Source organism: Neovison vison, chromosome 1 (genome assembly GCF_020171115.1).
Source record: "Neovison vison isolate M4711 chromosome 1, ASM_NN_V1, whole genome shotgun sequence".
Taxonomy (NCBI): Eukaryota; Metazoa; Chordata; class Mammalia; order Carnivora; family Mustelidae; genus Neogale; species Neogale vison.
In genome coordinates, this window is record NC_058091.1 from 155,815,668 (window position 1) to 155,886,792 (window position 71,125).

The following is a 71,125-nucleotide window of genomic DNA, read 5'->3' on the forward strand; positions in this document are numbered from 1 at the left end:
GTGTTTATTGAGTGCCTTAAGGACCGCAAATGCACTAAGTGAGGTGGACAGCTTCATCTCCATCTGCTGGATGAAGACAAACTTGTCACAGAAAGGTGGAGGACGCCCAAAATCACCCGGTTAGGACGCAAGGGAGCAGGATTTCACCTAGGGGTTGGCTTTAACCCCTGTGCTGAGTGAAATGCAGAAAACATGCAAAGGGCGGGCCTATTCCTAGCTGTGGGGGCGCACAGTTTACGGGGATGGGGAGGGAATGGGGCTAAGTAGCATTGATCTGATGCTGTATGCTAGCCATTTCTGGGCTCCACGTTTCATCTGGCGTGAGCTGCACTGGGCAGAGCCATGAGCACAAGATTCCCAGCCCTCAGCAGCTCGTTCCACAGCCAGTCACAGAGCTTGAACTCCTAAGGAGAATGTGGACTCCCCCTGAGGGTGTGGATATCCAGAGCAGTGCCAGAGACCCAAGCCCAGCCTACCTTTGGGGTGATCCTTGGTCCTTCCCTGGGGGCATCTCCCCTCCAAACCATGGTGCCTAGCTGGTGCTCCTGAGATTCCTGGTGTGCATGAACACTGCTCATGGGGTGTCTGGTCAAGTCCGAAGGCAGCGGCCCTGCCTGTGTCTGTCATTTGGGGGAGCACTCACTGTTCACAAAAAGCTCCACTCCTTCACTTTGGTGCATCTCCTACTAAAGTCAGAATCCAGACGTTTGGCAAATGGTGGTTGCCAGTAACCCCACTAGTCAGGAGCAATTATTTGCATTTTATGGGAAATGGGAGGAGGCCAGGCCCACCAACTGAGAATACACAGAAAAGGGTCCAGATTCTCATCCCTTCGCCTTCCCCTGCTCTGTTCTTCCAGACCACAGGGTCTTTGGGTGAACTGGTTTTATTTCTGCTTGGCTTCAAACAGTGATCTGCAGTCAGGCGCCCCTCTGGGACGTGGAAACTTTCCTTTGCCTTCTCTTCCGTGGGAGAGGCCAGCATCAGAGGGGAGCAGGGTATGTGGAAGGGTTGGTGCCAGTCAGGCCTGCACAGGGACCCAACATGCTTTCACCCAAGCTCGGGAACCTGGAAGATGCGGGATGGACCCAGGAAGACCCTGCTGAGTCACTGGGCTATGTTCAGCATAGGGTAGAGGCCAAGTAGCCCTGTCTGGGGTACAGTGGCCCCGATTCCCGCTTGCCCCTCACTGCCACCGGACTTCAAAGGCCCATAACCTCTTTCTCTGCCACAATAGGAACGTCTAGCTGCTTCCTCCACTGAAACCAGCAGCCCACCCACTGGGGTCGAGACTGACCCCGGCCCCTTTGCGCATTCCACAGCGTTGTCCTGATGCTCAGAAGGGCCATACAACGGGCGTTCTTTCTTAAACTGTTAACTCTGAAAACCCAAGAAAGCGCGGGTTTCATCCAGAGAAAGCCTGGCGTCCCAGAATGAACTAGGCGGGAAGGAGGGGTCTGTGGAGCTGCCGCGAGCCGGGCGGAGGGGAGGGGTTCTGGCGGCGAGGGGGTTGCGTCCGCCAAGGCGTGGGGTCGGAAAGGTCACAGGCGGGCGGGGAGATGGAGTGGCCCATGGCGCGCGGGAGCCGGGCGCACCTCCTTCCGCTCCCCCCTCCCACTTCCAGCATCTGGGCGCGGCTCGGGGGTCGCGCTCCGCCGTTCCCGGCGCCCGCAGTCCCGGGGAGGCCGGGCTCCGGAGACCTGCGGCGGAAAGAACCCCAACACGGCCCTTTCGGCACAAGCGCGCCCGGCCGCCGCCGCCCGCGTCCCCGCTCGCCGGCTCACCCGCTCACCCGCCCCCGGCGCGCGTCCCCCAACGGGCCCCGGGTCGTCCAGGCCGCAGCGGCGCGCTGGGCCCGCAAAGCCCCCGGCCGGACACCCAGGCCGGGACTCGCGGAGCCGGGGCGGGGCGGGGCGGGGCGGGGCGGGGCGCGCCGGCCGGGCCGGCCGGGCCGGGGGTGTCGGATGTCACCCCCGGCGCACACCTCGGCCGGGGGGCGGGGGAGCGAACCACTGAGATGCGGAGACCTCCCCGGTCCTAGAGCGGAGCAGGAAGTGTCCCAGGGGAGGGAGCCGGAGGGCTCCGGCCTTTCCTTTCCTGCGCGTCCGGCGGGCTCCGCGGCGGCCAGGCTCGCGCGGCCCGCCACCGGGGACGCGCCGCGGGGGTGAGTGCGGCCTGGGCGGCCCGGCTACTCGCGCACCCCGGCCCCGCGCGCACGGCTCCCCGCGCGCCCCGGCTGTCCGCGCTCCCCGGCCGCCCTCCCCGGAGCCGTGCGGCGGGGACGGTGCGGGCGGGGCCGTAAGGCGACACAAATGCTGTTTTGCAGGCGCCTCCATTTGCTCCCACCTCTCCACTACCGAGCGCAGCCGCGGTTTTCTGAATGAGCCGGGGACGGCGTCGGCCCCTGCGAGGAACCGGCCGGCCTCAGGAGGGACGCCCGGGGGAGCGGGCTGGAAGGATGCGGAGCTGCTGCCGTAGGCTTCCGCCGCAGCAGGAGGGACTCGAGTTGGGCGCCTGGCAGGGGTTCCGGGCGGTGAGGTGAGCAGCCGGGAGCTGGCGGGATTGCGGTCTGGCGGGGAGGCGGCGAAGAAAGCCGGCCCCTGCGCCTGGCCTGGCCTGCGGTCCTCCTTCGTTGCCGCTGCGCCCGCGGAGTCCTCCCGGAGCTGCTTTCCGCACGCCCCGCCCCTCCGGCAGTGCCCCGGGGACGAACGTGAGTTCATTCATCAGGCATCTTTTCCGAGCCGCCTGCGTGCCGGGTGCCCTGTTGACCAAAAGGGCCCCGGCTGTGCGCTTGAAGGTGCCCCGCAGCGTCCTGAGCGGTGAAGGTGGGGCACGAGTCTGGGGCAGCCCTGAGCGCTCTAGAGGCCCTGCAGCTGTGGGATGGCCGAGCTCCTGGGAGGTGGGGGCAATTCGGGCTAGGCTGGTGCTCCAGCGGCTGGCGTACACACCCTCAGAGCCCTTCGGTGTCCTACTCTGTTTGTTCTTACGTGAAGCCAAGAGGTCCAGAGCCTGGAGTCTGGTGGCAGGTCAGGGGCCTTTGCTGTTACCTGTGGCCTCGCATGCTGTTGTGCGAAGCATGGGTGAGGGGTAGCCTTATGCAGTCTGCTGTCCAAGCGTGGCAGAAGCCTGAGGATGAGTGAAGGGGCTATGGGCCTCATGCACCCTTCACTTTCCTGGAGTCCCCCAGTCTAGAGTAGCCATGGCTGCTCTCGGATGTCGCTGGAGAGGTGTGGGGGCTCCCCGGAATCCCTGTGCCTGAACACTGTCCTGCCTGAGGAAGCTGGGAGCTGTGTGCTGTCGCCTTTACCATTTGGGGTTTGGGGATGACGTGGGGGTGAGGAGCACAGGCTGATAGGCAGCACTGCTGTTTCTAAATACACGGTTATTTTCTCTGGTTACACGCAGGATGTGGCTGCATCTCTCCTCTGCTGTGTTGGGGGCTGTCTGCTTCATCCTCTCCATGCTGCTGGCTGGGGCTCACTCTGGAAGGTCCAGCACCGGTCCTTGGCCCTGGCCAGACACGGGGTTGACTTTTGGTCCTGGGTCTGCTCTGAAGGCTCTTCCCAGGAATGTCTTTCTTTGTCTTTCCAGCTCTTTTTGCAAAGGTCTCAAGGGCAAGGACGGCGACTTTGGCTCCAAAGCCTCAAGATAGCGTCTTGCTTGGCGTGTGCGTCTCAGGTCCTGTCCAGGAGAACCTGGCTCCTGAAGGTACCACAGCACCTTCACTCCATCTGTCTCCTGCCTGTGGTCCATCCATGTCTCTGGTTGCTTGAAACACTGGTGTCCTGTCCTGCTAGCGCTTTTCTTCCAGACTCCCCACCCCCCGCCCCCGCCTTGCGTGTCTGGTCACCGGCTAGAGGAATCACATGATGGTGCTGTTGAGGGGCAGAGGGTGGTACTTCTCTCTCCCCGCTTGTGTAAGGAACAGCCATGCTGACCCCTCTCCCATGTCCCAGAACTCCTCCCGAGGGCTGGTCTCTGGGGGCTTTGCCACACTCCCCATCACCACCCCCCAAAAACCTACCACAGGAGACCAGAACATTGAAGCCAGTGATTTCTGTTTGGAAATAGGGTCGTCTTCTGCTGCTGACCCCCATCAAATCCCATCATGCCCACAGCCCTGTGCCCCCGAGTCTTGGCTCCAAAGGAAAGTGAGGAACCCAGGAAAATGAGGAGCCCACCGGGAGAGAACCCTAGCCCCCAGGGGGAGCTTCCCAGCCCTGAGTCCTCCCGCCGCCTCTTCCGCCGCTTCCGCTACCAGGAGGCTGCGGGCCCCCGGGAGGCCCTGCACCGCCTCTGGGACCTGTGCCGGGGCTGGCTGCGGCCGGAGAGGCACACCAAGGAGCAGATCCTGGAGCTGCTGGTGCTGGAGCAGTTCCTGGCCATCCTGCCCCGGGAGATCCAGGGCTGGGTGCGGGCCCAGGAGCCCGAGAGTGGTGACCAGGCTGTGGCAGCTGTGGAGGCACTGGAGCGGGAGCCAGGGAGACCCTGGCAGTGGGTGAGCAGGGGGTGCTACGCCGGGCTAGTGGGTGTTGGGGGGTTGCTGGGCGGGAGAGGCAAGGAGCGGGTCTGGACGACATTTGTGGAGAGGGGCAGCCGTGTCCTTGGATGTTCGGCAGTATCACATGTTCTCTGGCCAGGGGTGAGAAGCTGTGGATCTCCAGGCTTCAGTGAGGCTCAGGTTGGAGTTCGGTTTCCTCAGAAAATGGGTTCTGTGACTTGTGACCTCACAGCCCTGTAGAAGGCCCTGTCTGAGCCTCTAGCGCTTCACCAGGAGGGTGTTCAGCAGGTCCAGGGATGGGTGGTATCGGTCCAGTCTCTGGCCGCTAGCTCTCTCCTGGCCAGGGACCTCTCCACCTGGCCCTGAAAAACCCTCTCTGGAACTGAAGCTCAAGCACTGTGAAGACCCCGTGGTGATCGAGGATGGGGACAGCCCTCCAGACCAGGAGCAGGAGCGGCTGCCAGCAGAAGCCCAGAGCGAGCTTGCCAAGAGCCAGGACACGCAGTCTGTGGCCCTGGCGCCAGGCCCCGGGCTCCCGAGCAGACCACCAGGCCAGCTCAGTGGGGATCCAGGTACTGGATGGGGGAGGGGCATGCATACCCCACCGTGTCTGTATTTCCTTCTCCTCTGCTGAAGAGCCATGAACTATGTTGGAGATCTGGGTCCTTTCCTAAAGCGATTCAGTTAGAATCTGATGAGCACGTCTGTCCTCTTCACTGTGCTAGGCCCTCCCAGAGGGACCACTGCCCATCTCTTGGAGGGTGCATTTCTGGATCTTGTCGGCTTGGGGGCCAGCCAGGCACCATCACCCAGCAGGGCCTGTGTGGGCAGCTGTGCGCGGCGATGCCTTGTCTCCCTGAACTGCTCTTTCCTCAGCTACAGAACAGCTGCCCTCGGGATGTGTCATAGGAAATATAAAATTGCCTCACAGGGAACGGGCTGGTGTTTTCAGGGTGCAGGGCCTGGGTGTCACCTAGGTGCATTTGGCTTTCTGTGGGAAGAGCGCCCATGGCTGGAGGCAGGTGGTTTTGACAGCTTTGAATCCTCGAGCTCTGACCTAGGGCATAATCCAAGTCCTGGTTTCCAGTGAAATCTAGAGACATTTTTTAAGAGACATCTCTACAATTAGGAACTATATGGCTTTTACCGGAGGCGCATCCCCAGTAACAAATCAAGCACCCTTCCTGGGTTTGTTGAGGATTGAAGGATGAGACTCACAGAAGGATGAGACTGAGAGCAGGGACCCGAGCTGCCCATGATCATCAAGGGAGTTGCAGTGCCTTCAGGGTGAGGGAGGCGATATCCACGACAGGAGGGTCGGTTTGGGAGGACTTGCCACATTGTCCTGTAATTACAGCTGGAGAAAGCCAGGAGGGCATGCTTGTGATTCACTCAAGTGGTCCTTTGTAATGTAGTAAGGTTTTTAGTTTCCAAAAAAAAATGTTAAATTTCTTTCAGTGTGTAATTAATCTGCCTTCTGTGTAAGGCTTCATTTTTCTTTTTTAACATCAGGGCTGCCGGCCATTGGGGCTTGCTGGGGCTTCTGTGACCAAGCACCATCCACTGGGCACCACACAACAGGAACGCATATTCTCACAGTTCTGGGGGGCCAGTGCCCTCCATCAGGGCGTGGGCGTGTGGCTGTCTCAAGAGGCTCCTCCCTGCGTCTTCACAGACTTGTCTCTGAATGTCCATCTGTGTCCTAATCCCTTTTGATCAGGACACGAGTCGCTGGATCAGGACCCACCCATGGGACTTCACTGTAGCTCAGTTACCCCTCGGAAGACCTCATCTCCAAGTGCAGTCATACTCTGAAGTTACACGTTCATGATTGGTCACTGGGGGATGAACCTCCAGTGGAAGCCTATAGGTTCTAGTCTTGCTGGTCTTCCTAGAAAGGTAGATTTTGTTGGAGACTGAGAGCTCTCCAGTGATTCTCATGGCGTCCCTGTACTCCTTTCTCTTGTGGACAAGTGAGGGAGGTCTGTAGTTAACCAGGAAGGAAGCACGTGTGAAACTGGAACTACAGCGGTCCTCCCACATCCGAGCCCACGCAGCCTGCACTTGGGCCAGTGGGGTGGCCACCTGTCACTGCCCTTGAGCTCTCCCTGTCTCACCCTCATTGTGTTGGAGGCTGGTATCCCAGACCTGCAAGGGGAGGCACACCGGATGCTGGTATCAGCTTGGATGGGAGGGATTCAGCATGTGAGGTAGGCTTCTCCTGCATTTGTTCTGACCCTGCAGATGGCGGCTTTCCAAGTCTTCCTTTGCGGAAGAAGCAGATTCCAAAACAACTCGTTTTTCAGGGTGGCCCCGCAGGCCAGGCGTGTGGCTCACCATCTGCAACGCTGAGCAAGGCGGTTTGGTGTAGGCAGGACAGGAGTCCTCCTGCAGTCGAGCGGAGGGGTTGGCCGGGCTGCTGGTGGGCCATGCTGCCGTGCCTCCTAGCCCTTAAAGCACTTGGCCCACGGCTCTGCTGGGAGCTGCTTGTGGTTGGTAGCCATCTTTCTTCCGGAGCTGTGTGATTTCTCACCTTGTAAATAAGTGACCACAGGTCACACAGTGATGTTCGTTGCTGGCAGGTCTTAGGGACACCTCGATGCCATAGAGCTTAAACCTTTATTTTCCCGGTATTGGGTCTCCGGACCTGTGGGAGGCAGCGGAGTGTGTTGAGTAAGAGATTGTTGAGTCTCGAATAGGTAAATGGTCCTCCTGATGCAGATAGAATAGTGTGTGTTCACTGTACTGGGAGCAACAGCAAACAAGAAGAGAAAGTAGGCGTCACTCATGCACGGAAAGCTGCCTTGAACCCAGGCATGCCCTCCCCGCTCAGGCCTCTCCTGGCTACATCGGAAAGCACAGTGACAAAGATTCCTGTGGTTTGCAGTACTCTTCATGTGCATTGTCTTGTACTCCCCCTTCCTGTGGATGAGGAAGGAGACACGCTTTCCCTGTCTTTCAGTTCTGCAAGACACTCCCCTTCTTCAGGAAGCAAGTTTGAGGGATACACAGCCCGTGACGGACCTCCAGCTACCCCTGGTGAGTGACTTCTTCCAGAGCCCTTGAACTCCAAAATGCTGCCTGTCCCTGCCCCCACCGCACTATGTGAGCAGAGACAGCCTCAGGTCAATGTATGCCATCCTCTGGACACCTAAGGGTCCCCCTGGGAAAGATGGGGGAACCTCACGGCATATCCGTTTCTGTCCTAATCATCGCAGTGATTATATTCCAGAAGTGTTAGGAGGTGAGGGGAGAAGGCACATGTCATTTCAGTACCGTACACAGCCAGGCACACTCATAAGGACTTTTCGTGGTATGTTCCCATGTGATATTACACACAGCCAAGCAAGGCGTCCTTGCTCACGTGCCCCCGTGCAATAGAGAGCCCGTCCGATAGGGGTCTCCCTCCCTTCTTTCCTGCCATTTTGCTGCCTTTGGCTGCAGCTGCTCATCATGCCTCCTCCATTTTCCTGACACGTTCCCTGCCTGGCAGCCAATATGGTCTTGTCCCTTGGAGAAGTGGGTGATGTGAGGTGTGGACCTGGCAGATAGAGGACTGTCTGGTGGTCCCAGGTATGCCTCAGCACCATGTATCCTGCAGGACTTGGGACCTGGGAGGGGGGTCGGCTCACGGTGGGGAGGAGCTGGCGGGTATGTGGCTTGGGATGTGTGTCTTCCCTTTGAAGCGGTATCCAAGGGCTCTTGTGTGCAACGTGCACTCCCATATCAGCGATGTCCTGTGACAGTTGTGGAACAGACTGACCCAGAGGTAAAGTGCCCAGTTTTTACTAAAGATAGAGATGTTTGACTTGTACGACATGCAGAAAAGGCCTGTGAGCTCAGAGTCCGATGAGCCCGGCATCCTTCTGAGCCTCCACGTCCTCCGGTGCAACGGGAAGATGGATTTCGGTGAGTCAGCACCGTCTTCTCACTGCCCTGAAGACAGTTTCTGCTCAGTACACTGGAAGTCACCATCACAGAGGTCTTATTTTTTCAGAATCATTTTGAAATGTTTAAATTTTTAGTTGTGGTAAAATACATACTACATAAAATTTACCATCTTAACTATTTTTCATGTACAGCAGTGTCTTTAAGGGCTCAGGGAGTGTAAGTATGTTCACACCATTGTGCAGACAGCCTCTAGAACTTTCTCATCTTCCTCAGTGGAAGCCCCTTGCTGGTTAGGATGTTAGGATATAACTCCCCTCTCCCCCACGCCCCCAGCAAAATGGCTGCTCTGCCTCCTTTGTGAATTTGGCTACTCCCTATAGTTCATGTACGTGCAGTTACACCTTTACAGCATTATGTCTTCGTGACTGGCTTGTTACACACAGTGTGGTGTCCCCAAGGTTCCGTCACACTTTTCTGAGGTGGGCTTTCCTTCCTTTCTGAGGCTGGATAAGATTGAACAGCGTGTATGTGATACATTCTGGTCAGCTGGGTAATACTGCACGGCACGTGTGTGAGGCATTCTGGTCAGCCGGGTAAGAGTGCAGAGTGTGTGCATGACGCATTCTAGTCAGCAAGGTCAGAGTGCTTGGTGTGTATGTGATGCATTCTGGTCAGCCAGATAATACTGCATCGCGTGTGTGTGACGCGTTCTGGACAGCCGGGTAAGAGAGCGTGGCGCGTGTGTGGCACATTCTGGTCAGCCAGATAATACTGCACCACGTCTGTGTGGCATGTTCTGGTCACCCGGCCAAGAGTACACAGCATGTATGTGGCACGGTCTGGTCAGCCAGATAATACTGCACCATGTGTGTGTGATGTGTTCTGGACAGCCAGATAACACTCACGGTGTGTGTGTGACTTGTTCTGGTCAGCTGGGTAAGAGTGCACGGCGTGTATGTGGTGCATTCTGGTCAGCCGGGTAAGAGTGCACAGCATGTGTTTGGCGCATTCTAGTCAGCCGGGTAAGAGTGTATGTGATGCGTTTTGGTCAGCCAGGTAAGAGTGCACAGCGTTTGTGTGACTTGTTCTGGTCAGCCGGGTAACAGTGCACAGTGTGTATGTGATGAGTTTTCTTCACTCGCTTGTCCCTGGTTTGCACCTGGATCTCGGCCCCTGGGAGCGGTGCTGTTGTGAACATAGGCAGACGTGTGTAAATGTGCTGTTGATCTTTTTCTGTCTGAGGTTAATTGCATTCATCTGCAGCGGCCAGAAACGACAGAGCTCCCTTGTACTGTTCACACTATGCGGTCATGTACGGTGAAAATACCGTAGAAGGTCGTGGCCAGCCTATTTGTGTGGAGGCACACAAGATGCGGACCACACGCTTCCTCGGAACCATCCTTCCCTTTGCCCTTGACAGCGGCCTGTGTTCAGTCTGCAAACAGCGGAGCTGTGACGGGCTTTTGCAGGTGTCTGTGGCTCGAGTCCTGCTGTGTGCGATGAGATTCCACAGCATGGACTCGCTGCAGTGTGCCTGACCTCTCCTCTGTTGAAACCTCTGGCTTGTTTCTAGTCTAGGGCTGCGTTGCATAAAGCTGGTGTACATACTGGCTTGCGGGCTGTTGTGGGAGCGTCAGCTTCTTGCTCTGGGAGGAAGGCCCAGGTGTGCACTTGCTGCGTTGTATGGTATGTGCGTGTTTTATTTTGTGGGAAACTGCTGCGTCCTTTTCCAGAAGGAGTGCTCATTTCTAATAGAACAAGTGCAGTTGGTTTTTGTTGTTTCTCTTGGATTCTGTCACCTTGCTGGATCAGTTTGTTTTTAAACGGCGTGCTCTAGATTTTCCGTGTACGCAGTCACGCTCTCTGCCCATGAAGACAATTTTACTTTTTTCCAGTCTAAGTCTTTGTTCCGTGTCCTGGCTTCCTTTCGCTGAGAACTCCCGGCACAAAGTTGGGAGGCGGTGCTGAGCTCCTTGTCCCTGTCTGTCCCCAGGGTTCATGGGAAAGAGTTCATTCAGTCTTTCACTGTCCCTGACCATGGCAGCCTTAGGGGTTTGGAAATACTCTTAGTATTTTTTCCTTTTTTAAAGATTCCATTTATTTGACAGAGAGAGAGAAATCACAAGTAGGCAGAGAGGCAGGCAGAGAGAGAGAGGGGAGGAAGCAGGCTCCCTGCAGAGCAGAGAGCCCGACATGGGGCTCGATCCCAGGACTCTGGGATCATGACCTGAGCCAAAGGTAGAAGCTTTAACCCACTGAGCCACCCAGGCGCCCCTGGAAATACTCTTGATGCAGTTGCAAAAGTTCCTCGATCCCTGTTTTCCTGTAGTTTTTATTATAATGGGTAGCTGTTGAAATTTGTCGAAACTTTTTCTGTTGCTGTTCGTCACTTGTATTTTCTGTAGATTGTTAATGTTGTGGATTATATTTATCGATTTGTGGATATCGAACCAGTCTTGCATCCCTGGAATGAACCTCTCCTGGTCACGGAGTAACATTCTATGGGTATATTGCCATATTTTACTTGCATTTACAGGTGACCGTTGAACATGAATTTGAACTGTGCTTGTCCATTTACATATTTTTTTTTGACATACAGTCTAGTAACCTCAGTGTGCTTTCTCTTATGTTTTTTTAAATAATAGTCCTTTTGTTGCTTAATTTATTGTAAGAATACAGCATGGAATACATATAACATATAAAATGTGTGTTCATCAACTCTTTATGTCAAGTTTTGGGGAAGTCAGAAAGTATACATGTGGTGTCTGTTGCGGGGGAGAGTTGTGCCCCTGACCGCTGCATAGTCCAAGGGTCGCCTACATTTCGTTAAGGATTTCTGTAGCTGCCATTTGGGGAGAGAACAGTCTGAGTTTGGTATCAGGGTAATACTAGGTTTGTAAGACGATTCTGGTTGTGTCCACTCTTGATTTCTAAAGGAGATTGTTTAGAATTGGTTTTCATTCTTTGACGTTTGGTAGAGTTCTCAGATGGCACCGTGGGAAGCCAGAGGTTTCATGGGGGTGGAGGGGAAGTGGTGTTTTAACCATAGACCTGACTTCCTTGGCGGTCCTAGAGCCATCCACGCTGCCTCTGTGATGGTGGAGGTGCTGGTCTTTCTCAGTCCGCTCCTTCCTTCGAGCTTGTCAGATCCATGTGCACAGACGAGCTCATGCTGTTCCTGTATCATCCATCTGGTTTGGCTGCAAAACCCATTTCACTTCTGATACTGGAAATTGGTATCTTCTGTCTTTTCCATGTCAGTCTTATTAGACTGACGGTTTTCAATGTTGGTGATCTTTTCAGAGAACTAGCTCATTGTTTCATTGATTTTTATTTGTGATTTCTTTTTCTGATTTCATTGATTTCTGCTGTCATCTTGACTGTTTCTTCTGCCTGCCTGCTTACTGTTTGTGATCTTGGCTCTTGAGGTGCAATCTTCGGTTACGGATCTGAGACTTCCCCTCACATGGAGGAATTTTAATATAAGTGTTTCCATGCAGTGACCGTCCCCCAGAGAACTACTTCAGCTGTATCCCACAGATTGTAATGATGTAACTTTACTTTCATTCATTTCAGTGACTTTTTTTAATTTCCCTGACCCTTCTTCTTTGACCCAAGCTTTGTTTTAAAATGTGCTGTTTAATTTCCAAGGGCTTGGAGATTCTCCCTTTATTTTCTATCCCTGATGTCTGGTTTGATTGCATTGTGATCCAGGAATGCGCGGCGTGTGCTTTTGGCTCTTCCACGTTTGTTGGGAGTTCCTCCACTCCTTCCAGGATCTGGTGAGCGTAGCATGTCTGGCCAAGCCGTGTGTGTGGGTTGGGAACAGTGTAGGTGCTGTGGGTGGTGTGGACCGGAACACACAGGTTGTGTGCTTCTGCTCTTGCGTATTTTCTTTCGCTTGTCAGAAGTCACATTGAGGCCCCCTTCAGTAGTGGTCGATTCCTCTCTTCCTTCCAGTTCTGTCACTCTCTGTGTCCGTTTCTCAGCTCTCTGGTTTGGGACACACACAGTGGGGGTTGCTGTCCCTTCTTGGGGGACGACCCTTTTATTAGTATAAAATGTTCTGTCTCGTTTTCTTTGCTCTAAAGTCGGCCTTATCTGGCGTTTGACTACTCCTCCCTTTGATCAATGGTTGTGTCATACATACCTTCTATCTTTTTACTTCCAACCTGCCTGTACCATTATGTTTGAAGTGAGTTTCTTTTCTTTTTAAAGATTTATTTATTTATTTGAAAGAGAGAGGGAGAGCACACAAATGGTGGGGGGCAGGGATAGAAAGAGAATCCCAACCACACTCCACCCACATGTGCAGTCTCTCTCAAATAAATAAATCCTTAGGAAGAAGTAACTACATTAAAATATATATGGTCTAAATACATCTTTAAGTGAAACTCTGCACCACACATGGGGCTTGAACACACGACCCTGAGATAAGAGTTCCATGCTCTTAGAACTAAGCCAGTCAGTTACCCTTAAACACATCCATTAAATCACAGCGAGTGATTGGCAGAGTAGACTAAGAAACCTGACCTAACTCTGCTGTCTCAAAGAAACTCACTTCTGGGGTGCCCCAGTGACGCAGTCGGTTAAGAAACAATTCTTGGTTTCGGCTCTGGTCGTGATCTTGGGATGGAGGGCTCCATGCTTCCTTATCAAAGCTCCGAAGGGTCTTTGCTCCTGCAGGAAAAGGATCTTCCTTCCCTGGCCACTTCTGGGGTGCTCGTGCCTATCCTCTGTCTCCAGAGTCCCCAGTCCACGTATGGTGTGTTTGCCACGATTTCTCTGGACGGCCTGTCTCCGGTTCCCTCTGCCTGGGTCTGTGGGCTGTGTGTTTTAACATATACAGGAATTCTGGAGTTGGTTTCTCGTCCTGTCAATTCCAAGCACCCCCTCTGCCTGCATGACTTGGCCGATAGGACGTCGGCTGTCCCGAGGCCCTTGCCCAGGCTCCTGACGCTCTGCTCACTTGTTCGCAGTCTGTTCTCTGCCCATCGTTCAGATTGCACGTCAGGTTTCTCCGTCTCCTCCCCACGGGCAGGTTCTGTCCTCTGTCCCTTTCTTGTTGCCGTCAGCAGTTGCTGAGCCCTCTGTTCTGCAGCTCTGCTATTTCCACTTAACTCTCTATTCACGTTTTCTGTGTTCAATCCGGTTCTTGGTACTTGGTGTAGGCTGATTTTCTACAGACACATGCACTCTTCCTAGGTCTCCTTGAAACCATCTGTCCAGCTGGGTTTTCCCTTCAGACACTGTTCCAGCAGAAGGTAGGGTCAAGCTGCCTCAGGGTCCCCGCTGGCACAGCCATGGGGGGGCTCCTGCATGGGACTAGGGCATTGAGGGGGGCATAGCCATGGGGGGTTTCCTGCATGGGGTGCGGGTGTGGGGGGAGAGCACTGCCATAGGAGGGGCTCCTGAGTGGGGCTAGGGCACGTACTATACATGTACGGCGGGGGCTCCTGCGTGGGTCAGGCGTGCAGGGGGAGTGGGGCTTGGGAAGCTCATGGTGCCCCACTGAAGGCACAAGGCATGACTCTCATGTGCTCCCTGCTGGCACGAGCAGGGCTAGGGGCTCATTGCTGTAGTTCTTTGGTCCAAGGCCAAAAGCCCATCTTCTCTCCACCTTTCAGAGTCTTGAGTGTGGGTTTTAGGTATCAATGGCCTGGGATTTCTGTTCTGGAGGCAAGAGTTAGGGAAAATATATCTGTTCCATGTGTCAGAAGGACGCAGAAGTCTCTGAAAATCCATTCTTCTGATGAAACTTGGCAAGATTGAGAAATGGAAAGCCTGTGACACGTTCCTGGTTACCTGACATCTCCACGTGTTCTGTAACGTTCTTCCAGACTCTTCTGTGTCCTTTGTTTCCGCCTAGCTAGGATGATACGTGGGGTCAGTGTATACCACGGCTGCTGCCAACATGTGAGCACATGTCCCTGCAGTGCAGAATTCCCCAGGTCTTTGTGGCCGAGTCTGTGACCCCACCCACGTGGCCTCCGGGCTCAGTTTTGCATCAGTGAGGCCATGAGTGTCTCTGCCCACTGTGTTTCGTTCCTTCTTCCAGGCTTTGGTCCATTCTCGGGCACTGATCCAAGGGTGAAGGGGAGGAAACCCATAACTCTTGCCTTGCTGTGTAGTCTGTTGTTTTCTCCAGAACCTGCAGAGCCAGCAGGCACTGCTGTAAGACAGCTCTGATTTCCTTCTGTCTCACCAACTGTGGCGCTTCCCATGTCTTCCTCCTCCGCAGGCCGTCGGGAGCAAGCCCCTTCCTGTGCTCTCCTGGGCTCAGTGCTGGCCTGCGCAGGGGCTGACAGGCAGAATGCAGGCGAGAAGGGGGCACTTCATGTGTCTGTGTGAGAACCCCAGGCAGGCAGGTAGGTCCGTGGCTGAAGGACTGTTTGGCCGGGGACCGCGCGGTTGGTAATGGACACTAAGGTGACGTTTGGTGTTGTCTGAGCCAATCAGAATGCTGTCCTTTCTGGGGGTTAAGGGCTGTTGGCCCTTCCAGGCAGGGGAGAGTCAAGGGGGCTCTTGATGAGGAAGAACAGTGCTGGCTTTAGGCAGAGACGGGGCAAGCAGAGCACATTGTCTATGTTCTCATTCTTCGGTTTCCCTCAGCTGGAAAGTCTTGATTCCAAAGTGGTGTCCCCAAATGGGGATGGCCCTTTGTGACCCACTCTGAGACCGACTCCTGGTTCTATGCTGCAAGCCCATGGCTTCCCCGCAGTCTGTCATCCGTTCTGTGGTCTGTGTGCTGCCCCCACACTGGCCTCCTCTTCGTGGCCGTTGAGACGCAGCTGCTCAAGCTCTGTGGACCTCCTTAGACAAGGCGTATTTGTATGGAGACGCTGAGTGGTTCATCCATGTCTGTGAGATTTGGAAGCCGGTTCCCAAATCCTGTTCAACCCTAGACATTTCTGAACTATTCTGTTTATTTTAACTTTTATTGTGGAATGGACTCCAAACTTGAGGAAGATTGCGAGAGTAGGACAAGAGACTTGCAAATGCCCTTCACTTTAGTTTCTGTGTTGTCTCCCTGCCCCCACCTTCCTGCCTAGGCTCATCTTTTCCCCGACCCTGCAGAGCATCAGACGCATCTTTATCTCTCCGGCCACAGCATGCCCAGCTGCATACATGAGTGATATATGTATCACGTTCTGGAAGTTTCAGTTGAGATAATGAGCAACCAGGGTTATGCTTCTGGGTTTGCGTCTGATGTCCAGCATCCACCCTGTCCCCCCGGTGAGCTTTCCTGGTCTGTAATGTCCATATTCCAACAGGTGGAGACTGGCCCTCCTCACTCAGCGGCAACTCTGCGCAGATGCAGGCTGCACACTGTGGCAAACCCACGGGCTGGGCTGTGTCCACCCCGGCACACGTGCCCCACAGGGTCATGTGGCTCTCGCTGGAGTACAGGTCTCTGGGGGTTAACACCTTGTACGGGGAGAGTGTGTGTATATGATTGTTCCACAGGGAGCTATTCTTTTATATTAGAATTGTTTATCATCTTCACCAGAATGATGGTGGAAAATGCTGTCTATATTTGTACTTCCTTAAATCTAATTTTGAGTAGCACCAGGGTGATAACCTCAGGGTCCTGAGTTCAAGCCCTGATTTTAAAAAACAAGCTGATTTGGGGCTATAATCTGCATACAGTGCAGCTGTTTCAGCATCTGGCTTGCAGAATGTCAGACAAGTGTGTGCATTGCTGTCCTGGTTGCCCCAGTCAGGATGGGGAGCATCTCTGCACCACCCTTGAGGCTCCCTGGTGCCCCTTTGTGGTGGAGCCAGGCCCTCACGCCTGTGCCTTGCCTCTCTCCATTGCTACTGAACATGAGCTTCCCTCCTGGAACTGTACATGAACAGAATCCTATGGGATGTGGCCTAGGGGCGGCTCCTCTTACCAGCCCAGTGATCCAGGCATCACTCACCTGCGTGAGTCAGCAGTGAGGCTCTGTTCATCGCTGAGTAGCATCGCATGTGGTGACAGCCAGTCTGTAGTCCCCTGTCCACGGGGATTTCAGTCACTTCATTTTCAGCATTACAAAGGATCTTCTAGAACATTTGCATGTCTTCATGCAGAGACACGTTTTTATTTCTCTGGGAGTGAAGTTGTTGGAGGGTAAGTGTGTGATCGGTTCTACGAAAGATGGCTGTTTTCCCTGGACCACTTCGGCTCCCACCTAGTGAATGCACCTCTTCCCCACTTTTCATTTTCTTAGAAAAAGTACGTTTTTGGTCATTAAAATATTCGTTATGGTTTTCGTTTGCATTTGACTCAACGAAGTGTATCTATCTTTTGTGAAGTGTCCAATAGCCTGTCTATGACGGGGTTCCTTGTCTTACTGTGTAGTTTTAAATAAGCTGCACACCCAGCATGAGGCTCACACTCATGACCTGAGATCAGGACTCACCCTCTGTGACTGAGCCAGCTGTGTACCCATCTTACCATGTTTTAAGAACTTTGTATAAATCATATATTCTGGAGGACAGTAGTTTGTCCTATACATGTACTGGAAGTTCGTGGTTTCCTTGTTTTAATGGTGTCTTTAGAGGGTCACACATCTTTAATTTTCACGAGGTCAAGTTTATCACTTTCTTTTCTTTTGTCACTTAGCTTTTTATGTCCTAAGAAATCTTTGTCCCAAAATCATAAAGAATTTCTCCTGAAAGTTTTAGAGTTGTGGCTTAGTTACATTTTTAGGTCTTTGGTTCATTTCAGGTTATTTTTTTGTGTTTGGTATGAGGTGTAGTTATTTTTTTAATGTTGATATTTAGTTGTTAATCACCACTCACTGAAAAGATTTTCCTGGGGTGCCTGGGTGGCTCAGTGGGTTAAAGCCTCTGCCTTCGGCTCAGGTCATGATCTCGGGGTCCTGGGATCGAGCCCCACATTGGGCTCTCTGCTCAGTGGGGAGCCTACTTCCCTTCCTTTCTCTGCCTAACCCCTCTGCCTATGTGTGATCTCTGTCTGTCAAGCAAGTATATAAAATCTTGGAAAAAAAAGCGCATCTGAATGTTTAAAAAAAAAAAAAAATTTCCTTTAGTGGCCTTGATACCTTCATCAAAAATCAGTTGTCTGGGAGCGCCTGGGTGACTCAGTCAGTTAAGTGGCTGCCTTCGGCTCAGGTCATGATCCCAGAGTCCTGGGATCGAGCCCCACATCGGGCTCCCTGCTCTGTGGAGAGCCTGCTTCTCCCTCTACCTCTGCCTGCTACTTTGCCTACTTGTACTTTATATCTCTGTGTCAAATAAATAAAACCTTTAAAATTTTTTCTTCTGATATTAAAAAAAAAAAAAAATGAGTTGTGCACGTACATCTGGGCATCCTGGCCGCACCGTGGTTTATCCGTGCTCTGATTCTTTACACCAAACCACCGTAACTTCATGGAAGGTTTGCAGCTGGGTAGTGTGAGTCCTCCTGTTTGATTCCTTATTTTCAGAATTCTTTCCACTGGTCTGAATGCTTGCTTGTCCACATTCATTTCAGAATTAGTACATCATTTTCTATAAAACTGCCCCCTGGGGTTTTTGTGTGGGATCGCCTAGAATCTGTAGGTCATGGTGGGGTGAGCTGATGTCTTAATGGTCTAGAAATATGTTCAACCCTTCCATGTTCAGGCGACATTCAGAGTAGAGTTTGTATGCGTTTTCCTTAAGAAGTCCATGGTTTTGATTTTGTAAGTGGTCTAGCCTTTTTTTTTTTTTAATTTCATCTTCTAGTTATTGCTCATACACAGTGATACAGAAATACATATGATTATTGTATATTGGCCTGCTGTCCAGAAACCTTGTTAATTTTACCCATCAGGACAAAACCTTTCCAGAATATTCCAGACCCTGTCCTGTGATTGGGTGGTGGGAGTTTTGGCCTCTCCAGTGAGGAGGCAGTGGTTCAGGGGTTTGAGAGGAGATACAGGTTTATTGAATCCAGGGCCAGGGAGTGGCAGGCTGGACGGCAGAGCCGAGACCATGTGCCAGGAGGGTGAGGGGTGGTTCAGGAGGAAGGTGGGACGGTGAGGAGGTTTGGGAACATAAGGAATGCTCCCTTTTTTGTGCTCAGTGGTAAGTAGCCCGTTGGCCCACTCTGGCCTGTGGCTGTTCTGAGGTGGGCTGCCTGATGGCCCTGCTTGCACCCAACCCAAGGGCTACCATGGGCCCTTCTGTCTTACTTAGCCTTCCAGAAGTAGCCTCTGCATGCCCCCCGACAGATAGATAAGGACAGATCCTTGGCATTGGTTGGAGGCCTCAGTAGCTGCTTCCTCCTGAATGGGGGCAGGGCCGGGGGGGCGTCTGTCTAGCAGGAGTTCATTTATAGATCAGAGTGTGGTTTGAGGTTAGGAAGCTGTTGGGCCATTGGAGTGATATTACTTTGTGGTCAGGGCCATGGGATTTAGGGGAAGGGACCCCTCCAGTGGCATGGGCTGGAATCCCAGTTCAGCAGTCCTTCCCATACGGAATTGTTGGATTCAAGATGAGACCAGTTAACAAAGATTAAAGAGGGGACCAAAATGAGGAGTATGAGTATTGAGGGCAGAAGTGGTAAGAAGAGAAGTGGGGAGAGCTGTAACTGGTTTCCAGGAAAAGCAGGCAGGTGATTAAAGGTGAAACAAAGGGACAAGGGCCATGGAAGAAGGAGCAAGGCAGCTGGGAACAGCAACCTGCGGACAGCGTCCCAGCCGGCTCCTAACACAGGCAGATTCACTCTGGTCCAGTTTCTGTGCACACTGGGAAATGGAGACTGGGGGGACCGAGCAGGAGAGCCAGGGAAAGCGGTCCTGACCCATCCCCCCCCGCCAGGGGCTCGCAGCCCACCTGTTTGCCCTGGCATCTTCAGACCACCCCATAGAGCCCCCCTGGTTGAAGAACAGGGGCTCTGCTGCCACAGAGCTGGTGGGGAAAGGGAGGGAGGGAGGGTTCCCTCTGAAGGGTGGGAGGGGACACCCATCATCCTTGTGGACAGGGGCCATGTGGCGGGTTCACCCCGGCTTTGGGTTCTCACCCAAGAATCACCCAGACAGGAGGTCATCAGTGTACCAGGGAGAGTCCCTAGAGATCCCTGGGAAATCAGGGGAGAGTCCTAGGGCCAAGGTCCTCCAAAAGTGGGGCGTCCCAATTGGATGTGGGATGACTGGATTGGGTAGAGGGGACCCCGGCTGGCATAGGGGGGTACAGTTGTCCCCGGCACGTAGAGGTGACCCCAGCTGGTGTAGGGCAATCCTGGCAGGTAGAGGGGGACCCCAGAGGGCGGAGGCCAGCAGGAGGTGGTGAGGGGACAGAAGTTCTCTGGGTATAACTACAGGGGCTGTGGCTTCTGCCAGCAGTTTCCAGCACATGCTGAATGGTCAGGATTGCAGACAGATCTCCTCACCTGTCTTCCAGTCTTCATCAGATGGTTTCATAGGTGTGTTTTCATGCACGAGTCAAGGTGAACTTTTTCTCATGTACTTCGAAGTATTTACTTTCTTGACTCCCTCTGTAACGGATATGGAAGGCTCTCTAGACAGGTGCTCTGTATATTCTCAGCCCCTCTTCTCGTTCATTCGTGGTGGACCTGTGTTCCCATTTGTCATTTGTTTCATTCATGCTGTGCCATTACTGAGCATACTTCTAAGTTTTATGTGTCTGCCCATTATTTCTTTACATGGTCTTTATTTTTACTCCCTGGAAGCCATTTTTTGCCCTTCTGGTACTTTAAGGTTTTTAGGGGGGTTTTTTTTGTGTTTTTGTTTTTTAATTTTTAAATTTGTTTTCAGCAACCTGTACACTCAACATGGGCTCAGTCTCACTGCCCCAGATGAGAGTCACAGGCTCCATCAACTGAGCCAACCAGGTACCCCTAGGGTTTTTATTTTTATATTAGTTTGGTCAAGGAACAGGATCTAGTTTTATTTCCAGTCAACCAACTATATCAAATACATTAGATAAAAATTATCTTTTCCGGGGCGCTGGGTGGCTCAATCATTAAGTGTCTGCATTCAGCTCAGGTCATGACCTCGGGGTCCTGGGATCGAACCCCACAACGGGTTCTCTGCTCAGCGGGGGGCCTGCTTACCCCTCTCTCTCTGCCTACTTGTGATCTGTCTTTGTCAAATAAATAAATAAAATCTTTTTTAAAAAATTAAATAAAATTAAAATAATACTATGCTTTCTTTTATAAGAGTGAAGTATATCCACAATTAAAAATGAGCTGGTAAAAAAGAGAAGAAAGAAAAAAAAAGAAAAGGGGGCCATTAGAAGATAGAAAAATAGGCAAAGAAAACAAAGAGGCATTTCAAAGCAGACAAACACAGGTTGGCCACTAAACCGAGAGGAAAGGTTGGTGGAGAGCAGGGTAGGCTCCCACGAGGACAGCTACTCACCTGGTTATTGGAACCATGATAGTATTGGCGCCCAGTGCTGACAAGATGGTGGGGAGAAAAGAGATAGGTGCGCAGTCTAGAGCAAGAACCATGCGGGGGTATTTAATATAGGGGAAGATATGTGTCAACAGGGTCCAGCACTCCTCTGCTGCGTGTCCCTAAAATCCCTTGCCCATGGACAGGGGAGGCCCGTGAGAGAGCTCCCTGAACCATTGCTGTAGCAGCAAACTGTTGGGGGGCACCCAGCGCTACTGACAGAAGAAGGGGTGAATCAGCGGCGCTCTGAAATCACACCTTTGCGTAAGTGCGTGGACTAGACACACGTGCATGGAAATACAGCTGAATGGGAGTGCAAGCGAATGCCAAGTTCAGCATTGGGAAGTGTGCAGAATGGTGCTGTGGTGTGATTTAAGGCTGGGTTCACATCTGGTGGCTGTCCTGAGGTAGGCCCAACCATGTAGCTCTAGACCCACACTGTGGGTGGGGTGGGGCTAGAGGTGGGGCTTGGAGCCACAGCTGCGCAGAGGAGACCACAGGCCCCTGTGGGGCCCGCCGACCCGAAGCAAAGGCTATCAGTATTTGTAGTTTTTACACCTCTGTGCTGGGGACCTGCATGTTTTGTCTCTTTGATCATAGACGGTGCATGCTCAGGGCCCCGTCAGACACGAGGGAAAAGCATGCAAAGGAAACTTCATGTGGTTCCACACAGTGGGTGTTCCACAATGTTTGACACACATTCCTGCCTGCGCCTCTGAATCTCCTGGAAACAGTGGGCATGCTTGTGACATCTTCCCGGAGGTCCACAAACATGCGTTTCCACTCAGTGTGCATGAGGTCCTGTTTCCCAAATTCTCGAGGACACGGGAGCATGATACTTATAATCCTTTTCAATCAGCTACTCCCTGGGGAGTGGGGGGGAACCTGAAACAAAACCAAGTAAGCGCAAAGCTGGGACTGTTTCCACTTGAACCCCTGATGGTAGATGTGTTTAGCATGTTTAGCATAGATGGTAGATATGTTTAGCATGTTTAGCATAGATGTTAGTTTAGCAAGGTTTCTGGGGTCCCCATTAGAAAGTTAACACAGCGGTTCCCCATCCTAACTGCTTGTTACAGGCACCTCTGCAACTCTTAATTTTTTTTTCCTTAAAAAGAAAGACCCATAATTCACACAACACAAGATGAGGTTACTGAACCCTGGGCAGTTTGGGGGTGTTGTGGAGTGGTCTGTCTGCTGTGGCTCTGTGGACATGGTGGCTGGGTCACTGTATGCTGCGTGGGGCTGTCCGAGGCTCGGCAGTCGATGCCAGGGCAGCCCACCCCACGGTGGTGGGAGGCAGGCCCTCTGGGCTGGTGCAGACCAGCCCCACTGGGCCAGAGTCCCCTCGCTCAAAGAATCCCGCTGGTAGATGTTGGGTTGACACATGCCTGCAGTTCCTCGGCGGTCAGGGAAACAAGAATCTGGCACCATATATGAATGGGGGTAACTTGGTACATCTTCCTGAGTGGCTCTGTACCCCTCATGTTTGCTGCCTCAATCTCTTGTCTCCAGATTCGGTTTTAAGAATTAAGAAGTGTGTATGTGGGATGCCTGGGGTCTCGGTCAGTTAAGCGTCTGCCTTCAGCTCAGGTCATGATCCCAGGATCCTGGGATCAAGCCCCGCACTGGGCTCCCTGCTCTGCTTCTCCCTCTTCCACTCCCCCTGCTTGTTCTCCTATTCTGTCTCTGTGTGTCAAATAAATAAAATCTTAAAAAAAAAAAAAAAAGGTAGTGTGTATGTGAGGGAATAAGAGGCATGTTACATGGATATGCCATCAGATTTTAGATTAAAATCAATTTTGACTCATTCCTGGGGTCCATGACTCAAAAGTGTCAGAAATGTCTCCTTGTAGTAGTAACCTGCGGTCCCTGTAGCAGTTGCTGGCGTCCCAGATGGTGAGACTCCTCCCTGTGAGGACAGGCTGGACAGCCCTCTGCACAGGAGCTTTTCATGCACCAGCAGACCGTGGAGGGTCCCTTCTGTGTGCAGACAGGCCCTCCTGCTTCCTCACGGGTGTGTGCTTGTGCCCGGCAGCTTGCCCGATTCAGAGGCGGTGTTCAGTCTGCTGCGATTACCCAATATCACTAATGCTGCCATGAAAAGTCCCGCACGCAGAATGAACTCTGGAAGTGGGATGTCAGCATGGGTACTGGGGTTGGGCGTCCCGCGTCTGCCCACCTGACAGTTGTGGGTGTCATGCACCGAGTCGGAGGTCCGTCCCTGTGCACCCCCAGCCACTCTGTGAGGCACCTGCCTGACGAGGGGCGGGAGGAGGATGCCAGCTGGAGCAAGGGAGGGGTGGCGCCGGGCAGCCTCCCAGTTCACTTGTCTTGCTGGAGGCTCTGCCCTTCGCCCCACAAGCCTGCCCGAGCTTGACCCGGGATTGAGGTATCCCCGTTCTGCGGTTTCAGAACCGGGTGTCCCCCTTCAAGGACATGATCTTCTGCTTCTCGCAAGAGGACTGGTCCCTTCTAGACCCTGCACAGACTGGCTTCTATGGAGAGTTCATCATTGGGGAGGACTGTGGAGTCTCCTTGCCTCCAAGTAAGGCTTCCTTGCCTCTGTCCTGAAATCAGAGAACTGCGGGGCCAGTCTCTGCTTCAGTGTTCACCCCTGAACCCTCAGGCCTACTGACTGCACATACATCAGGCCTAGCTGGCTGGTTTGCATACTAAGCCAAATAAAACATGCTTTCCATGCGCCTGGTTTTCTGTTGTGTGTAGGCTATGGCTCATTTTGCTTCTGTTTCCCTGATGGTCCTGAAGGAGACCCCCCCTAACCACAGCTCCTCCCTTCAAATGCTCCTCCTGTCCTCTCCCTGTTTCCTCTCAGTAGCCCTTCCTGGCCCCCATGGGGACTGTGACCCGGTGTGCATGTCTCCGGCTCTCCTTTCTGGACCTGTGTGGGGTCCGCCCTCTACCCTCCCTGGCTTCCTGTGAGAACACATGGCTGATGGGTGTGTGTCCTCCCCTTCGTGAACAGATGACCCAGGCACCCAGCTGGATCTCTCCCAGGGAGAGGAGAATGAACCCCGGGTCCCCGAGTTGCAGGACCTCCAAGGAAAGGATGTGACCCAGGTCTCATACTTGGGTGAGTAATGGTTCCAGAACTGGGTGGAAGGTTGCCACCGGCCAGAGGCAGGCCTGCTCCCACCACCATCTCTCTGCAGCCCGGTGTTACTCCTACACCTTGTCTGGCCTCCTTCCTGACTCTTGCCAGAAAGCACGTTGCCATTCCCCTCAGCCAGAGGTGAGGGTATGACAGGAATCCCCTGTGCTGCAAGTGGGGCCTGGCTTAGGCTAACTAGGTGGCCCATCCACAGGTGAGCTTAGATCCTCCCCAGAAGTCAGGTTGGGGAGGAGGAGTGGATGCTGAGACTGTCTGGCTCCCAGCCACACGGGGAGGAGCTGGGGCTCGGCCATGGTGTTTTTTCACATCCTCCCCCACGCCGTGTCCATCGAGCTCATGTCTGTAGCCTCCGTGCCCTGGAAAATCTGCTCCTTCATGGGAATGGGCTCTGTGCGGTATCAACAGCAACCCCCATCCCCTTGGAACCCTAAAGCTGGCATGGAGCAGACCAGGTTTGCACCCCATGCCCACCTGGAACAAGCATGCACATGCCCTGGCTAACTCTGCACGCTGCGTATATGCAGCATCTGTGTGAGGTGGGGGACCTTGTAGATACCCAGCACAGAAAGTGGGAGTGAGCGCTGGGAGTTCTGTTGAGTTCAGCACCCAGGTTCGGGGGGTGACCCGTCTTGTCTACAACACTTGCCTGAACCCAGGGCTATTCTCCAACCAATTAATTTCTCCAGACTGCCCAAGCCTCCAGCCATTCCAGATAGAAGAGAGACGAAAAAGGGATGAGCTACAGGTGCCAGAGTTCCAGACCTGCCAGCAGATGACACTCACTCAGAACACCTGCCCAGGTACTGGGTTGGGGAGGCTGCACACCTGTGTATGTGGTGTGTGTGTGTGTGTGTGTGTGTGTGTGTGTGTATATGCGTGCTGCTCGGGGGAGGGGGTCCCTAGGTCTCTATGATCCCTGCTGACGGCTCCTGTGGACTATATGCTATAGCGCTCTTCTCCCAGTCTGGGACCCTCCTGTCCTTGCCTTCCCTCTGCGGGTGAGAGCCAGGGCTCCGCCAGCGGACGAGGGTTCGGTGTGCTGCGGGTGGTCATGGCTTGAGGAGTACCCAGGACAGGCCTTGGCATCCTTGCTGGCTTCTGCGTGCCTTCAGCACCTCTTTAGAAGGTGGATGATAACCAGCCGGGGTTGTTCTCCGCTCCACCTCCTCCTCCCCAGGCCCTGTGGGGGATTTGGCTCTGAATGGGCAAGACACTTTGAGTGTTGCTGTCTGAGAACAAGGAGGGATGCTAGGTTTCCAAGCGCGTTGGTCGCCCATGGCCTCTGAGCAGGGGAGGGGCTTGGTCCCCCACCGTTCGCATGCAGGGTGCTCCAGGCCTGGTCGCTGTAATGCGTCACTGGACTCTCTCTTCATGCTCAGGGTGCTGTCTCTGTGCATTGCCTACATAATACTCTGCAGTCCTGGTGTTGGCTTGTGTTCCTCTCCCACGGGGTGAGCTCTGCTTGGACCCAAGCCTTACGGAAGCATATAGTCTGTGCGAGGTGCTGTGTGTGCACCTTGTGTGCTGATGACACTTCCCAAGAGGTCTGCCAAGACAGCAGACATTTCCCTCCTCCCGGTCCTGGAATGGGGTCAGGGCCAGCCTCGGAGGTGCTGGCAGGCTCTGTGGATGGTGAGGACACACTCTGCCATGGAATGCCTGCCCTCCCCCTGTGTGCTCACGTGGCCTTTCACTATGCCTGCTGTTGGAGACAGAAGTTGATGCTCTCCCATCTCTTCCTTTCCTCATAAGTGCTCATCCCAGCACAAGGCTCCCACCTTCAAGACTGCTTCTAGGCCCAGCTACCTCTCAAAGGCCCTAGTGCCTGATGCCTTCACACTGGGGCTTAGGGCTTCCTGGCTCTTGTCTGTACCTCATCGAGCCATTGCATGTCCTGTCTGGGAGTCTCCTAGAAACTCTCAGTTATAGGCCTGGATCTGTTGCCTCTTAGGTATTTGCCCACAATTTCTCCCCCTTTTATAAAACTTTACATATCAGCCCATAACTTCTTCCCTACATTTGATTTTTTTTTTTTTTTTTTTTAAGATCTTATTTATTTATGTGAGGGGGCACAAGCAGGAGGAGAAGCAGACTCTACGATGAGCAGGGAGCCTGATGCAGGACTTGATCCGGGACTCTGGGATCATAATCTGAGCTGAAGGCAGATGCTTAACCAACTGAGCCACCCAGGCACCCTTTCTACATTTAAAAAATGTGAATTTTTCATATCCCCTTTCAGGTTTTGTGTCTTATAAGAAAGCCTCCCATTTTTTTAAGCTTTTATTTATTTATTTGACAGAGACAGAACACAAGCAAGGGGAGTGTGAGACGCAGAAGCAGGCTTCCCAGAACCCTGGGATCATGACCTGAGCCAAAGGCAGACGCTTAATAGCTGAGCCACCCAAGCGCCCCAAAAGCCTCCCCATTCTAACATGACAAGAATGTATTTCTTATAACACCTGGATTTTTATTTGTTTATTTTCTCATCTGTCTCTCTGACCCTGCCGTGACTCAGCCCTCCATCTCAGGGAGCGAGCGGTGCGTTTGCAGACCATGAGTGCCCTTCCCAAGGCAGGAGCTGTGCTCCCAGCACACCCCATGGTCTGGTATTTCCCGCCTGCAGCTAGCCAAGCACAGGCTACATTTCTGTTCTTCTGAAACCCTGGGCAACCTTGTCTCTCCGAGATAACAGTCTTGGTTGCCAGGTGGTTTCTGTAGAGGATTAACTAATGTACGAAAGAGCTCTCGGACCAGTAATTCCTCCCGTCTTTCCTCCTGTAATCCTGTGCGCCCCCACACATACACCCTGAGTTACTTCTCAGTGCTGAGCCCTGAGCTCCTGTCCCTCTTCCCCTGGTGTTTGGACACACCTCTGAGTCCGCTTTTCTACTAGGAGTTCTTCACGTTGTTGTGTTGATAACATGTGACGGCATTATTGTTGATTTATTCCTCCCTCTGTAGAAGCTCTGCATTTGTTTCTGTTTACTCTGATTGGAGTGGATGTGACCCCATATGCATTATGTTAGTCTCCTAGGGCTGCATACCAAAGAACCACAGTCGGGGTTCAAATCAAGCAGCATTGATTTTCTCAGAAATCTGGGGGCTCAAAGCATAGGCTGAAGGGGGCAGCACAGTTACCTTCCCCTGAGGCTTCCCTTGGCCTGCGGACAGAGGTCTCCTCCCTGCATCTACACATGGCCCATCTCTGGATGTCTATGCCCTGATCTCTTGAAGGACACCTGCTAGAGTAGGACCTGCCCTGATGATCTTATTTTAACTTCTTTACCCCTTGAAATGCCTTATTTCCAAATAGTGTCATATTCGAGGTACTGGCTTAGGACTTCAATATACAGATTTTTAAGGGGATGCATTTCAGTTCATTGCATTCTGCCTTCAGTGCCCCAAAATTCCTGTCCTCTTAATATGCAGCAGATAATCACCCTCTCCAAACATCCCTTAGTCTGTTCTACATCCGTCCTACATCCATCTCACCTAAATATCCTGTAGATCAGGTGTAGGTGAAACCCAGGCATGTTCCTCTCTAGCTATAAACCTGTGCAACCAGACATCATGTTATGTACCTCCCAAAATGCATTTGTGGGACAGGCATAGAATGGACCTTTTCATTCCAAAAGGGAGAAATTGGCAGTGCCTGGGTGGCTCAGTTGGTTAAGCATCTGCCTTCAGCTCTTGGGTTCCTGGGATCGAGCCTCGTGTCGGCCTCCTTGCTCAGTGGGGAGCCTGCTTCTCTCTCTCCCACTCCCCCTGCTCATGCTCTCTGTCAAATAAAATCTTCAAAAGGGAGAAATTAGGAAGAAGAAAGGCTGATGGCCCCCAGGCAAAGGTTGGAATTCCATGAGAACGTGCAGTTTACAGGTAGCAGTGGGCTCAGGGCTCTGTCACCGTCGGGCTCAGGGAAGCAGTTGGAGTCCTGTCTCCCGAAGGACAGCCTTGGCGGCCAGTCTTCCTTGGGCATGAAGGTTAAGTAGCTCTCTGGCCTGTTGTGTAGAATGCCAGATGTCTGAACCCCAAGGTTCATCCATCTCTTGCTCTTTAGTCTAGGCTGGCATTGTTTCTACTCAGACACAAGTCTCAGAACCAGTGTTGGGCCCTTGCAGTCCCCAGGAGCTCCGGCCACGCAACAGGAGAGTCCTTTATGGATCTTTCCTGGATTATTTCATCTCTGTTGCCTGCCTGGATCTGTGGCTCACATCCATAATCCCTTTACCTGGTGGTTCCCCAGCCCCTCCATGTTCTCTCCAAAACATGCTTTGTCATCTTCAGTATGGAAGAAACTGGGAATTTTCCAGATATTCTCGTCTTTTCCCACCCCCTACCCTCATATCGAGCTGTACCCCATGACCTTTGTCTTCTGAGGAACAGATGCTCCCATGGCTCTGCTGTTGCCTGCTGTCTCCTGCTTTCTGGCTTCTCGGTCTCCCTGCCCTGTTTCTGTCTCTCTGGCTTCACCTGCCCTCAGGTGCCCTAACCTCACAGAACTCTCCTTGTTCCAGAGATTACATCCAGAACACCCGAGTGGTTGCTGCGTGTGGGCTACGGGCTGGGACCTCATATCCAGGCACTCCACTGCCCGCCCACTTCTTCTAAATCACAGACTTGGGATTCATGGAGTCTGCTTCAGACTAGGTTATAAACTCCAGAACCACTACCTATCCCCATGGTGGCTGCTGGTGGGCATCAGAACTGACATAGTTGACCTGGGTGGTAGGAACGGTCAGATAGTCATGACATCATCAGCACAGCAAGGCTAACTCTGTCCTCAATCCTGAGCCTGGAGTGTGTCACCCCAGTTGGCTTGTGTGTATAATTTGGCAAAGAATAGGTCATTGGGTGGTGTCCAGGAGCCAGTGGGGCTATTGGTGTCAGAAGTCTTGCAGAGACTCTGAAGATTTCGGTGATCAGCCCCTTAGTAGATGGCACCTTCCTGCCACTGCCTTTATAGGATATAGGGTCTTTCTCCCTACCATGGTCTTTAAGGTGCCCAATTTCTGGTTAAGTAGGGCAGTGCTAACTGATGTGCATGGCCACGACTTGACTGACACTGATAGAAACAAGTCGTTAGGGCTTGAAGAGTCTTAGTACCTAGAGAGGAAAAATAAAGATTGGGATTTGGGTCCTAGTGGGAAAGAATCAAGTGGAGCCCTCCCGGTTGGGGTTTCTAGATGTGGGGATGTGGCTGATGCAGCACCGCTGACCCTCCCTGTGGCTTTCCCATAGCTGGAGGTGACGCGCTGACCCCTGAGAACGGCCTAGATGAGGAGGTGACCATCGAGATCGTCCTGTCCAGCTCTGGGGATGAGGACTCCCAGCACGGCCCCTACTGTGCAGATGAGCCACGGAGCCCCACAGAAAAGCCACGCAGTCTCCCCCCCTCCCACCGGAGTGGCGCCGAGGCCGGGGGCGAGGTGCAGACGACGTCCTCTAAGAAGTCTTACATTTGCCCGAACTGTGGGAAGATCTTCCGCTGGAGGGTCAACTTCATCCGGCACCTGCGGAGCCGCAGAGAGCAGGAGAAGCCACACGAGTGCTCAGTGTGCGGGGAGCTGTTCAGTGACAGCGAGGACCTGGACGGGCACCTGGAGAGCCATGAGGCCCAGAAACCTCACCGCTGCGGCGCCTGCGGAAAGAGCTTCCGCCTCAACTCACACCTGCTGTCGCACAGGCGCATCCACCTGCAGACGCGGGGACTGGAGCCGACTCAGAAGCGAGAGGCAGCGGCTGCGGGAGCGGGGCCCGGCGCGCTGCTGGCCGAGGGCGCGCCCAAGCTCAGCTGCCAGTGCCGCGAGTGCGGGAAGGCGTTCCAGAGGCCCGAGCACCTGGCGCGCCACCGCAGCAGCGCGCACGCGAAGGACAAGGCGCGGCCCTTCCAGTGCCGCTACTGTGTCAAAAGCTTCTCGCAGAACTGCGACCTCCTCCGCCACCAGCGTCTGCACATGAAGCGCCGCTCCAAGCAGGCTCTGAACTCCTACTGAGGAGGCCTGCAGGACTGGCAGCATGTCCCCTCCCCCTTCCCGGGACAGGGCTCCTTCCCGAGGCAGGGCGGCCTCCCGTCCAGTTCCCTTTCCTGATCCTGTCTCCCTGCTCCCACCCCAGGGCAGGGTGGGGCTCTCCATACGGACTGGCCCCACACCCCGCCCACCACGCACCTCCCCCAGGACAGAGTCACACCTTCCTGCCCTTTGCTCTCAGGTAGAAACGAGATAGTGGCCAAATGAGCATTTGTTCTGTCTCTGCTGTGCCAAAAAGCAGGGAGGGCTTGTCTCCACCAGTTTTAACTTTTCCATCTTTCCAGGTCTTAGAGAACCCCTGTACTGCTTTCCAAGCGGTGAAGGACTTGGTCTCCTCCACTGTGATGACCCCCCAGGGGTCTATCCCTTGCCAACCAGTCTTCAATACACTCTTCATAAGTACCTATTGCACATCCTCCCTTCCCCCATCCTGCAGTCTGGGAGTAACTGTACTTCTGTGTGCCAACAAGAAGCTTCCCGTGTGGGGGTGGGCTGGGAGGAAGGCGGGGAGGCAGGTGTCCTCTGGTGCCTGTGGGCAGCAGGCCAAGCACCCCAAGCCATGTCCAATCCTCAGAAGTCAGTCCCTATCACCATCTGGCCCATAGGAGCAGTCCACCATCATCAGGAGACTTGGAGGGCGAAAAAGTCTCACCCTTTTATTTGTCATGGTGTCTGTTATTAGGGAATGTGAGTTCATTGAAGGCAAAGCCCACATTTTTACATTGTTGCACACTCTTCCCAAAATGTTTCTCTGTACCCTGGGATGCCCTTGATAAAGGGTTGTGGGGTGGGAGCATGGCTATCGTTTGAAGAGCACTAAGGCACCCCATCCCACCCCACCGCATCTAGGAATGGGGTGCTCAGCTGCCAGTCCCCCAGGTGGGCAGGGGACAGGATGTTCCATGAGCATTAACTCAGCCTGCCAGTCGTATCTGTAACAGTGTGATGACTTAGAAACATCTTCTGAGTTCTGGAGGAAGGAGTCCCAAGATGGAGGTGTGAGCAGGCTTGGTTTTTTGAGAAGGAGGGTCTGTGTCACATGTCTCCTCAGCAGGTAGTGGCTAGCAGTGGTTGACACTCCATGACTTGTTGGAAGCATCACCCCATCCATGCTTTATCTTCATATGGTGTTCTGTGTATGTCTGTCTCCACACTTCCCTTGTAAGGACACCCGCCTAAGTCCTACCCTTAACTGATTATATCCGCCAGGGCTTTATTTCCAGTGTCACACTGACGGACTGGGGTTAAGACTTAAACCTGCACGTTGTGGGGTTGGACACAGTTCAGCCCACAACACCGGATAAACCTGCAGTGCTGCTGCTGTTCCCAGTTCAAGGAAGAATCAGTACAAATGAGCTTGCTCTCCCATCCGTCAGAAGCAGGATTCAGACTCAACCTTCTGTTTCCAGGGTGGGTGTCCAATGCACAAGAACCTTTGAAGTCTGCAGCCCGTGATTGTGGACCGGGAGCAACCACTGGTAGTGGAAACTTGAGCAGTGATCACTGGGCTCACTGTTGTGGACAAACGCAGTGTCCCTTAGTGTCCCGATGACAGGGAAATGTGGGGGCTGATGAGTCGCTGTGGCCAGTTGTAAAAGTCAGCAGCGACCAGGCAGGGGTTTTGTATAGTTTGTATGTCCAGGCCCCTCTGCTGCCATTGCACCATGTCAGGTGACCCCTTCATGACCACATGGAGATGCTACTCCCCCCCAAACCAGTGAAAGGGTTACCAGGTCCTATAGTTGAACTCTGTGCCTGCGTAGATGTACCTACCCACCCAGGGACAGTAAATGCAATAAAACCATTTGGTCATACCTTCAACAAAAAATAAACTGTTGGGCTCTTTGTTTCTAAATAGTTTGCCTCTTGTGTTGATCTGCCAGGAAGAGGGGGAAAAGAACCCCCCAAATCTTTAAGGCTAGAAGAGAGGAAAATTCCAAATAGAAATTGGACTCCAGGGGCGCCTGGGTGGCTCAGTGGGTTAAAGCCTCTGCCTTCGGCTCGGGTCATGATCCCAGAGTTCTGGGATTGAGCCCCACATCAGGCTCTCTGCTCAGCAGGGAGCCTGCTTCCTCCTCTCTCTCACTGCCTGCTTCTCTGCCTACTTGTGATCTCTGTCTGTCAAATAAATAAATAAAATCTTAAAAAAAAAAAAAAAAGAAATCGGACTCCACACATTTATCCTTATCCCATCCACCTGAGCTCTCGCATTGGTGGTGAGTGTATTAACCCACCCACTTAAGAAACTTGTCTAGAAGAAGCATTGCTCAACTCAACTTGTGTATTTTATGGGTAAAATTGGGTCCTAAATAGAAAACAAATGTAATGTAACAGGCTGTGCATTTCTTTGAGTGTCCATCAAGTATTGTGAGGCCTTCTTGCATTCAGTTACCCAAAGCTGACCAAGGTGCCTAAGGAAACTGGGTGTTAACATTGTCCCTAGAAACTGCCCAGGCTGGTGTGTAGTTCAGATGCCAGGTTCATGCCATGCAGAAGCCAGGGCTTCCTACACTGGGGAAAACAGGAGAGCTGGCCCATCTGGTTCATCCTTCCTCTGTGGGAGCTGGGCAGGCAGGTGAGATGTCTACCTTGCCATGAGGTTCAGAAACCACACATCTGAGAAGCATCTGCCCTCCCTGTTTCTCTCATCCCTTGGTACTGTTCCCACAAACGTAACAGGTGCAAAATAAAAATTCTCTGGATTAATATTTGTGTTAGACTTACATTATTAAAAAAAAAAAAGTAGAAGCACAGTCTGGTCGGTCGGAGAGCGTAGGTGTGCGAGGATATTGAAAATGGTCGTTCTGCGTGACATCGCCTTGCGAAATTTAAGTCTCAGATAGTTTCAGTCATCTGATCTAGAGGAGAGAGGAAGGAAAGGTTTCCCGATAGCAGGTGTAGGTTACACACCTGGTTACAACATAGCCATTTAAGTCAAAACTGGCCAGGGTTTGGTGTATCCTATGTCTCCTGAACACTTGCCCCATCTGGGCAAAATAAAGATGAGACCAGTGGTGGGAGAGACTCGCCATTCCAAGGACCCACCATGACACAGATGGAAGAGAGGACGCACGTCCACACCGGCCTTAGACTTGGGAATTGGTCCAAGTTGCTCTCCCCCGAGATGGTTTCCCTCCTCCGCCAAAAACAGAATTTGGATGAGCACAAGCTCTTCTGCTTCCATAATATAGGGGAATTAATGGTCTCCAGTCCTAACAAACAAGGCTAGGCACATTTTCTAATAACAACAAAAGTTGATACTGTCAGTCAGGGTGCCTGGGGACTCAGTCGGTCAAATCACCGACTTAATTTGGGCTCAGGTCATGATGTCAGGGTCCTGGGATCAAGCCCTGGAGGGCTCCATGCTCAGAGGATGGTTGGCTTGAGGATTCTCTCTCTCCCTCTGCCGCCTGTTCACACATGCTTTCTAAAATAAATGAATAGAGCTTTGAAAAAAAAAAAAAAAAAAAAAAAGATGGTCACTGCCCACCAGTGCTCCATGCAACAAGGCTACAAGTTAAGAACAGGGATCAAGAAGGCAGACTGGACAGGAAAGGAGCAATAGGAGGAAGCCTGGATGATCTGCCACCCCACCCCAAATGCAGGTCACCCAGCATCCAGAAGTTGGTTATTAGAGATCATGAGTTCATCAAGGGCAGACCCCTGGGGTTCTGTCCATACCTGCTGTGACCATGAAGTACCTGCTTGATTCTTGATTCTTTCTGGAAACCATAGCCTACAATCAGGGCACCATGATTAATGTACATATAATCACAGTACATTGAAGCCATAAAAATTCCACATAAGATGCAGAATTCTCTGCAGAAGAAATGGGAAAGCAGATTCCTTGGGAACACACAGGTGTGAAGGGCCAGTGGCTTACCTCCAATATTTTTGCTACAGCTGAGGATCTCACAGGCATGCTGGTGACCTCTACAAGACAAAGGCTGTCTCACCACACAAGTGATTGGCAAGAGATTGCCCTTTTCTTCCTCTTCTGCTTAAAAAATAACTAGGTCTTGCTCCATCTTGTCAAAATATGGAGGTACTCGGATACCTGCTCAAAAAACATAGCAGTTCAGAAAAGACACAGCTTGGAGTAGCAGCAAATTGATCCCACCCAAATTAACGTGGAGCTTTTTTTGAAAGCATGGCTCTAAGAAGAGACAGGACCTGCCTGCCTCCAGCGCACTGTGAAGGTAAATTCAGAGTGAGATTTCTGGATAGTTTTAAGTGTTTTCCCTGAGTGTTTCCCCAGAGAATGATCTGACATGGGAAAGAATATAAACTCAGGTGGAAATCATACCAGCACTTTGCATCTTCAGCAAACACTGACTCCTCCAGTTGTGGGGGTGAGAGAGTAGGAATGGGAGACAGGGATGGTGGGTAGCTGGACTATATTTGTATCATCTCCCTTTTGACTACTCATGTTTTTCTAAAATGGCTTGGCTGGTGTTAGCATGATATTCTGTGGTCACGATCTGAAACCTTCACTAACAACTCCCTTTAATCTGTGCTCAGGAAGCCAAAAGTCTGGATGTGCACTCACCAAATTTATAGAAGCAGGCCCGGTGTTCCAGCAAATACAGCCACCTGGACAGGTGTGCAGGGGTGGGGGGGGGCAGCATCTTGAAAGCAGTCTCTAATCCCTGTGTGGAGATTTTCATATAGCTGCCATTGGTGACACTCCCTGTCCTGTGAAAAGCTGTTAGGGAGGTAGGCAGTCTTAGGGCTCAGAGAAGGCGAGCACAGACCCACGTTGTAGCTGGGAAGAAGAGAGCACGTAGATATATAGTGCATCTTCTCAAAATTTTCTCCACAGCTTCTCACCAAAGGCAGGAACCTCAATGTGTTCATCTGTTTATGTCATCCAGCTCAGCATCTGTTAACAAAATGGAACTTTGATTGTGGGTTCTAGAAGGCTGGACCATCATTTCTGCTGTCTAGAAACTGAAATAGAGGCCCCAGGTCCCCCAGGAAAGCTTGCCACTCACTGTCCTAATGCCAATTCTTTTTTTTTTTTTTTTTAAAGATTTTATTTATTTATTTGAGGGAGAATGAGTGAGAGAGAGCATGAGAAAGGAGGAGGTCAGAGGGAGAAGCAGACTCCCCAAGGAGCTGGAAGCCCGATGTGGGACTTGATCCTGGAAGTCCAGGATCATGACCTGAGCCGAAGGCAGTTGCTCAACCAACTGAGCCACACAGGTGCCCCCTAATGCCAATTCTTTGACACCACATAAGTGTCCACCACGTAAGGTGTCTAACTACCTGGGATTAACATCAGATCCCACAGGTTAAAGGGCAAAATCCTGCACAATACTCCCCACTTTGGGTGTCAGTCACACATCTCAGGGGCCACTCACACTTCTGGGCTGGCTGCAAATTAGGGCTCCAATGACCCCTCATTTTCCAATGAACTTACTGAGAACATTGTCCTTATAGTTAGTTTTTATTATAAAGAATACAGTGACGACTAGCCACATGGAAGGAATACACAGGGCAGGGTCAGGGAAGGTCTCTGTGCTCTTTCCCTGTGGAGTCAGGGTGCATCCCCCTTCCAGCACAACACTGGGTTCACTATCAGAAAGCTCCCCCAAGTGGAGCTGTCCAGAACTATTGGCAGGATTTCATTACAGGGCCCTGTGTGGATGACATCACCTCTGCACTTCCCTCCCTCCTCCCTGCCCAAGAGCTGGATTTGATCCAAAGTCCTTAGCCTTTCATTAAGTGCTTGGTTTTCCTGGTGACCAGCCCCACCCTGAGGCTACTGGCCCCCCTGTCCAGGAGAAGACACCTCATCAGCATAACAAAGACATTACCTCTCCGGATATTTGCAGGGTTTTTGAAGATCTGTGCCAGGAACCAAGGACAGAGACCAGAGACCAGATATATTCATTATTATGCCTCACTGTCTCTGGGAGGTTTCTTACAGAGCCTCCTTAAGAGGGGACTCCTCAGAGTGTGGGTGTCATTCTGTTCCTGTCTTGTCCCTACTGCCACTGTCTAGACCCCCGTGCTGGCTGCAGCCTGAACTCACTGGTTCATTTAAGGATGCCAGCTTGCTGGCTTCATAGAGATGCTGTTGTTCCCAGAACCCACTGGAGCTGCAAGTCTGAAGAGAACTGCATGCTGGAGGAAATTTCCTAGGAATAGCTGGTTTTATTAGTACTAACTAATACTGTGGATACTTCACGATTTCAAGGAGCTAAAAGAATCAACCGATCATATACTAGGGGAACAACAAAGTGACCATTGCTCTGAGGATTTTACTCAAAGATGGTGGGCTCTTACCCCCTTTGTCTTGACAGATGCCACTGCCCCCCCCATCCCCAACACCCTATGCATGTCAGGGTGGCTGGCACTGGAGGGGTCAGTAGATCAGCCCCACTGATGTGGGAAATAAAGGCAGAAGGAAATGTAGGTAGAAGTCCTTAGGTCCTGCAGCCCATTGACAAATACTCGGAATAGACAGAGTGGAACATTCCTCCAAGAATCTGTACATCTTCAGCACATGAAAGGCCTTTTGGCACTTCCTTTATTTTATTCCCTCCCCTCACCCCACCCGAGCTGAAAGGTATATAATCAGTTGCCCCTCACCATGCCAGGACAACAGCTCTTTCTGCCCATGCATTCTGTCCCCTTGCTTTAACAAAACCACCGTTTTGGGGGTGCCTGGATGGCTCAGGTCATGATCCAGGGTCCTGGGATGGAGCCTGAGCCTGAGCCCCACATGGCTCTTTGCTCAGCAGGGAGCCTGCTTCCTCCTCTTTCTGCCTGCCTCTCTGCCTACTTGTGATCTTTGTCTGTCAAATAAATAAAATCTTTAAAACAAAAAACAAAGAACAAAAAAGCCCACTTTTTTGCATGGAAGCCATCTCAGGAATTCTTTCTCCAGACCCCACCAAAACACCTCCCCCCACCAAAAAAATACATCACCATGAGTTTAGTCTCCAGATGGAGAATCAAGTTCAAACTTTGAGAAAGAATGCATGCAGGTGAATATTCTCACACATGAGACCTTCACTCCTAAACATTTGTAACCAGAGACAACTCCTGGAAGAGAATTTTTCAAGAAATACTTCATACTCAGGGAGTTATCCTGGTGTGGTAAAGGGTTGCAGGTGTTTGGGTTTAATACCATGTGATTTTTGAGAAGGTATTTCTCTGCAGTCATCCCCTTTGTGTCTACAACAGAGAATGCCGGTCTGTACCTGTCTTAGGAAATTCCCAGACGTAAAGGAGCCATGAGTGGTGGTATGGGTGTGTTAAACACAAGAAAACATACATGGAGCTAGCTATCTGTTGCTCTAGACAGACACCCTGTGGTTCCCATCCACAATTACCTTCCTTGGTTTGTGTTAAACTTTGCATTCTACTCCTTAGAAGTGGGAGCTGGAAACAGACACCTAGTCTTTGACAGCAGTGACCTAGTCATGCTTCTTTCGGTTCACAGCTGTGGAAACTCCCACCTAGTTGGGTTTTGGCAATGTGACCCCTTTCTTAGATGGTTTGCAGCCCAGGTGAATGTTTGCAAATTCTTCATTGGTCTAGAGAAGAATGCTCTGGATGAGCAGATTTATTCACTTTACGGCATTCCCTAAGCGTTTAGTATGACTGGGGTGCTTTTTGGGGTGGGGGAAGCAGCTCCATGTGGATTCTTCCAGATGCCACATTGCACAAAAACTGTCAACAAAATAGCAGAGTCACAGGAAAGGCACGCCCCTGCACCCCAAAGAAATGACAGTCAGGGGGCCTCTTCTAGCCCTCATTTTGAAGCACATAAGGTAGAGAGGTTTATAAGACATGAAATGACTCTGTTTCCTACTCCCAGGAAACCTGTCTTCCACCGCATTTGTAATCACAATTTATCTACAAAATCCTTGGAAACAGGAGACCAGTACAACCCTGAGCACAGAAGCACATTAGTAAAGGTCAAGGGATAGAAAGAGTGGGAAGGACATAAAAAAAAAATTGCCTTGGGTGCCTGAGTGGCTCCTGAAGTGTCTGATTCATGATTTCAACTCAGGTCCCAATCTCAGGGTTGTGATTTTAGCTCTGTGCTGTGCATGGAACCTGCTTGGTGGCTCAGTGGGTTAAGCCGCTGCCTTCGGCTCAGGTCATGATCTCAGGGTCCTGGGATCGAGTCCCGCATCGGCTCTCTGCTCAGCAGGGAGCCTGCTTCCCTCTATCTCTCTCTCTCTGCCTGCCTCTCCATCTACTTGTGATCTCTGTCTGTCAAATAAATAAATAAAATCTTTAAAAAAAAAGATTCTCTCTCCCGCTGCCCCTCCCCACCCATTTCCCTTTCAAAAAGAAGAAGAAGGAGGAGAGGAAGGAGAAGAAGAAGAAAGAAGAAGACACATGAACTATGAACACCTTGGTCAGGGTCCTGATATAAGACTTCAAGGTTGTTCAGGGGGCTGATTTAATGTAGAACCATTTAGACCAGTGGCCACATCTCCTAAATGCTCTTCTTGGGACTCTCCATATGAGTAGGCACAAATATCCACCCCTCACTATCCAATGAGGTGCCATATGTTTCTTTTTCTTTTTTTTAAGTTTTATTCAAATTCAAGTTAGTTTATATAGAATAAAATATTAGTTTCAGGTATAGAATTTAGTGATTTATCACTTATATAGAAACCCAATGCTCATCACAAGTGCCCTCCCTAATGCCTATCTCCCTGCCCAACACGCCTCGGTAACCAGCAGTTTGTTCTCTATACTTAAGAGTCTTGGGGCACGTAGGTGGCTCAGTGGGCTAAGCCTCTGCCTTCAGTTTGGGTCATGGTCTCAGCCCCGAATCAGGCTCTCTGCTCTGCATGTCCCTGCCTCCTTGTGATCTCTGTCAAAAAAAAAAAAAAAAAAAAAGTCTGCTGCTTGGTTTGTCTATTTTTCCCCCATGCTTGTTTGTTTTGTTTCTTAAGTTCCAAATATAAGTGAAATCATATGGTGCTTGTCTTTTTTTTTTTAAGATTTTATTTATTTACTTGACAGATCACAAGTAGGCAGAGAGGCAGTAGGAAACAGGCTCCCTGCTGAGCAGAGAGCCCCATGTGGGGCTTGATCCCAGGACTCTGGGATCATGATCTGAGCTGAAGGTAGAGGCTTTAACCCACTGAGCCACCCAGGCACCCACCCCCATATGGTGTTTGTCTTTAACTAACTTATTACATTTAGCATAATAGTCTCTAGCTCCATCCACCTCATTGCAAATGGCAAGATTTCATTATTTTTGATGGCTGAGTAGTATTCGGTTGTGGCTTTTTATTTGTTTGTTTGGTGCAAAGCTGGTTTTATTAAAGCACAGGGACAGGATCCATATGCAGAAAAAGCTGCCTGGAGTAATATTCCATTGTATGTGTATATCACATCTTCTTTATCCATTCACCTGTTGATGGACACTTGGGCTCTTTCCACTTTTTGGTTATTGTAGATAATGCTGCTATAAACATCAGTGTGCATGTGTCCTTTCAAATTAGTATTTTTGTATCCGTTGAGTAAATACCTACTAGTGCAATTGCTGGGTTGTAGGGTAGTTCTATTTTTGACTTCTTGAGGAACCCCCATACTGTTTTCCAGAGGGGCTGTGCCAGCATGCGTTACCACCAACAGTGTGAGAGGGTTCCCCTTTCTCCATATCCTTGCCACTATCTGTTACTTCTTATTACTAATCTCAAGACTCCACAGGAGACCTCACTACTAAGAGTGAAATCTTAAGTTAAATAAATGTTCTTGGGAGAAAGAATGTTCATTGAGGATTCCTGAGAATCTGGTATAAGCAAGACAACAATAAACTGCAAATAAAATGCAATAAAACATGGCCCCAGGGGAAAGCAAGAGAAGGCCCTAAGGAACTGGGTGGGAATGAGGGGCTTGAATTCTGTCCCTCAAAAAGGACATATGTCCATGGGGCGCCTGGGTGGCTTAGTGGGTTAAGCCTCTGCCTTTGGCTTGGGTCATGGTCTCGGGGTCCTGGGATAGAGCCCCGCATCGGACTTTCTGCTCAGCAGGGAGCCTGCTTCCCCCTCTCTCTCTGCCTGCTTCTCTGCCTGCTTATGTTCTCTCTTTCTCGGTCAAATAAATAAATAAAATCTTAAAAAAAAAAAAAAAAAAAAAAAGACATATGTCCATGTCTGAACCTCCAGACCTTATTTAGGAAAAAAGGGTCTTTGCTGATATAATCAAGTTAAACATTCAGGATTACCTGAAATCCAATGACAAGTGTTCTTAGAAGACACAGATAGAAGAGGGTATACCTGGGAGCAAGGTCTGTCAGGACAGAGGCAGAGGTTGGAGTGAGTGTCTATAAGATGAGAGAGCCTCGAGCCAATGAAAGCTAGAAGAAGCAAGAAACGACTGGACGCTAAGCCTTCAACACCTTGATTTCAGACTTTGAGCCCTTAGGGCTGTGTCAGAACCAGAACACGTTCTGAATATTTTAAGCCACATAGTTTGTGACAATTTGTTGTGATATCCCCCAGTTACACCAGCTTTGGATGGTTCTAGGCATCCCTTGGCTGGTGACTGCAGGATCCCAAACCCTGCCTTTGTCTCTTTACCATATCTTCTGTTTCACTGGAATTAAGAACAACCATAATCCTTGATTGTCTCGTCTCAAAAGCCCTAATTTAGTTAATCTTCAGAGACCCTTTCTCCAAATAAGCTTACATTCACAAGTTCCAGGGAACAGATCTTTGAGGGGGGCCTGTTGAACTCACTATGGTGATTACTGAGGATCTGATTCTTTCAAGGGAGGATTATAATCAAATCCATCCAGTTAATCGGTAATGTTCTACCATGCTAACAAATTAAACCAACCTTGAGAGTCTGGTTTTCAACAATAAAAAAATACTCCCCCAAGAAATGATCGCCTCTGTCAAGAGCCCGGAGTGTTAAACCTGAAAGATCTATGGATAGTTACCTGAACCCTCTTTGGCAGGAGGGGACAATTTGGCTTTGTGTGAGATCCTAGACTAGGAGAAAGAACCCAGGATGTCTGCTGGTGGGCCAGGATCCCAGTCTGCAACACTGGGGTTGATGAGAGGAGAGACAGGGTGCTATCTCAGTGTGTTAATAAAAAGAAACAACAAGCTCAAAGTGGATTCCCTCTTGCTAAGCCGGATCAAGACTTAATAACTAACCCAACCCAATTCTAGAGTAGAATTTTCAACCACTCAGTCTAGAATTTCCTAATCAACGCTAGTAAGGTAAATTGCATGATAGGTCCTCACCCTTACCACAAAAGTGACCTCGCCTGAAATAATAAATTCTTTTCTTTATGACTTCCTTGCTATTCTGCCTATTAAGGTCTTTCATTTTATACGGCACCTCAGAGTTCCTTCCCTTCTATCCACTAGACAATGCCGACTAATTCATAAATCATTGACTAAAGTCAATTAAATCTTTGAATTTACTCAGTTGAGGGTTTTGTTTTTGTTTTTGTTTTTTTTTTCAAAGATTTATGTGTTTATTTGACAGTGAGAGGGAGAGAGAGAAAGCACAAGCAGGGGGAGCAGCAGGCAGAGGGAGAGGGAGAAGCAGACTCCCCGTTGAGCAGAGACCCTGACCTGGGCTCTTTCCCAGGACCCTGGTATCATGATCTGAACTAAAGGCAGATGCCCAACCCACTGAGTTACCCAGGAGCCTCTTGGGTTTTTGTTTGCTGGTTTGTTTGTTTGTTTTGTTTTTTTATTTGATGGTATCTGTCAAGAGGGGCACCTGGCTGGCTCAGTCAGCGGAGTGTGCAAATCCTGATCTTGGGGTTGTGAGTTTGAGATCCATGTTAAGTGAGTGTAGAGATTATTTAAATAAAAAGTAAGAAGTCTTGGAGTGCCTGGGTGGCTCAGTCAGCTAAGCATCTGCCTTTCGCTCAGGTCATGATCCCAGGGTCCTGGCATCAAGACCAGGTCAGGCTCCCAGCAGGGAGCCTGCTTCTCCCTCTCCTCTTCACTCTATCTCTCTCTCTCTCTCAAATAAATAATAAAATATTTAGAAAATTAAAAAATAATAAAAATAAATAAATAAATCTTAATAGTATCTATCAGGATTTTCCACAGAAATGGCACCAATATAGGATGTGTATATATACATATATAGAAAGGAACTTATTTTAAGGATATTGCACACCTGATTGTGAGGGCTGGCAAATCTGAAATCTACAGGATGTACTAGCTGTCTGAATGCTCAGGAAGACTTGCAGTTATAGTCCAAAGGCAATCTGCTCCCAGAATTCCTTCTTTCTTGGGAAAAGTCAGGCTTTTATTAAGGCTTTTGTCTTAATCTGGGCTACAATAACAAAAGTGCCAGAGACTGAGTGACAAAACAATGTTTCTTAAACATTGCTCACAGTTATGGAGGTTGGAAAGTCCAAGATGGAGGCTCCAGCAGATCTGGTGTCTGGTGAGAACCCACAGCCTAGTTCATAAGCGGACATCTTGCTGTGTCTTTAGAGTAGAAAGGGTGATGGAGCTCTCTGGATCTCCCTATAGGGTGCACTAATCCCATCATAGGCTCATAACCTAATCACTTCCCAAGGCTTCACTTCCTCATAGCATTAGGCTGAGGTTAGGTTAGTTTTATAATAATATATAAATTAGGGGCAGATACAGTCCATAGCGGCCTTCGTCTGATTGCCTGAGGCCCACCCACATTACAGAGAGCAATCTGCTTTTCTCAGTGCCTACTGATTTAGATGTTAACCTCACCCCAAGAACACCTTCCCAGAAACATCCAAAAATTTTTTCCACTCTTTTTTTTTTTAAATATTTTTATTTATTTATTTGACAGAGAGAGACAGCAAGAGAGAGAAAACAAGCAGAGGGAGTAGGAGAGGAAGGAGCAGGCTTCCCACAGAGCAGGGAGCCCAACATAGGGCTCAATCCCAGGAACCTGTGATCACAACCCAAGCCAAAGGCAGATGCCTAATTACTAAGCCACACAGGCACCCCACCCCCCCCAAAAAAATTTTTTTTTTAAAGATTTTATTTATTCATTTGACAGAGAGAGAGATCACAAGTAGGCAGGGAGGCAGGCAGAGAGAGAGAGAGGAAGCAGGCCCTCTGTGGAGCAGAGAGCCCGATGCGGGGCTCTATCCCAGAACCCGGGGATCATGACCCAAGCCAAAGGCAGGGGTTTTAACACACTGAGCCACCCAGGTGCCCCTCCAAAAAATTTTTGACCAGATATTGTCCCCCATAACCCTGCCATGTTGACACATAATCAATCATCATGATGAGGGAGCAGGAGGCTGGCTGAGAACGGAGCAGGGGCTGGCGCCTTGCACCCTCTCTCCACCCACTCCCCTTGGTAATATGTGTGACATTTCACAGGGCACCCCTGACTGCCCTAAGGAAGAGCAAATGGTTATCTTGCAGAGATCACAGTCCTGCAAGGCAGGAGTCTCTCTTGGTTTACAAATGTCCTTGAGATTTACAACAAAGAAGTTACCTTATCAATAGCCCAATTTCCAAAGACACATAACTCAGTTCCTCAAGCCCTAACGTCACCCTCCCCTCCATAAAAAACCGAAGGAGATGGAGGTAGAAGGAAAAGTAAATAAAGTTAAATTTCTTTTAAAACCTAAATCTCATTGCTTGATAGCAGGACTGTCACATTCCACCAGGAGACTCCCAATTGTCTTTATGTTAATGCCTCATTGGAGGGAAAGTGGCCTTGGCTTGATAGTAACCAGCCCTTCAATATCCTGACAGTCTTCTTTTACCCCAATAGCCCTTCTGAACACCCCTTTGTCCTCACCTACCCAACTTCTGTGTATATAACCAGACACTCCTCACAGGCTCGGGGCAGCCTCATCTCTGCCTGCCCACGGGTCCTGTCCCCGTGCTCTAATAAACCACCTTTTTGCACCAGAGACGTCTTAAGAATTCTTTCTTTAGCCATCGGCTCCGAACCTCACCCCACTGAACCTCACCTAGGTTCGAGAAGTTCATCAATCACACTTAGATTCCCCCTTCTTTTTATCTTTGTAAGATTTTATTTATGTAAGGGCCTACTTAGCCAGAGCCAGCCATTTTGTTGTTTATGCAGTAAACTTAGATAGAACCTGCCCCTTCCCCCCAAGAGAAAAGCGCTTAGAAACAGAACTGGTGAAATATGACTGACCAACCCCTGATGATGGAGCCCACGTACAAGGACGTGTCCGGCCAGGTGGAAACGTCCAATCAAGGGAAAGCGCATGTATTACCCGCCAAGGAGTGTGAGCCCCGCCTAACAGTCACCAGACAAAGGTGCCGATTCCAGCCAAGGTCATAGGCTGAATTAAATGACTATCATGGGGTGAATTGTAATTCAATTGGCCACCTGTGTGTGGCCAGGCTCAACCAGATGGCCTTTACTCTATAAAAGTTAGTCTATGAGACTGGGAGGGGTCGCATCTTTGCAAGAGATGGCCCTCGCTGGTCAGTTTGATTCTCGATGCTTAGCGGGAAATAAAGCCCTGCTTAACTTTCGCTTTGTATCCGTCTCGTCCTTTTGTCTACGGACCCTTTCATTTATTTATTTATTTGACAGACAGTGATCACAAGGAGGCAGAGAGGCAGGCAGAGAGAGAGAGGAGGAAACAGGCTCCCCACTGAGCAGAGAGAGCCTGACTTGGGCCTCAACCCCAGGACCCTGAGACCATGACCTGAACCAAATTCAGAGGCTTTAACCCACTGAGCCAACCAGGTGCCCCTAGATTCCCACTTCTTTGACCAATTCTGTGCTGCAAAGGCAAAATCCCCACTTTCTCAGGTAACTGGTGGCAAGAAGTCTAGAATGAGTTAAAAATGTAACCTTATGGCAAGGTTAACAGCTGGTCAGGCCTATAGTTGGCTTTTCCTCATGAAAGTAAATTTAGATCTGCTTAAGACAGAGCTCTGTTCCAAGCCTCTCAATTCATGCTGAAATTTTCCAAGTCCCTTGAGTGTCCTGGGCATATCATGATGAAGTCAGCCAGAATAAACCATAGCACAGCCAGAGGAAGTCATGGGTCAGGGTTATATAGAGCTCTGGACATCCCCATTCTGGTGCTTCTGGCCACTCACCAGTTCCACCTCTTGCTAGAGTCCTGCCATTCCCCTCCTTGCTGACTTTGCTCCCCATTTAGAGAAGGAAGAAGGGGGTGGGAGGAAGTGTATGTTATATATTATATATTATCTATGCACAATCTACAGGCACTTCTTAGGATGTGACTTTTCAAAGAATGACTGAACCTCAAAAGGGTAAATAATTGGGAGCCAGGAGAATAACCTTTAGAGATGAGATGAGCCATCACTGGGGTTCTGACATGCTGCATGGATGTAACTGACTCTGCCCTAGCTGACAGAGAGGCCTCCTTGGTTTCTCTCAGGATGGTTCTGTACAGACCCAGGATGTCCCTGGCTCCCTGATGTCACCCATGCCATGGTTTGGACAGTATTCAAGGCAGTTTATAGTGGACATGTGAACATGATGTCCCCTGGTGAGCACCTGACCTCTGGGCTCCAGAAGCTGGTGCCCTTGACCACTTACCATGCTCCATACTTGGGTGTCCACCTAGAACCTGCCCTCTTTTCTTTACTTTTTCTTTTTTTTTTTAAAGATTTTATTATTTATTTGACAGACAGAGATCACAAGTACGCAGAGGCAGAGAGAGAGAGAGGAGGAGGAAGCAGGCTCCCTGCTGAGCAGAGACCCCCCCCGATGTGGGGCTGGATCCCAGGACCCTGGGATCATGACCTGAGCCGAAGAGAGGCTTTAACCCACTGAGCCACCCAGGCGCCCCTCTGCCCTCTTTTCTTTTCTGTAACTTCCATAACCCACTGCCTTGAGCTGACAGATAGAAAACAGAGGCCCCATGAATGTTTTCTTCCTTTCTTTCCTGTCCCCCTTTTAACACCAGCTGCCCACCATCCTGACACCTCCTATTCTGCATCTCTCTGCTTAGGAGCTTATCCAAGCCCACCTACTAGAGAAGCAGGAAGGTGGGCTGAGAAGAATATTGTGGCCTGTTTTTCTCCATTCAGAGGCTGCTATGCTCCAAATCAGGACATCACTCCCAACTCTAGAAACTACCATTGTTTCTACTTTGAGTGGCAAGATTGAAACTTCATCCTTCCCACCCTCTTCTCCTACCTAACATCCCGAGATTAAATTGTCTTGACTATGAATGTGCCTTTCACAAGCTGAGCAAAACTCAACACAGGGAAGGGATGATGTGGGAAACAAAGGCAGAATAAAAATTTTCTAATTTCCTTACTACCTAGAGCCCACTGACAAGTCCTTGAAACAGGTAGAATGACATTCCTCTACGGACTCAACTGCTTAGATGCTTTTACTTTGCTTACTTACTGCTTACTTTGCTAAGGGCAAAAGGCAATCTTAGCCCAACCCCCCAAGATCCTGTAAGTCTACTTTAACATATAAAAATTCCTTTGGAAACTTCCTTTATCTCTGCCCCACAAGATACATGTTGGCAATCATTCCGCAAGCATACAACCCATTGATATACACCTCAAGGGTCTCATGACTAAGGTTTTATTAGACAGTAAAAAATGACATTTTCTCAACAACTCGCCTCCTTAAGGTCCTGGCAACCTTGCTTCCAAATTCCTTAGTTTTATGCTCTTCCCAGCTCCCTCCCAACTTGAAAGTATATAATGGGCCACTTCTCATGACCCCAGTGCAGCTCTTTCTGCTCACGGGTCTTGTCCCTGTGCTTTAATAAAACCACATTTTTGCACCAAAGACACCTCAAGAATTCTTTCTTGGCTGTTAGCTTCAAACCCTACTTCTTTCCTACATCAGGGGGACCCTTCATTTGCGAACTCTGGTTTTAAAATCCCTTTATACTATCCCCTTATCTTAGATGGAATTAGAGGGACAAGAGTCAAAACTGTGGCATGACAAGGAATTCTCCCTAAAGAATTCACTGTCTCCTAAGAGGGAAATTATTCTCACTGCTATTGATATTTGCATAAAGGTGCATCCTTGGCTTTGGTGGTCAGGATAGAGCTGATGTGGGAAACAAAGGAAGAATAAAAATTATTAAATTTCCTTATTATCTACAGCCCATTGACAAGTCCCTGAAACAGGCAGACATTCCTCTAGGAACTCAGCTGCCTCAAGGTTGATACTTTGCTAAAGGCAAAAGGCAATCTTAGCCTAAACCCCCCAACCCCCACCCCAGGATCCTGTAAGTCTCCTTTAAACATATATAAATCCCTTTAGAAACTTTCTTTATATCTAGCTCTCCAAGATACATGTTGACAATCCTCCCCCAAATATATGACCCACTCCTATATCTGAAGGGTCTCATGACTGAGGTTTTATTAGACAGTAATAAATGACCTTTCCTAACCCTTTCAGGATCCTGGAAACCTTGTTTCCAAAAGGACTTTCATATGTTAAAGAAGACTCCCAGGATCCTGGAGGTCTCACTATTGTCAAGGTAGGGTTTCACTTTGCTTCCTGTGAAACATTAAAAAGAAGGCAGTTAGTTGTGAGTTTCTGGAGGAATGCCATACTCTGCCTGTCTAAAGTACTGGGCAATGGGCTGCAAATTGTGAAGAAATTTAATTTCATCCTCATTTCTTTTGCCTTTGTTCTTCACATCACTTGCAGCAGATTCCTCCAGCTTCAGAGCACCTCTGTGGCTTGCTGGGGGGCATCTCTTCCTGAAGCTCAGTTTCCCTCATCCAGGGCTGGCATCTGCTCTGGGTCCATGGTCATCTGTACCATCCTGTTCTTTTTGTCCCAATTTCCTGTCTTCTTTCCATGTTTCAAAGCCGGGCTTCTGTGCCTGGTCTCAGCTGGTCTTTACTGAGCACTGCTAGGGAGAAAAAAAACTCTTTCTTTACCCTTTTCTATTCATTAATTAGGAACCTCCAAATTAAACTGGCAAAATATAGATAAGCAAGAGAAAAGACAGATTTTTATGCATGTGTAGACAGAAATTCAGAGAGAAATGTGATTCAAAAGTTGGTGGTTAGACTTTGGGACTTATATGCCATCTTAATAGTTGGTGGGAAAGGCCAGAGGGGAGAACAAATTACTTTTTAGAAGTCTTACTTCTATAATACTTCCATAAGACTTACTTATGGACACACAAATGACTTACAGGGCCCTTAGGAAAACAGATGGGAGGTACCACAGTTTGTAACAAAGTCTGTGTCCATATGTTGATTTCTAATCTGCTTTCTTGTGATAAAAGTCAATCTTTATTGACTTTTGGTGAAGCTCCCAGGAGGGGAGGGGATTTAGGATATCAGTTCATTTGCAAGGCACTGCTTTTAGGCAAATAAGGAATTCCAGGAACTCAAATGCCTTTAGCTCAAAATTGTACTTACCCCGCCGTGGCATATTTTGGGGTGGCATATCCTGATGTCCTTCAGTGCTTACTGTAAATTGCAACTGTGTGGGATTTCCATCATTCTGCTAATCGTGATGTCCCAGGATGTGGGCTGCAAAGTGCCTTACCCATGGTGTGCTTTACTTAGCCATGTTGAGCAAGGTGCTGGGTGGCCAAGAAGGCCTTGTGTGTTACCACTGCCTCCACCCCAGCCCAGGAAGTCTCCTTGGAGGGGGAATAAATGTCATAGATACAGTTTTCTCCCTCTAGGCTGGACAGTCTGAGAACATGGAACACATTTTTGTCACTATTTTTTGAGATCTTGAGCTAGGTTTTAAGAGGCAGAGGAAAGAAAATTGTTTTTCTGCATCTTCATGGATGATGTAGGAAACAAAGGCAGAATAAAAATTATTACATTTCTTTACTACCTAGAGCCCACTGACAAGTGCTTGAAACAGGCAGAGTGACATTCCTCTAGGGACTCAATCACCTCAATGTTAATACTTTGCTAAGGGCAAAAGGCAATCCCAGGTCAACCAACCCCCTTCCCCCAGCAGGATCCTGTGAATCTACTTTAATATATAAAAATTCCTTTGGAAACTTCCCTTATCTCTAAACCTCCACAAGATACATGTTGGCAATCATTTCCCAAGCATATGGCCTACCAATATACATCTAAAGGGTCTCATGACTAACGTTTCATAAGAAAATTATAAATGACATTTTCCCAACAATAACTAGCCCCCTCAAGGTCCTGAAAGTTTTACTTCCAAAATTCCTTAGAGGCTTCTGCTCTCCCTAACCCCCTCCCAACTTGAAAGTATATAATGGGCCACTCCTATTGAAAGACCCTAGAGGACCCGCACCCAAGGACGCACTCACAGACCCCTGGATGCAATAAGCAAGAGGATTTTATTCGGGCATGCTCGGGCTCCCAGGGACACTTGACCACGAAATCTGCGAGGGATGGGTCAGTGTCTGAGAGCCCTGATCTGTTTCGGGAGTGACTTAATATAGAGTCTTACAGTCCGTTACATCAGAGCCCGCGCTTTTCTAGCCAGTAATTTTAGAGCATTACAGCAAGGTCTGCATGCAGGTAGCCAATCCTTTAAGACAAATTATACATTTTGGCCAGTCACCGTTCAGATAGTGTACAATAGAGTGTACGTGCTGGGTTGCACTTCTCCGGACCTCGGTGTGGGAAAACGACCCTTATCTGTTGTTTTTCTCAAGGCCCTGATGCTGGCCAGCTGCAAGGCTTAGATAGCAGGACGCGGGCTGTTGTCCTTCATCCTAACCCTGGGCCTGGAGAGGGGGTGGAGGTTCTCCAAGCAGCCTTCCAAGTGGAGCATTATTTGATTACATAGCGGGGGTTTAAGCAATTTTCCATTTCTTTAGCAAAGCATTATTATACAGAAGCCAGAAACAGCTGGGTTAAACACAGATTTTTGCTTTTTACATTTTTCCCTTGTTATCCTGTTATGCTGCTTGCTGACTCCCTTATCTATGGTCAGCTGGCCACAGTTTCATAGTCAGCAAAAGCTAGTTATAAGAAGAATGTGTTAACACTTATAGGCTGTACTATAGTACTGACTTGGGGTCCTTCACTATGGCCCTAGTACAGCTCTTTCTGCCCATAGGTCCTGTCCCTGTGCTTTAATAAAACCACCTTTTGCACCAAAGACATCTCAAGAATTTTTTCTTGGCCATTGGCTTTGAACCTTAATGTCTTTACTATATCAATGGACACCTGGGAGGAAGTCTAAGACAAATGTTTGTTTGTTGGAAACCAGACAACCTGCTCCTCCCCCAGTTTGAGCTCATCCCCCTAAGCCTGGGGGAAGGTCATTCTGGAAAGACTAGTGTGTGTGTATGTGTTGCAGGGGGGTTGATCTAGCCAGCAAGTTTCCTCCAGGTATGTCAGGGTCCAGGTCACAGGGTGTAGCTGAAAACTGAGCTGCAGCCTTGGTGATCTTCAGGCTCTGGGAAGTAAGGGTTTATTTGATGTTGCTTTGAAATCGTGGTGAGGTTAGTGGAGTGGAGTCTGGAGTCAGTGACCAAGAATGAATACTTGAGACATCTGGTGCAAAATGGTGGTTTATAGATAGTATGGGGACAGTACCTGTGGGCACAAAGAGCTGCTGCCTTGGGATTATGAGGGGTGACTGATAATGTACTATGGGGTTGGGGAAGGTATGGAAAAAAAGGAGGTTTTGGAAAGAAACTTTCATGTATTAAGGAAGACACACAGGATACCAGAGGTTTTGCTATTTGTCAAGTGAAGGTTGTTTTTCCTTCTAGTAAGGCATTAACAGTAAGATAGTTGGGAGCTTCCTAGAGGAATGTGACATTCCTCTTATCACAGGCCCTTATCAATGGGCTGTAGGTTTAAAAGAAATTCAATTTTATTTGCATTTCCTTTTACCTCAGCTTCTCTCAATTTTATGGAGGAGAGGGTGTTGTTAGAGCTTCAGGAACTGAGTTATGGGTCTCTGAAGTTAGGCTATTGATAAGAAACCTTCTTCCTTAGTCACTAGGACATTTGTAAACTGAGGAAAACCCAAGTCTTACAGGATTGTGATCTCTACAAGTTAAATATTTGTTTTTGTTTTTCCTTTAGGGCACCCAGAGGGCCTGAGGAATGTCACATATATCCCATGGGGTGGAGGGGAGGTTGATTGCCTGGTGTCAGCTTCAGCTTTGTCCTCAACTTGCCTTGTGTTCCCTCATAATAGTCATGACAAATCCAGAGAAGGAAAAAATATAATTTCTAATCAGAAGATCCCAATGTGCGGGGGGGGTGGGAGGTTGGGGTACCAGGTGGTGGGTATTATAGAGGGCACGGCTTGCATGGAGCACTGGGTGTGGTGAAAAAATAATGAATACTGTTTTTCTGAAAATAAATAAATTGAAAAAAAAAAAAAAAGAAGATCCCAATGTGCTTTGAAATGAGGTGAGGGGAGACTATGGGAAGAGAGGACTGGTTTTACCTGGAAGACTTAGGAGCTGTCCTCATTGTGTCTCACTCAACTTTGCCACCTCAGCAGCTGGTCAGGTGGTGAGGAACTTCTAAAAGGCCAGAACCCCTTGACTTGGCTGCTGTATGCTGGTAGATGGACATAAACTCCTTAGTGCCAGCTACTCAGAGTGATGGCTCTTTTTGGAAATCCAGGGCACTGCTTTCAGGGCTACAGCAGAAGCTGGATGGTGGTGCCCATTTCTGGGTATCTTGTATTCCAGTGCATCTTTTTGTCTTGATAATCAGATCAAATGCCCAGGGTGAGCCATGGAAACACTGACCACAGGTATCTTGAAGGTATATAGTTCTCCTACCTCTAATCTCCTGCCCCTCCCCAGTCTCTGTCTTTTCATCTGTTTTCCCAAAGAACACATGAGTGTAGTGGAGAGACCTAAGAAGGAGACCTGACCAGATTCTGGCCTCACTACTTTCTGATGGCCGTAAGTGGTTTCCTGGGACTCATTTAACAGCTCTAAGCCTAAGAGGTTTGCTTAGTAACCGCTTCCTGGGCATGGTAGACAGAGGTGTATTATATATAAAACCCATAACCTGAGCTCTTCCCTAGGTCAGGATCATTGGACTTAGGAAGGGAAAGCTACCTGCATTGTGCAAGACTTTATCTAAACCACAGTATGCCACCCTCCCTTTGGTTGATGAACTAAGAAGCAGAAAAAGAAGTTCAGGAACTATCCTATGACCTGTAAGAAACTTGCAACTGCTCCATGTCAATTAGAAAAGCCTGGAAAATCTTTCTACAAGCCAACTTGAATCTGCATGATCATCCTGTATAACAGGCACAATTAGTCCCTCACTTCACAAGTGAGGCACAATGGTTAAGAAATGGGTTTAAGAGACACAGCTGACCCAAGAATCCAATTCAGGCAGCCTGTCTAGGTAGTCTGGGCATTTCTAACATGCTGAACCCACTGCTTCAATCTCAGGCATTAGATCACAAATTGCACAAATAACTTTTAAATTACTGCTGTGATAGGATCACAGATTAGGAATACAGAGAGAATATATCAGGGAAGTTTCCCTTACTCTGTGGGGTCAGGGAATGAATTTGGATTTAGGATGCCTCCATTTTGACCTCAAATTTTCCAGTTGGGCTTTTATTTCCCACTTGTCTCTTGGCTTAGGTGGAAGACCCTGAGGGCAAAACATCCTCCATAACTACCCCTTCAAGTAAATAAGGATTGCCCTGAGCCAGCAAGAACACACCCTTGACTGACAGCAAGACAATAATGGCTTGACCTTCACTGCCTTCCTGCGTGTACCCATTCACCTTAACCCCACGTTTTCCTTATATAAACATGTAAGTATTTTTGGCATTTGGGAAACTGTCTCTGAGACATTAGTTGGCTGTCTTCCTTACGGTGAAATCACTGAAATAAAATCCTTTCTTATTTTATCACCACTTGTCTCTCTGCATTTGGATTTTGTGAGAAGCGAGTGGGTGAACTTGGTCTGTTTGGGAATCCCAGAGCAGGTGATCTTGCACCCTGGTGCCCTGCCTATAGGAAGGCTTCTGTGAGAAGTAGTTTCATTTTTTTTTTTTTAAAGATTTCATTTATTTATTTGAGAGAGAGAATGTGCAAGGGGAGAAACAGACTCCTCTCTGAGCAAGGATCCTGACTCAGGGCTCAATCCCAGAACTCTGGGATCATGACCTGAGCTGAAGGCAGAAATTTAACTATCTGAGCCACCCAGGGGCCCTGAGAAGTAACTTTAGAAGTGAGATGTAGGGAAGAAGTAGCAGGCTGAGATGATACCAGGCAGCAGGAGATCAGCTAGATAGCTTATCAAAACATTGCAAATACCTACAAACCCAACAGGAGATTGAAGAGAAGAAGAACAACAATTTTAGAAACAGAAAATTGACCACTTTCTGAAAGGTAGAACAGGTGCAGAAGTGAATCCAAAGCGACTGGAAGATAGATCGCGGGGGGAGGGGCCAGCTCACGGCAAGCAGCAGAGCAACAAAGCACAAAATCAAGACTTTTTAAAAAAATATTTTAAATTTTTTTTTGGGGGGGGACAAGATGGCGGGGGAGTAAGAGGAAGCTCCTTTTTAGCCGGTACCCCAAAGTGAGCTGATTACCTACCAAAGAACTCCGATCACCCATGAAATCAGTCTGAGATCAGAATTATACACGTATGGATCTCTACAGGGGCAGAAGATGCCAGGGGGCAGGTAAAGCAGAGTGGGAACAGCGGACTGATATCAGAAGATAAACAAAAGGGGGAGGGAGCCACCAGAGGCGACTGGTTGGAAAGTAATACCCCAATACAAGCGAGAGTGCCCTGCATCTGGGGACCAGCATTAACTTGGAGACTGGTTGAAAGCACTCCAAAAGAGCAAAGGATCGCGGGGGGAAATTGTGGGAATCGGGGCGTCTAGGGACAGGGGCTTAAGTCCCAGGTCCCAGACAGCCTTTCCGGCGCTGAGGCAGAGAGAGTGCGGCGGAGAAACCAGCTCTTGGTCCCTAAGCCACCAGCGCGCCCGAGAATGCTTGGGTTTAAGCTCCTGTGAGGGGATGGGAGCCACGCAAGTCGGCAGAATGCGTGAGCCCTACCACAAAGCTTGAGATACGCGTGCATGTCCCTCATGCTCCCCTGAGTTACAAAGACCTGGCTGGCGCTCTTTGACCCACGCCATAGTTTCAAAGTTTCACTGAAAGTGAAGGGATAGAGAAGCATCTTTCATGCCAATGGGACTCAAAAGAAGGCTGGGGTAGCGATTCTCATATCAGATAAATTAGACTTCAAACTAAAGACTGTAGTCAGAGATACAGAAGGACTACATAATCCTTAAAGGGACTATCCACCAAGATGGTCTAACAATTGTAAATATCTATGCTCCCAATATGGGAGCAGCCAATTACTTAAGAAAACTGTTAATCAAGATAAAGAGTCCTATTGATATGAAAACACTAATCGTAGGAGATCTTAACATGCCTCTCTCAGAAATAGATCATCAAAGCAGAAAATCAATAAAGAAACGAGAGCATTGAATAACACATTGGACCAGATGGACCTCATAGATATATACAGAACATTCCACCCTAAAACAATAGAATACTCATTCTTCTCAAGTGCACATGGAACCTTCTCCAGAATAGACCACACACTGGGTCACAAATCAGGACACAACCAATACCAAAAGACTGAGATAATGCCCTGCATATTCTCAGATCACAATGCTTTGAAACTGGAGCTCAATCACAAGGAAAAGTTCAGAAGGACCTCAAACACCTAGAAGCTAAAGACCACCTTGCTTAAGAATGCTTGGATCAACCAGGAGATCAAACAAGAACTGAAACAAATCATGGAAACCAATGAGAATGAAGACTCTTCGGTCCAAAACCTATGGGATACAGCAAAGGTGGTCTTAAGGGGGAAATACATAGCTATCCAAGCCTCCCTAAAAAAATTGAAAAATCCAGAATACACCAGCTGTCTCTACACCTTAAAGAAATGGAGAATCAACAACAAATCAAACCAATCCCCACATAAGAAGTGAAACAATCAAGATTAGAGCAGAGATCAACGAGGTAGAAACCAGAGATACAGTAGAACGTATCAATGAAACTAGAAGCTGGTTTTTTGAAAGAATCAATAAGATCGATAAACCATTGGCCACGTTAATCCAAAAGAAAAGAGAGAAATCCCAAATTCATAAAATTATGAATGAAAAGGGAGAGATCACAACTAACACCAAGGAAGTAGAAACAATCATCAGAAGTTATTATAAACAGTTATATGCCAATAAGCTTAGCAACCTAGATGAAATGGATGCATTCCTGGAAAAATATAAACTACCAAAATTGAACCAGGAAGAAATCGACAACCTGAATAGACCGATATCTAATAAAAGATTGAAGCAGTGATCAAAAACTTTCCAAAAAACAAGAGCCCAGGACCTGACGGATTCCCTGGGGAATTCTACCAAATCTTCCAAGAAGAAATAACACCTATTCTCCTGAAGGTGGTTCAAAAAATTGAAGCAGAAGGAAAACTTCCAGACTCTTTATATGAAGCCAGCATTACCCTGATCCCCAAAACAGGCAAGGACCCAACCAAAAAGGTGAATTTCAGACCAATATCACTGATGAATATGGATACTAAGATTCTCAACAAGATCGTAGCCAACAGGATCCAACAGCACATTAAAAAGATTATCCACCATGATCAGGTGGGATTCATCCCTGGGCTACAAGGATGGTTCAACATTCGCAAATCAATCAATGTGATACAACAAATTAATATGAGAAGAGAGAAGAACCACATGGTCCTCTCAATTGATGCAGAAAAAGCATTTGACAAAATCCAACATCCGTTCCTGATTAAAACGCTTCAAAGTATAGGGATAGAGGGAATATTCCTGAACCTCATCAAATCTATCTATGAAAGACCCACAGCAAATATCATCCTCAATGGGAAAAAGCTTGCAGCCTTCCCATTGAGATCAGGAACAAGACAAGGATGTCCACTCTCACCACTCTTGTTCAACATAGTTTTAGAAGTCCTAGCAACAGCAATCAGACAACAAAGAGAAATAAAAGGTATCCAAATTGGTAATAAAGAAGTCAAACTCTCTCTCATTGCAGATGACATGATTCTTTATATGGAAAACCCAAAAGACTCCACCCCCAAACTACTTGAACTCATACAGCAATTCAGCAACGTGGCAGGATACAAAGTCAATGTGCAGAAATCAGTGGCATTCTTATACACTAACAATAAAAATACAGAAAGGGAAATTAGAGAATCGATTCCATTTACTATGGCACCAAGAACCAAAAGATACCTGGGAATAAACCTAACCAAAGAGGTAAAGGATCTGTACTCGAGGTACTACAGAACACTCATGAAAGAAATTGAAGAATGCACAATAAGATGGAAGACCATTCCATGCTCTTGGATCGGAAGAATAAACATTGTTAAAATGTCTATACTGCCTAGAGCAATCTATACTTTTATTTATTTATTTATTATTCAATTTATTTATTTTCAGAAAAACATTATTCATTATTTTTTCACCACACCCAGTGTTCCATGCAAGCCGTGCCCTCTATAATACCCACCACCTGGTACCCCAACTTCCCATCACCCCTGCCACTTCAAACCCCTCAGATTGTTTTTCAGAGTCCATAGTCTCTCATGGTTCACCTCCCCTTCCAATTTACCCAAATTCCCTCTCCTCTCTAATGCCCCTTGTCCTCCATGCTATTTGTTATGCTCCACAAATAAGTGAAACCATATGATAATTGACTCTCTCTGCTTGACTGATTTCACTCAGCATAATATCTTCCAGTCCCGTCCATGTTGCTACAAAAGTAGGGTATTCATCCTTTCTGGTGGAGGCATAATACTCCATAGTGTATATTGACCACATCTTCCTTATCCATTCATCCGTTGAAGGGCATCTTGGTTCTTTCCATAGTTTGGCGACTGTGGACGTTGCTGCTATAAACATTGGGCTAAGGATGGCCCTTCTTTTCACGATATCTGTGTCTTTGGGGTAAATACCCAGGAGTGCAATTGCAGGGTCGTTGGGAAGCTCCATTTTTAATTTCTTGAGGAATCTCCACACTGTTCTCCAAAGAGGCTGCACCAACTTGCATTCCCACCAACAGTGGAAGAGGTTTCCCCTTTCTCCACATCCTCTCCAACACATGTTGTTTCCTGTTTTGTTAATTTTGGCCATTCTAACTGGTGTAAGGTGATATCTCAATGTGGTTTTAATTTGAATCTCCCTGAGGGCTAATGATAATGAGCATTTTTTCATGTGTCTGATAGCCATTTGTATGTCTTGATTGGAGAAGTGTCTGTTCATATCTTCTGCCCATTTTTTGATGTGTTTGTCTGTTTCGTGTGTGTTGAGTTTGAGGAGTTCATTATAGATCCTGGATATCAACCTTTTGTCTGTACTGTCATTTGCAAATATCTTCTCCCATTCCGTGGGTTGCCTCTTTGTTTTTTTGACTGTTTCCTTGGCTGTGCAGAAGCTTTTGATTTTGATGAAGTCCCAGAAGTTTATTTTCGCTTTTGTTTCCTTTGCCTTTGGAGACGTATCTTGAAAGAAGTTGCTGTGGCTGATATCAAAGAGATTACTGACTATGTTCTCCTCTAAGATGCTGATGGATTCCTGTCTCACGTTGAGGTCTTTTATCCATTTTGAGTTGATCTTTGTGTACGGTGTAAGAGAGTGGTCGAGTTTCATTCTTCTACATATAGCTGTCCAGTTTTCCCAGCACCATTTATTGAAGAGACTGTCTTTTTTCCACTGTATATTTTTTCCTGTTTTGTTGAAGATTAATTGACCATAGAGTTGAGGGTCCATATCTGGGCTCTCTACTCTGTTCCACTGGTCTATGTGTCTGTTTTTATGCCAGTACCATGCTGTCTTGGCGATCACAGCTTTGTAATAAAGCTTGAAATCAGGTAAGGTGATGCCGCCAGCTTTATTTTTGTTTTTCAACATTTCCTTAGCGATTCGGGATCTCTTCTGATTCCATTAAATTTTAGGATTATTTGCTCCAGCTCTTTGAAGAATGCCGGTGGAATTTTGATCGGAATGGCATTAAAAGTATAGATTGCTCTAGGCAGTATAGAAATTTTAACAATGTTTATTCTTCCGATCCAAGAGCATGGAATGGTCTTCCATCTATTTGTGTCTTCTTCAATTTCTTTCATGAGTGTTCTATAGTTCCTCAAGAACAGATCCCTTCCCTCTTTAGTTAGGTTTATTCCCAGGTATCTTATGGTTCTTGGTGCTATAGTAAATGGAATCGATTCTCTAATTTCCCTTTCTGTATTTTCATTGTTAGTGTATAAGAAAGCCACTGACTTCTGCACATTGACTTTGTATCCTGCCACGTTGCTGAATTGCTGTATGAGTTCAAGTAGTTTGGGGGTGGAGTCTTTTGGGTTTTCCATATAAAGAATCATGTCATCTGCAATGAGAGAGAGTTTGACTTCTTTATTACCAATTTGGATACCTTTTATTTCTCTTTGTTGTCTGATTGCTGTTGCTAGGACTTCTAAAACTATGTTGAACAAGAGTGGTGAGAGTGGACATCCTTGTCTTGTTCCTGATCTCAATGGGAAGGCTGCAAGCTTTTTCCCATTGAGGATGATATTTGCTGTGGGTCTTTCATAGATAGATTTGATGAGGTTCAGGAATGTTCCCTCTATCCCTATACTTTGAAGCGTTTTAATCAGGAACGGATGCTGGATTTTGTCAAATGCTTTTTCTGCATCAATTGAGAGGACCATGTGGTTCTTCTCTCTTCTCATATTAATTTGTTGTATCACATTGATTGATTTGCGAATGTTGAACCATCCTTGTAGCCCAGGGATGAATCCCACCTGATCATGGTGGATAATCTTTTTAATGTGATGTTGGATCCTGTTGGCTAGGATCTTGTTGAGAATCTTAGCATCCATATTCATCAGTGATATTGGTCTGAAATTCTCCTTTTTGGTAGGGTCCTTGCCTGGTTTGGGGATCAGGGTAATGCTGGCTTCATAGAAAGAGTCTCGAAGTTTTCATTCTGCTTCAATTTTTTGAACCACCTTCAGGAGAATAGGTGTTATTTCTTCTTGGAAGATTTGGTAGAATTCCCCAGGGAATCCGTCAGGTCCTGGGCTCTTGTTTTTTGGGAGTTTTTTGATCACTGATTCAATCTCGTTATTAGATATCGGTCTATTCAGGTTGTCGATTTCTTCCTGGTTCAATTTTGGTAGTTTATATTTTTCCAGGAATGCATCCATTTCATCTAGGTTGCTAAGCTTATTGGCATATAACTGTTCATAATAACTTCTGATGATTGTTTCTACTTCCTTGGTGTTAGTTGTGATCTCTTCCTTTTCATTCATAATTTTATGAATTTGGGATTTCTCTCTTTTCTTTTGGATTAGCGTGGCCAATGGTTTATCGATCTTATTGATTCTTTCAAAAAACCAGCTTCTAGTTTCATTGATACGTATTACTGTATCTCTGGTTTCTCCCTCATTGATCTCAGCTCTAATATTGATGATTTCCCTTCTTATGTGTGGAGTTGGTTTGTTTTGTTGTTGATCCTCCAGTTCTTTAAGGTGTAGAGACAGCTGGTGTGTTCTGGATTTTTCAATTTTTTTGAGCGAGTCTTGGATGGCTATGTATTTTCCCCTTAGGACCGCCTTTGCTGTATCCCATAGCTTTTGGACCGAAGTGTCTTTCATTCTCATTGGTTTCCATGAATTGTTTCAGTTCTTGTTTGATCTCCTGGTTGATCCAAGCATTCTTAAGCAAGGTGGTCTTTAGCTTCCAGGTGTTTGAGTTCCTTCGGAACTTTTCCTTGTGATTGAGCTCCAGTTTTAAAGCTTTGTGATCTGAGAATATGCAGGGAATAATCTCAGTCTTTTGGTATCGGTTGAGTCCTGATTAGTGACCCAGTATGTGGTCTATTCTGTAGATGTTTCCATGTGCACTTGAGAAGAATGAGTATTCTGCTGTTTTAGGGTGGAATGTTCTGTATATATCTATGAGGTCCATCTGGTCCAATGTGTCATTCAATGCTCTTGTTTCTTTATTGATTTTCTGCTTCAATGATCTGTCTAATTCTGAAAGAGGCGTGTTAAGATCTCGTACGATTAGTTTATTCATATCAATATGACTCTTTATCTTGATTAACAGTTTTCTTAAGTAATTGGCTGCTCCCATATTGGGAGCATAGATATTTACAATTGTTAGATCATCTTGGTGGATAGTCCCTTTAAGGATTATGTAGTGTCCTTCTGTATCTCTGACTACAGTCTTTAGTTTGAAGTCTAATTTATCTGATATGAGAATCGCTACCCCAGCCTTCTTTTGAGTCCCATTGGCATGAAAGATGCTTCTCCACCTCTTCACTCTCAGTCTCCGTGTATCTTTAGGTTCAAAATGGGTCTCATGTAGACAGCATATGGATGGGTCCTGTCGTTTTATCCAATCTGCAACCCTGTGCCGTTTTATGGGTGCATTTAGGCCATTCACTTTGAGAGTGATTATTGATAGATACGTTTTTATTGACATCGAGTAACCTTTGAAGTCTTTCTTTCTGTAGACTGTCTCTATATTTCTCTTCAATGCCATTCTTGGGATTTTTCCTCTTTTATAACACCCCCCTTAATATTTCCTGCAGGGTCGGCTTGGTGGTTGCATAGTCTTTTAAGCCTTGCCGGTCTTGGAAACTCTTTATCTCTCCATCCATTTTGAATGTCAGTCTTGCTGGATAAAGTATTCTTGGCTGCATGTACTTCTCATTTAGTGCCCTGAATATATCTTGCCAGCCTCTTCTGGCTTGCCAGGTCTCTGTGGACAGGTCTGACGTTATTCTGATGGGCTTCCCTCTGTAAGTAAGGAGCCTCCTTGCCCTGGCGGCTTTCAAGAGACTATACCTACAATTATAAATCCTCAATTTGACTATCAGGTGTCGTGATTTTTTTTTGAGTGTATAATCTTGGGTGGAGACCGTTCAGCCTCTAGTACATGAACGCTGGTTTCATTCGCGAGATTCAGAAAATTTTCATGAAGGACTTGTTTCACTATATCTTCTAGACTTCTTTCTTTCTCCTCCCCTTCAGGGATTCCAATAATTCTGACGTTGGAACGCTTCATGGCATCATTTGTTTCCCTGATTCTGCTTTCGTGGTTTCTAAGCTGTTTGTTCCAGGCTTCCTCCTGATCCTTTCTCTCTATCTGTTTGTCTTCCAGATCACTAATTCTATCTTCTGTCTCAGTTACCCTAGCTTTGAGAGAGTTTAGATTAGATTGGAACTCATTGAGAGCATTGTGGACCTCCTCCCTGGTAGCTTTAAGCTCCGCCCTAACATTGTGAACATCCTGTCTGGTCGCTTTCAGTTCGGCCCTAATCACTTCTGTTTGGTCATCCATTGCTTTCTCCAACCTAGCTATTGCCTGGATAATTGTTAGCCTGAATTCTCTTTCCGACATATTGTCTATGTTGATAGCCATTAGCTCTGTTGCAGAAGGTCCATCCTCTGTATTTTTCTTCTGTTGGGCATTCCTCCTCCTAGTCATTTTGGTGGGAGAAGACTGAACAGATGTAGCTGGATGTATCAATCTGGTGCATTCAAGGTGCACCCTGGAACACTTCTGAGCAATTAGGATTCCCCACCCAAACAAGAGACAAAAGAAAAGAAAAAGAAAAAGAGAAAAAAAGGAAAAGAAGACAAAGAAAAAGAAGAAGAAAAAAAGAAGTAAAAGAAAAAAGAGAGAGAGAGAGAGACAGGAAAGAAAGGGAAGATGAAAGAGAAGGTTCAGCTCAGATGGGCCCCAAGGTAAGATTTATGAAGTAGACAAACAAAAAGAGATAAAAAGACTGATACAATTATATGGCAAGAGAAAGAAAAAAACATATATATATGCAAATAAAGAAAGAACCTTGTCAAAAAGAACCACAAGTGTAAAATTTATATGCTATCAGGACAAACACAAAAAACACAGAAACACTGGTGGAAGAAGATGGGAGAGTTCTTATAAATTCTCAGTGTGTGCAAGGAAGGTTGTTTTGATTCTTCCTGGATGTATCTTGATATCTTTGTTAAAGGACTCAACTTTCCTAAGATAAAGGGGATTAAAAATTGGTTTACTTATAGGGGTAGTATTGACTGGGGAAAGGGGATTACTTCGAAGTTAACTCTATATGAATATTAGAGGATATAAATAAAATGGAATAAACTAGACTAAACTAAACTAAAATTAAAAAAAAGGAATTCAAAAAATAAAATTGCAAAAGAAAAACATAGGTGTATGTATCAAAAAGTTCAGATTAGAAAGGTGTTATGGAATTTGATGTACTGTACAGCTCGCTGTGATGGTAAATAGGTTAAAAAAATTACCTATGTGTAAAAAAGAATATGAACTGGAATATTGGAAACGAGTGAACAATACAAGTTTTCCTATGAAGTAGTGGTGGTTCTCTTGTAGTCCTTTTTTTTTTTTCTTTCTTGGTTTGTTTTCTGGGGGAGGGGCCTGCCACGTGGGTTGTCAGTCAATGATGATTCCTGAGTTGAGTCCCTCTGCCCCCCTCAAGGGGGTGGGCTCTGGGGAAACTGGTTTTTTTCAGGCTTTTGTTCTCTGGCGGTTTTTATGCTTGTTCACTTTTTTTCCTCTCACCTTGACCGCCTTTGATGGCTTTTGTAGTATTAGAAGAAATCAAACCGCACCCTAATCTCCCTCTCAGAGAGAAGCCTTAGTCTGGGTGCAGAAGCTGAATAAATTCCCCCTTGTCCGCTGGCAGAGCAGGTTCCAAGTTGCAGACCCTGGGGGCGCAGGATCTTTTGCTCGTCCCCAAAGCCAAGGCAGTGGCGGCTGTCTGGGAGCTCCCGACCGCCAGAGAGGTTCCAAGCAGGGATCGGACACTGAGATTTTGCTGCTGGCCCGGGCTGGTAGTGCCCAGCTTGCGCGCACCTCTTTTCAGAGGCGGCTATGGGTCGGGCGCGCGTCTGGGGCACTGAGAACGAGGCGCTGGTCCCTAAGCCCCAGGCTGGGCTTTTGCGCGCCTCTGTCCGGGGAAGAGTTTCGCGCGCGCGCGGCTTAGGCTTTGAAACTATGGCGCGGGTCAAAGAGCGCCGGCCGGGCCTCTGTAACTCATGGGAGCTTGAGGGACGGACGTGCGCGCATATCTCAAGCTTTGTGGTAGGGTTAGCGCGCGTTCCGCAGACCGGCACGGCTCACATCCCCTCGCAGGAGCCGGAACCCCTGCGCTCTGGGGCGTGCTGGCGGCTTAGGGACCAGGAGCTGGTTTCTCCACCGCACTCTCTCTGCCTCAGCACCGGGGAGGCTGTCTGAGACTGGGGACTTAAGCCCCTGTCCCTAGCCTCCCCGATTCCCACAATTTCCCCCCGTGATCCTTTGCTCTTTTGGAGTGCTTTCAACCAGTCTCCAAGTTAATGCTGGTCCCCAGACGCAGGGCACTCTCACTTGTATTGGGGTATTACTTTCCCACCGGTTGCCACTGGTGGCTCCCTCCCCCTTTTGTTTATCTTCCGATATCAGTCCGCTGTTCCCATTCTGCTTTACCTGCCCACGGGCATCTTCTGCCCCTGTAGAGATCCAGACGTGTATAATTCTGATCTCAGACTGATTTCATGGGTGATCGGAGTTCTTTGGTAGGTAATCAGCTCACTTTGGGGTACCAGCTGAAAAGGCGCCACTTCCTATTCCCCCACCATCTTGTCCCCCCTGAATAACTTTTATTGATCACAGAGATTCCTATGGTCACAGGTATAGATGTTCAAGACTAGGGCCCTATATGCGACTCTTCAATTTTGCAGGACACTCAGTTCCAACACCTTCCAGTTTTCCACGGTCTGATAACTGCTGTGGGTCCTTTCAAAACCAGACTTCCCTTATCACTTTTGAAATCTTTTCGGCAGAGGTAAACAGCTGTGATGACCACAGGTCATGCTCGGCCATTCCATGTCTTGAAAGGCTAAGGCCCATGGCTGCACTTTACTCAAAGTATCCAACCTGCCCAGAGTCCGTCCTTGTTCTATCTTCGTTCCTCATCTGGGAACACACTGCCAGGAATCGGTGTCCACCTGAAGTCGTTTCAATGAACACAGAACGTCTAAGCTCACTGGTATGGATGTTTGAGTTTAGGGCCCTGGAATCGACTCACCATGGTTTCAACCCAGGTATGTCCAGCAGATTCCATTTTTCCACTGACTAAAGCAGTCATGAGTCTTTCCCAAACCACACTTTCCTTACCACGTTTGATGCCTTTTCGACAGAGGTGGACAGTTTGGATGACCACAGGTCATGCTCTGACATTCCGTGTTTCAGAAGGTTAGGTTCTATGGACTTTACTTACTCAAAGGATCCAACCTGCTTAAAGCCCATCCTTGTTCTAGCTTCATTCCACAGCTAGGAACAACTGTCACGAATGAGGGACCACCTAGTTCCAACAGCTTCTTTGAATGGACTGTCTCAAAACAGTCTCGAGTCCTCCCTAAACCACACTTTCCTACCATGTTTAAAGCATTTTCAACAGAGGTAGAAAGTCACGATGACCACAGGTCGTGTTCTGCCATTCCATGTGTTGGAGGCCTAAGGGCCTTTGCCTGCCCTCGCACAGACTATGCAACCTGCCCAGAGCCAGTCCTTGTTCTATCTTCTTTCCTCAACTGGGAACACACTGACATGAATGGGTTTCCACCTGAAGTCGTTTCACTTAACACAGAACTTCTAAGCTCACTGGTATGGATGTTTGAGATTAGGGCCCTGGAATTGACTCACCATGGTTTCAACCCAGGCACGTCCAGCAGATTCCATGTTTCCACCGACTAAAACAGTCACGAGTCTTTCCTAAACTACCCTTTCCTTACCACATTTGAAGATTTTTCGACAGAGGTAGACAGTTTTGATGACCACAGGTCATGCACTGCCATTCCATGTTATGGGGCCTAAGGCCCATGGCCTGCACTTTACCCAATGTATCCAACCTGCCCAGAGCCCGTCCTTGATCTAGCTTCTTTCCTCAGCTGAGAACACGCTGTCATGAATGGGTGTCCGCCTAGTTCCAACAGCTTCCCTGAGTCGACTGTCTCAGAACAGTCTCGAGTCCTCCCTAAACCACACTTCCCTTACCATGTTTAAAACGTTTTCAACAGAGGTAGCCAGTTTCAACGACCACAATTCGTGCTCTGCCATTTTATGTTTTGGAGGACTATGGGCCTTGACCTTCACATACCCCAGAGTATCCAACCTTTCCAGAGTCCGTCCTTGTTCTAGCTTCTTTCCTCAACAGGGAACACACTGCCATGAGTGGGTGTCCGCCTGAGGAATTTTCATTGAACACACAATTTCCTATGGTCTCTGGTATGGATGTTCAAGACTAGGGCCCTGTATGCAACTCTTCATGTTTTCAGCACTGTCAGTTCCAAAATCTTCCAGTTTTCCATGGACTCAAAACTGCCACAAGTCCTTTTGAATGCACACTTCCCTTACCACGTTTGAAGTCTTATCGGCAGAGATAGACACTTTGGATGACCACAGGTTATGCTCTGCCATTTCATGTTTTGGAAACCTAACACCCATGGCCTGCACTTTACTCAAAGCATCCAACAGGCTCAGAGCTCGTCCTTGTTTCATCTTCTTTCCTCAGCTGTGAACATACTGTCAAGAATGGCTGTCCGCCTAAACAGCTTCCCTGCGTTGACCATCTCAAAAAAGTCCCGAGTTCTTCCTAAACTACACTTCCCTTACCATTTTTAAAGCTTTTACGACAGAGGTAACAGTTTGAGTGACCACAGGTAGTGCTCTGCCATTCCATGTTTTGGAGGCCTAAGGGCCTTGGCCTGCACTTACCCCTGAGTATCCATCCGTCCCACAGTCCATCCTTGTTCTATCTTCTTTCCTCAACTAAGAAGACACTGCTACGATTGGAGGTCCTACTGAACAAGTGTTATGGAACACAGACCATCCCATTATCACCAGTATGGACGTCTGAGACTAGGTCCCTGTATGTGACTCGTCATGATTTCAACAGGGTCAGTTCCAACAGCTTCCATAATTTTGACCCTCTCAGAAATGTTGCGAGTCCATTTTAAAGCATACTTCCCTTCCCACGTTTGAAGCCTTTCGACAGAGGTAGACAGTTTGGATGACCATTGTTAATGCTCAGTCATTCCATGTTTTGGATGCCAAAGGGCCTTGTCCAGCACTTAACCCAGATTATCCAATCTGTCCAGAGTCTATCCTTCTTCTATCGTCTTTCCTCCACTGGGCACACATTGCCTCGAATAGGCGTCTGTCTGAAGAAGTTTCACTGAACATAATCCTTCCTATGGCCACCTGTATGGACGTCGGAGACAAGGGCACAGTACTTGATTCTTCTTGTTTTCAACACAGTCAGTTCCAATAGCTTCCATGTTTCGACACACTCAAAACTGTCGTGAGTCCGTCCTAAAGCACATTTTCTTCACCACATTTGAAGCGTTTTTGACAGATGTAGACAGTTTGACTGACCACAGATCATGCTCTGCCATTCCACGTTTTGGAAGCTTAGGGCCATAGCCTACACTTAACTGAAAATATACTCCTTCCTAGAGACCGTCCATGTTTTACCTTCTTTCCTTAACTGGGAAGACACTGCCATGAATGGGTTTCTGCCTGAAGAAGTTTCACTGATCTCAAAGCTTCCTGTTAACTGGTATGGACGTCTGAGACTAGGGCCCTGTACGCGACTCTTCATGTGTTCAACACAATCAGTTCCAACAGCTTCCATATTTCAACTTTCTCAAAGCTGTCACGAGTTCATCCTAAATGACACATCCCTTAACAGCTTTGAAGCCTTTTTGACAGAGGTAGACAGTTTGGATGACCAGATGTCATGTTCTTCCATTCTATGCTTTGGAAGTCTAAGGGCCTTGGCCTGCACTTACAACTGAATATCGAAACCTGCCTAGAGTCCGACCTTGTTCTGTTTTCTTTCCTCCACTGGGAAGACATTCCCATGAATGGGTGTCTGCCTTCAGAATTTTCAGTGAACTCAGACCTGCATGCGATCACAGGAATGGACATCGGAGACCAGGGCGATGCGTTAGACTATTCATGTTTTATACTCCGTCAGTTACAAGAGTTTCCATTTTCGACCCTCTTAAAACTTTCACGAGTCTGTCCTAAAGCACACCTCCCTCAATAGGTTTGAAGTCTTTACGTCAAGGTAGAATGGATGACTCCAGGTTTTGCTCTGCCATTCCATGTTTTGGAATCCTAAGGGCCGTGGCCTACACTTCACTCAGAGTATACAACCTGACCAGAGTCTGTCCTTGCTCTATCTTCTTTCTTTATCTCTGAATATACTGCTGCAAATGGGAGGTCCTCTGAAAGAAATTTCACTGAACACAGACCTTCCTATGGTCACAGGTATGGACGTTCGAGACTACAGCCCTGTCACGAATCATCATGATTTCAACAAAGTCCATTCCAACAGTTTCCATGTTTTGACTCTCTCAAAACTGTTGTGAGTCCCTCCTAAAGCACACTTCCCTTAACACGTTAGAAGCTTTTTTGACAGAGGTCAAGAGTTTGGATGAACACATTCCTGCTATGCCATTCCACTCTTTGGAAGCTTAATGGCCATGCCCTGCACTTCACTCAGAGTATCCAAACTGAGCAGAGCCCATCCTTGTTCGATCTTCTTTCTTGAACTGGGAAGACTCTGTCATGAATGGGTGTCTGCCTGAAGAAGTTTTACTGAACACAGACCTTCCTATGGTCACCAGGATGGACTTCTGAGACGAGGGCCCTGTACGCGACTCTCCACATTTTCAACACATTTAGTTCCAACAGCTTCCATGTTTCGACCCTCTCAAAACATCATTCATTTAGGATGAATCCATCCTAAAGCAGACTTCCTTTCCTACGTTTGAAGAGTTTTCGATAGAGGTAGACCGTTTGGGTGACCACAGCTCGTGCTCTGCCATTCGATGTTTTGGACACCTATTGGCTGTGGCCTGCACTTAACTCAGAGTATCCATCCTGCCTACCGTCTGTCCTTGTTCTATCTTCTTTCCTCAATTGGAAAGACACTGCCATGAAAGGGTGTGTGCTTGAAGACGTTTCACTAAACACCACTTCCTGTGGGAACAGTATGGATGTCGGAAACTAGGGCACTGTATGTGACTCTTCATTTTTTCAACACAGTTTTATCAGCTTCCATGTTTCGACCCTCTCAACACTGTCATGAGTCCGTTCTAAAGCAAACTTCCTTCATTACGTTTGAAGATTTTTTTCAGTGGTAGACTATTTGGAAGACAACAGGTCATTCTCTGCCATTCCACAGTTTGGAAGCGAGAGGGCAGTGGCCTGCACTTAACTCAGAGTATTCAACCTGCCCCGAGTCTGTCCTTGTTGTATCTTGTTTGGCAACTGCGAGGACACTGCCACATTTGGGGGTCCGCCTGAAGAAGTTTCACTGAACACAGCCCTTCCTATGATCACCAGTAATGACGTCCAAGACTAAGGCCCCGTATGCGAGTCTTCATGCTTTCAGCACAGTCAGTTCCAACAGATTTCATTGTTGACCCTCTCCAAACTGTCTCGACTCCATCCTACAACACAATTCCTCACTACATTGGAAGAGTTTCCAACAGAGGTGAACTGGTTGACCACTGGTTGTGCTCTTCCATTCCACATGCCATGCTCTTCCATTCCACGTTTTGGAAGCTAAGGTCCAGAGCCTACATTTAACTGTGAATATACACCTTCCTAGAGATCGTCCTTGTTATATCTTCTTCCCTTTACTGGGAAGACATTGCCACGAATGGGTGTCCGCCTGAAGAAGTTTCACTGATTGCAACCTTCCTTTTTACCAGTATGTTTGTCTGAGACTAGGGCCCTGTATGCACCTATTCATGTTTTCCACACAGTCAGGTCCACTAGCATCCACCTTTTGACAGCCTCAACCCTGTCGTTGAGTCCCTCCTGAAGCTCACTTTCTTCATGATATTTGAAGCGTTTTAGACAGAGGACGACAGTGTGGATGACCACAGTTTGTGTACTTCCAATATGGGTTTCCTAAGAGTGAAAGCCTGCACTTCATTCACAGTATCCAACCTGCCTAGAGTCCGACCTTGTTCTATCTTCTTTCCTCAACTGGGGAGACACTGCCATGAATGAGTGTCTGACTTAAGGAATTATTTTGAACACAGACCTTCCTATGGTCACCGTTAAGGAAGTCCCATACTAGGGCTCTGTACCTGACTCTTCATGTTTTCCACTCAGTCAGTCAAATGGCTTCTGACTTTTCACAGCCTCAACCTTGTCACGAGTCCATCCTAAAGCACTCTTCCCTCATGAGTTTGAGGCGTTTTTGACATAGGTAGACAGTGTGGATGACCACAGGTAGTGCTCTGCAATATACGTTTGGACCCCTAAGAGCTGTAGCATGCACTTCACTCACAGTATCCAATTTGCCCAGTATCCATCCCTTTTTGGTCTTCTTTCCTCAACTGAGAAGACACTGTCATGAATGGGTGTCCACCTGAAGGAATTTCCCTGAACAGAGAACATCCTATGGTCACAGAAAAGGGCCTTGTATGCAACTCTTCATGTTTTCAACACAGTCAGTTCAAACAGCGTCCTACTTTCCATAGCCTCAATTCTATGACTCAATCGTGAGTCCGTCCTAAAGCACACTTCCCTCATAACATCTGAAGCTTTTTCGACAGAGGTAGACAGTGTGGGTGACCATAGGTAGTGACCTACCAATACACGTTTTTGGACCCTAAGAGCCGTAGATTGCACTTCACTCACAGTATCCAACCTGCCCCATGTCCGTCCTTGTTCTATTTTCTTTCTTCAACTGAGAAGACACTGCCATGGATGGGTATGCCTGAAGGAATTTCCCTGAACAGAAAACCTTCCTATGGTCACTGGTAGCAGCCCTGTGTGCGACTCTTCATGTTATCAACACAGAAGGTCCAATAGCTTACAGCTTTCCACAGCCTCAACCCTGTCGTGAGTCTATCCTTAACGCAATTCCCTCATGATATTTGAAGTGTTTTCAACAGAAGTACACAGTGTGGATGAGCACAGGTCGTGACCTGCAAATATACATGTAGGACTCCTAAGAGCTGTAGCCTGCACTTCACTCTCATTATCCAACCTGCCCAGAGTCCTTTCTTGTTCTATCTTCTTCCCTCAACTGGGAAGACACTGCCACGAATGAGTGTCTGACTGAAGGAATTTTTTTTGAATACAGACCTTCCTATGGTCACCGTTAAGGAAGTCCCATGCTAGGGTTCAGTACGTGACTCTTCATGTTTTCCACTCAGTCAGTCCAGTAGCTTCCAACTTTCCACAGACTCAACCCTGTCAGGAGTCCATCTTAAGCACACTTCACTCACAACGTTTGGGGCGTTTTTGACATAGGTAGACAGTTTGGATGACCACAGGTCGTGCTCTGCCAAAATATGATTTGGACCCTAAGAGCCATAGCCTGCACTTCACACACAGTATCCAAACTGCCCAGATTCCATCCTTGCTCTATATTCTTTCCTCAGTTGGGAAGACACTATCACAAATGGGTGTCTTACCAAAGGAGTTTTCCTGAACACAGACCTTCTTTAGGTTACCATTATGGAAGTCCCAGACTAAGGATCTGTACTTGACTCTTCTTGTTTTCCACTCAGTCAGTTCCAACAGCTTCCATTTTCCCACAGCCTCAACCCAGTCACAAATCCATCATAAAGCACACTTCCCTCATGACTTTTTTTTTTAAGATTTTATTTATTTATTTGACAGAGAGAAATCACAAGTAGGCAGAGAGGCAGGCAGAGAGAGAGAGGGGGAAGCAGGCTCCCTGCTGAGCAGAGAGCCCGATGTGGGACTCGATCCCAGGACTCTGAGATCATGACCTGAGCCGAAGGCAGCGGCCTAACCCACTGAGCCACCCAGGGGCCCCCCCTCATGACTTTTGAGGCGTTTTTGAGATAGGTAGACAGTGTGGATGATCACAGATCGTGCTTTGCCAATATACGTTTTGGACCCCTAAGAGCCGTAGCCTGCACTTCACTCACAGTATCCAATTTGCCCAGTGTCCGTCCTTGTTCTATCTTATTTTCTCAACTGGTAAGACACTGTCATGAATGTGTGTACATCTGAAGGAGATTCCTTGAACACAGACCTTCCTATGGTCGCCGGTATGGACGTCTGAGAAGAGGGCCCTGTATGCGCCTATTCATGTTTTCCACACAGTCAGTTCCAACAGCTTCCACCTTTTGACAGCCTCAACCCTGTCGTGAGTCCCTCCTTGGCACACTTCCCTCAC

General features: G+C 48.3%; 1 protein-coding gene across 2 annotated transcripts; it reads left to right on the top strand.

Annotated features, from left to right (window-relative positions):
* Positions 1-2,109: 2,109 nt before the first annotated feature.
* On the top strand, positions 2,110-31,801 carry ZNF496 (zinc finger protein 496). Of its 2 annotated transcripts, XM_044261575.1 has the most exons (10): positions 2,110-2,164; positions 2,327-2,538; positions 3,592-3,708; positions 4,072-4,498; positions 4,890-5,073; positions 7,464-7,540; positions 23,200-23,332; positions 23,771-23,878; positions 24,604-24,717; positions 29,156-31,801. In XM_044261575.1, exons 4-10 carry the CDS (start codon positions 4,109-4,111, stop codon positions 29,908-29,910), a joined length of 1,761 nt encoding a protein of 586 aa, XP_044117510.1. In that variant the 5' UTR covers positions 2,110-2,164; positions 2,327-2,538; positions 3,592-3,708; positions 4,072-4,108; the 3' UTR covers positions 29,911-31,801. The 2 variants fall into 2 exon arrangements, with proteins under 2 accessions (XP_044117510.1, XP_044117517.1); XM_044261582.1 differs by lacking the exons at positions 2,110-2,164; positions 2,327-2,538 and adding an exon at positions 2,568-2,710.
* Positions 31,802-71,125: the final 39,324 nt, after the last annotated feature.

Coding starts and splice junctions, on each gene's coding strand:
- ZNF496 (XM_044261575.1), top strand. CDS start 4,109: ATGCCCACAGCCCTGTGCCCCCGAGTCTTGGCTCCAAAGGAAAGTGAG. Junction 4,499..4,889: donor CAGGGAGACCCTGGCAGTGG/GTGAGCAGGGGG, acceptor CTGGAACTGAAG/CTCAAGCACTGTGAAGACCC. Junction 23,333..23,770: donor TGGAGTCTCCTTGCCTCCAA/GTAAGGCTTCCT, acceptor CTTCGTGAACAG/ATGACCCAGGCACCCAGCTG.